The sequence below is a fragment of the Hibiscus syriacus genome, unplaced genomic scaffold, assembly GCF_006381635.1.
Source record: "Hibiscus syriacus cultivar Baekdansim isolate YM2019G1 unplaced genomic scaffold, ASM638163v2 tig00116989_pilon, whole genome shotgun sequence".
In the NCBI taxonomy this organism is placed as follows: domain Eukaryota; kingdom Viridiplantae; phylum Streptophyta; class Magnoliopsida; order Malvales; family Malvaceae; genus Hibiscus; species Hibiscus syriacus.
The window spans coordinates 108,288-180,376 of record NW_024063508.1 but is presented as its reverse complement, the minus strand read 5'-3'; the positions used below and the strand labels follow the sequence as shown (position 1 = coordinate 180,376).

General features: G+C 33.8%; 3 protein-coding genes and 1 pseudogene across 3 annotated transcripts; 2 read left to right on the top strand and 2 right to left on the bottom strand.

The window, feature by feature from the left end:
• Window positions 1–5,044: 5,044 nt before the first annotated feature.
• Window positions 5,045–5,673, bottom strand: LOC120193202. Its single transcript, XM_039195768.1, has one exon. It carries the CDS (start codon window positions 5,633–5,635, stop codon window positions 5,045–5,047), a length of 591 nt encoding a protein of 196 aa, XP_039051699.1. The 5' UTR covers window positions 5,636–5,673.
• Window positions 5,674–25,384: 19,711 nt separating this feature from the next.
• LOC120193201 (lactoylglutathione lyase-like) lies at window positions 25,385–26,019 on the top strand. The gene is made up of 2 exons (XM_039195767.1): window positions 25,385–25,669; window positions 25,780–26,019. The coding sequence occupies exons 1-2, from the start codon at window positions 25,385–25,387 to the stop codon at window positions 26,017–26,019; spliced, it is 525 nt and encodes a 174-aa protein (XP_039051698.1).
• Window positions 26,020–30,109: 4,090 nt separating this feature from the next.
• Window positions 30,110–32,863, bottom strand: LOC120193200 (cation/H(+) antiporter 15-like). The gene is made up of 3 exons (XM_039195765.1): window positions 32,594–32,863; window positions 31,487–32,506; window positions 30,110–31,399 (listed from the first exon to the last, which is right to left on the bottom strand). Exons 1-3 carry the CDS (start codon window positions 32,861–32,863, stop codon window positions 30,110–30,112), a joined length of 2,580 nt encoding a protein of 859 aa, XP_039051696.1.
• Window positions 32,864–40,660: 7,797 nt separating this feature from the next.
• On the top strand, window positions 40,661–41,606 carry LOC120193199 (annotated as a pseudogene).
• Window positions 41,607–72,089: the final 30,483 nt, after the last annotated feature.

Here is a 72,089-nt window from a genome sequence, read left to right as displayed (position 1 = left end):
GTGCCATATTGAATTTCAACCTACACAATGGATCATAAAATTAGAATGCAAAAGAAGATTTCAAGACGATAATAAACCAGTTTCTGTAACACCCTTAACCCGTATACTATAACTTAACGAGTTAAAGATGCCCCCATTGCTCCTCATTTCTTGCTTCAGCATTGATTCTAAGCACGAGCTTTGTGTCTGAGAGCCACATGTCATTTACCAAGATCCACTCTAGAGAGATTTTCTTGTTTGAAAAATGTTTTTCTTTCTCTTTTATTTTAAAAGTTCTAAAAATATCAATTAAAAGAGTTTCAAAAAATGTTTAATTAAAAGTTTTGAAAATATTGCCCCTTTCTCGATTTTACAATTGAGACGAATCATAAAACTAGAGTTCATTGGATATCAAAGAATTAATTATATTATTAATCCTTCAATAAATTATAGCTATTTGACAAGTGTCAAGATCAAAGCTATCTTTAGGAAATGGTTATGTAAGGAAAAAATCTCAGGTTATTGTGTTTGGTCAAAGGTTTAATATTCTTATTTCTTTGATGTTCACTGATCTGATGGGGTAACTTGTATGCTCCTCTACTGGAAGTGTTCTCTGACTCCCAGCTCTAATGGTCACACTCGGATTGTGCGATGCCTTATCAAGCAATTTGTACGGTCGCCTCAACTGCACAATTTTTATATTCGAGCCACCTTTTCAGGTTTTCAACTCGAATCTTCCTTTGGTTTCAAGATGTTATTCAGAATTTACGTCTTGAACCCCCCTTTGTTATTTTTCTCAATCATGCATTAAAGATTTTAGAAAATTGTTTGCAAACAAAGATTAATCCTGATGAGCGGGATGAAATTTAAAGATAATCTCTTCTGTTCAGAAATCCATGTATAATTATAAGGGACTTTTAAGGCACGTAATGTAGGTCATGGTTCATGGTTATGAAAGAAATGGATAAAAGGCTCAAACAAGTTTTTAAGGGTGATTGAACCAAGGATCAATTCATTATGATATCTTCAATCCTGTCTTGCTCAATTTGAATCTGCTTGTATGTGTCTCTCTTGATGCTCTATGATCTTCGAGTGAATTGATTCTGGAATAATTGTGCTTGATCAATCTCATAATTTGAATCTCGATGCGTCATTTGAATCGATGGAATCATTGCATATGCGTCTTGTCTTATTTTGTCTTCACTTTTTCCTTTGTTTTTGTTTCTCTCTTTTTTATTTTCTCTTTGTTTTTATCTTTTTTTCTTCTTTTTTCCTCTTTTTGTTCTAATTGGATCTTCGCACTTGGCATTTGGTTCACCTGGTTTCTCCTTTGGATTGATGTCTTCACTCATGTGAGCATATTTCTTCTACCTTACCCCCCCAGTGTGGTGAGTGATCCTTGGTTAGGGTTGAATCAGAAGAAAATATGATAGGCTCAAAAGGGGACAACAAGGGATATATATATATATATATATATATATATATATATACATATATGGATAAATGAAATAAAGTGGTTCATCATCTCATACACAAAAGTCCTCACATAAGAGGTATCCCCAGGGGGATAGTTTTTCTGGATTAATTTTATTCATATGAAAACAGTGTAATTAATGCATGATAGAATTATTTCGAATAAATTCTGCTTCTTGCTCCTAACATGTCTCAATGTTCAGGCTCCCTACAAGATACCCAAAGTTGTGTCTTAGAAGAATGTTCATATTCAAATGAACAACTCAATGCCTTAGGTTTTAATGGTATAAAAATGTTAATTTTGATTCTAAAAAGACAATGGTGTGATTTTATTGACTCAAAGAAAGGTATGGGTATGACTCTTTGTGTATTTAAAAGATAAAGGCAATGTTCAAAAGTTTCAAAGGGCGGTAATGTCAAAATTTGATCTTTTGGTAATGACCATGAGTTATTTTGGGTAAAGAATCAAGGTATTTTATTTGGGGTTTTAGACACGATAAGAAAGGTTTAATCTTGCCATATGTCAAAAATCTATAATTCTTGAAGATTTAAAACAATCCTTAATTCATTTAATATTCAAAAAACTAAAGATTAAAACTTGTTCAATTATTCCACCTTAAAAGGTAGCATAGTTTTAGTAGTTTAAAAGATTAAGCAAACATGAAAGATAAAAAATGTGTTCAAACAAAACAATACTCTCAATGCAAATGGTAGATGCAATGCCCCCTTCTTCGATTGTCTATGCCCCTGAATCCATCAGGTTTTGGATCCTGCGCTCCAATGCCTTACAGTTATCAGAGGAATGTCTGGAGCTTCCTATGTGGTAACTGCATACAACTTCAACATCGTAACCCTCAGGGAATAAGAACCCTTTTCTTAGATCATCCTAGAAGGCTCAATCCTACAACCTACTGAACAAACTTCCACCGTATTGATTTCAGTTTTTTCTTTAATTGTTCAAATCTTGCTTCTATGTGGTGTCACGTGATTAGGACCACTTCATTGAATCTTCCATGACTTAATTTCATGTTTATGAAAATGCTTAAAAATGAAATGTAGATGCAAAAAGCAAAAATGCATGAAATGTTCGAAGCATTGATCCGAAAACATGTTTGTTATTATAAATAATCTTTATTGGGACAAAAGTGTTATTTCTTAAGGGACAAAAATATCCTGATAGCTTCTGACAGGTTGACTAGTCCTATGCCTTCAGTTGACACCGGTTGAATACACTGCCAAACTGCTCCGACTTCTCTGGCTAAACCGTGCAAGTGACGAGCTGCTTTTTGTACTTGTTCCATGAAGTATCGAATGACTACATCTTTGGCTTTTATCCTTTGATGAGTATGTTCCCAATGAAAATGTCATTGGAGTCCTCCATCGATAAGAACTATGTGAAGTTCATTTGCTTGTTACTTGAACTCGTCAATAATAGCATCCAATTTCAGCTATCGTTTTACCCTCTTGTTCTTGTTGTCTTTGAGGGGACTCTCCAGGTTAGTAACCTTTTTCTCGTCTGCCCCTGCAACCTTTGCCAGCTCAAAAAGTTAACTTTTGGTGTGCTCGGTGTAAATCCCGGTCCATTCTTAGTCCTTTACAATGCAGCAGAATGGCATATTTTTTATTGCGGGTACCACGTCTTCTTGGTTGAATTGTCTTGCAGATTGTCTCCCTAACCATAGCCGGACCTCTATGTTTTTCACCTCTTGTATTACAACCCCTTTGTCCATTAATGCAAATTATTTAGGTTTAACGAACACATTTTAGTGGATCAACACCTCTTTTGAATGATGCAAATAATGAAAATAAAATGAAAGAGAACAAAAATAAAAATAGTTAGTGAGGTAAGGATAATAATCAAAACATTAATGAAAATAAAAGTCTTACCCCACATGCTTATTATTCCTACCCGGATCTGATCTCTATCCCACATGTTAATTTTGATCCAGTCATACCCGCATAAATTTCTAGTTCACATGCTTTGAACAGAAAATAAAGCAGGAAATCATCTCAATGTAGCCTAGGGTTTGAAATGGGGTTTTGGAGTAGGCTCTAATTCCCTGTAGTCTCACGGTTTAGGTTCTAAAAAAGGTACTCAAGTTCTCCTTACTGGTGCCCCCTTGGGCTTATCAGACCCTTAGTCCTACGCCCATTACAAGCTTATGTGGACTAAGTTAAACTCGAGAGGATACATTCCCTTATGCTTATACGGAGAATAAATTCACACGAAGACATAAGGTATATGAATCCCGAAGGTTACTTGCTAGGCCCATACGGAGAATAAATTCTCACGAAAGCGTCGCTTTCACCCCCACTTTAAAAACGGGTTTGGAGCTCGGGTATAGAGCCTTAGATGAAAACTTTTTCAAAAATCTGAAATCATTAAAAAAACGTTAGTACAACTATTTATTTGAAAAATAATCAAAGATAAATAATTAGAATTGAATAAATAAATTAAAATTTATTATTTTCGCTTAAAAAGACAACCGAAAATTAATTCTGGTCTGACTCATTTACCCGTCCCTAGCGGAGTCGCTAAGCTGTCGCGACCGTCTTTCGGTTGGGCCCGAAATTGGGCTTCGACTTAAAATCATTAGAGCCGCCACCGATCATTTTAAACACAAATTTTAGGTTGATCGGACACCATCTTACCTGATCTGCGTTTTACCAGAAATATGTCGGATTCGGGAGTCGGTTACAATCAATGAAGGATTAACACCCTTGAATTGCCCTTTCGGTACCATTTAATTTGTCGGTTGTCTTAATTGCGAACAATTGAAATTAAAATTAAAAAAAAAACTTTATTTGAATTACTTACCTTTGATTGGTTGAAATTCCTCTAAAAGGGTCATAAAATAAAATGTTAGATTGTAAAATAAAATAAATAAATGCTAAACAGAAAGAAAGAATTTTAAAAGGTTAAATTAAGAAATAAGGTTAAAAACAAAATTAAGATAAAAATAATAATAATAATAATAATAATAAGGTGAAATAATATTTTTTAAACCCAAGTCCTAATATCCGATCAAATTTGGCCACCAAAAACGTAAGACCTGGCTCCTTAGTAGCCTTAATAAATTCTTGATCTTTCACAACCAAATCTCCAACTTGAACATTGTTATAACTAAAGAAACCAGAAATAGCACCAGTGCCATAGTGAATAGCAGCAGATTTCCCATTCTTCTTATATGTTTTTGACTCACTTGCCTTGTACATGGTACTGAGCATCCATGTAGTTCAAGGCAACAATATCCACATCCTCCGAGTCTCCAAGATAGTTACGGAAGCGATGCTTTTTCATAGATGCTATGAGAGCCTCTCGATCCTTGGATTCAAGTCAGGAAGCAAGCCGATTGTTCGGATCGAATTTCAGCTTTTTCAGCCCGATTCTAACCAACCCGTCACTAGATGTCGTTATGACGGAAAATAAAATGGAGGAGATGAACAACGACAGCACAACCACAGCTTCAATCAGCTTGATTAATCAAGCCAAGAACTAAGTGCACCGCTAACGAGCCGAGTATAAAGTAAAAGAAGATTGATCAAAATGAAAAATAATTTTCAAGGAAAAAAATCATTATGTTTCACAACTTCATATCGCACTAAAATAATCCAATCCGACCAACAGAATATCAGCATCAAAACAGTAGCTATAAACAAAAATTTTAAAAAGTAAGAACAAGAAAATGGAGGAACAGATAGAACAATGCTCACCGCTTAGACGAAAGAAACCAAAGGGAAAGTTTATGAGCTTCCTACACTGCCTCCTCCTCCATCTACGATCGCTACGCTCATAAGCCGCTCTCCGACCATAACTTTGACCATCTTGTGCGGCACAACGACGTTCATCATGCTGAAAATAGGATCCCGAGCAGGGCAAGTCAGTTGGATCAGAAGAATGTTTAGTTCCTTCGTGGTGCCTATCGTTTTTCCGATCAGATTCCTCGCTCACAATTGCACTTCCAATCTTTGAAGAATCAGGAGCTGTCGACGCCGCTTCAAGGGGTACGTCATCTTGCAACCGACGGAGCTGTTTCTCATCACGATCGGGTTTGTCTCCGACATCAGTGTTGGACACAACTCTTTCGGTCTGAGGCTTCCCATCTCTCCTAGACCTCTTAGGACTGGGTTCATAGTCGAGCCTAGGATGGTGTCGTCTAGAGTCCGAATCTCGACCAGACATTGCACTGCTTTAAATATTTGGAAGAGAGAATTTTTTCTAGGGCTTGCTTGGCTTGGCCTCGAGTAGAAGAGGATGGATAGGGTTCTGTTCAGCTGCCACCCCCTCCAGTTTTTGCTTTTTTCCCCTTTAATTTCTGGTGGCCCCCTTAAAAAGCAGAAAGAAAATGAGATTTGTTTTTTAGTTAGGGGGGTGGCGGGCACGATGGAAGGGGAAAGCAATGGAGTGGGTAGTTTGTTCGTGAGAAAATGTCAACGGAAATGGTGGGCCCGAAAAATAATTATAATATATAAATTAATAAAAATAATAATAATAATAATAATATATTATAATATTTTTGTAGACTCGGATAAAAATAGGTGTATATAGAGAGCAATAGTCAATTTATTTAAAACACCGCTAACATCAAGTTGGGATCCTGTGTAGCCAAAGTAATTGGGAAGAATGAAGGTATTTACGGCGTAAGTGAGTTTGTTCAACAAAGTCCGAGCTGTTTTGCCTTCTCTAGGGAACATGAGGCCGACCAGGACACAGCAGAAAATAGCTGTGTAGCCAACCCCCTCGGTATACAGAGATAGACATGAAAGAAGGAACACAATAACAAAGACTTCTTTGTTGGAAACAAATCTATTTTTATGGTTCCTTTTGTTGAAAAAGTATGATAGATACTTGTTCACAAATATTACTACCACAGTAACAAGAGTTATAAGGATTGCTCCTCCAAATCTTTCAGAGGAGGTGAAAGCACCAAGTGTACTAACGATTATTACACAGGACATTTCATTAACCAAGGAAGAATAAATTGCCATTCTCCCTAAATCAGCGGGGTCAAACTTGGTATCAGCAATCATCCGGATTACTATAGGAGAGGCTGAATTTGTTAACACTGTCAAGGTAAGAAGGTAAAATGCAAAGCGATCCTTAGTGACATCGAATACCTTGGTAAGTAACCAGAAGAAAGGTCAACCAAACATGTAGGCAGGATTGAACCCTCTCCTGCAACGATGCTTACAATGCGGATATTGCGTTTTAAGTAAGGGACGTCTGTTTCCAAGCCAATGGAGAACATAAATAGCATTCGACAAACTAATGAAAAGAACTGATAGTACTTTGCAGCAGAAGCCTGGATGAAAAAATCTTTAACTTTTTCTACACGGAACAACAGTGAGGGTCCTGACACAACGCCAGCCTGATACAGAAGACATTCAACAACATATACCGTATATTCATAGAATATGTTTGATATATATGGATAACTGCATGCCATTTTATGAATATATATATAGAATATTTTTATATATATGGATAACTGAATGGTTGCAAGACGTTGTGCAAAAGGTTCAGGTTGTCCCAAGGGTTTCAAGAGAAGATGAAAGACATGAGAAATGACAAGAATTCAGGAGGCCTGAAAGCTTGTTGTGATCAAGTGGTTAAATGAGTCTGCCGGTTGACGCATTAGCTGTTTTGTTGCCACCATCCTTAATTTTCCTTTTTCTTTAAGAATAACTAATTTCTAGTCAGGTCAAGCAGAGGTATGTCCCAGAGATTACCCTACCAAATGATGATAACTCTCTACCTTTTTTCGTTCTTTTTTTTTCTTCTTCCTCTCCCTCTCCATTGGTGGAAACCTCAGCCTCCTTCTGTATCATTCGATTTCTGATGGACACCCTTTGTTCTCGGGGAATTCGACATATAAAGTCGGACGTTTGTTGACAATTATTTTTCATTCCTGTCCATGCATGCACCTTCTGGTATTTATCCTATTTTATGTGACTTAACCTACGCACCACCAAGATTCATAAATTACTAGTATGTGTTACCCGCACTATGAAGCGGAAGGAATATTATTTTAATAATAATTTATATTTTAAAAAATTAGTTGATAAAAACCCATCAAGTGTTCGCCTAGAGATCTTAGATTACGACATATATTGAAAAAAAATTGAACAAACTTTAACGTGTAATTACATCAGACTATTAAAAAATAATTGATATAATGTTAGATTTAAAATAAATTTTTAAAATTTATTTTATTGAAATATTATTTTTAATACAACTTTTCACAAATCAATAATACTTCTTTAAGGATTGCACCCGAACATTTTCATATTGCAATATCGATGACATACAATATATATGAGTTTATAAAAACGAAAACATAACCTTTTACATTATATTGTATTGCATTTCATTTCATTTTATTTTTTTAAGTTTTGAGGTGCAATCTCAGATGTAATTCAATTACCATATTTTTTTTTATAGAACTAAATGAAAGCTGCTTTGTCACGAATGATGGTTTCAAACTTTATTCACTATTGACTAGAGTTTTCCTAAAAATGAGTGTCGATGCTCTTTAGATATTGAACATATTAAATCTTGAGTCCACGTATATATTTGAGGTTGACAGAAACATCAAATTATGAAGCATATTAAGTATCCGAATGGACTATCTTGCTTTCTACTGATTCAAAAAAAAAGAAGACATCGACCAAGGTTAAACGTTGATAATAGAACAAATCTAGCCATTGCTCCTGAAAATACATTATTTCTTCAAAGTCTGTTTTAGTGAAAGATTCACTGAATACCATCTTAACAAACAATGACGGAACATAAGCTAAACTAAAGGTGCCCTAAGCCTCCCCAAATTTCAAAAATTATAATTTAAACTGTTAAAATTTTCAATAATTAACTTCCCCCAACATATATAGAAATTAAGATTAAATTTTAAATTTTTGAATGTTGTTAATTGAACCGTCTCCCATAATTTTTAAAAATTCTTATTGAACCTTTTTTTTTTTTTTGATAGGAATGAAATATTTATTAAAATCAAGAGACAAATAACATCTTACGAGCCTCATTAAAAACCTCCCTAAACTGAATGGAGGAAAAGAGTGCAACATAAGAGAATAATACAAACAAACAAACCAAAAGCGAAAGCCACACCTACGAAGAAAACAAAAGCGAACAGAGAAAATTCCAAAAAACAATCCAACCGACCAAACAAAGCGAAAACTGCAACCTACTAAAAACACATATCAATTCCAACCGTAGAAGCTTCATCGACTACAACAACGCGACCAGAGACATCAAAAGCCCTGATCCAATAGCTCCAGAGTGGACAGGCATAGAAAATACTCATAGATTGAAACAATCCAGTGACCTTTGAAGATGAATTAAAAATACGGTAGCCGAAGAAAAGCCTCTAACTAGAATCGTGCCCTCCATGCTATCAACAAAACGAATATAAAATGTCCCTCAAAATGACCACATCCATCCACATAACGATCTCCTATGGCACACGCACCACACCCAAGTGTGCCCTACTCACCACCTCCAAAACAATGGACAACCTTGGACAGAAAAATGAGCAAGACCACTAAAACACTTAAGTCGGGATACCAACAACCAAAGCCCCACTAAATTGAAAAAACCTTAAAATAAGCTTCCACCATAACTAGTGTTTTGTAGAATAAAAACCACCGCCACTAAATACAATTAAAAACCAAAAATTGGCCGATAAAGACATGTTCGACCAAAACACCGTACACACGAAATACAAAATTGATCGAACGTGGACCCTTGGAACCGTGCGAAGAGAGACCATACTGCATGAACCGTGCACCCCATGGAGACAACAAAAACAAAATTCAAAAGGCCCTCAAACTGGACACCACCATCCACATACAAACCACTAAAACACGTGCCCCCATTTCCCATGTGCGGTCAACAGACCAGCTATCCCTACTACCAAGAAAAACACCCACTCCCATGAACCGAGAGAAATGAGCTAAGCACTATGGTATACCATGCGCATAAAACAACTAAACACAAGGTGAAAACATTGATATGAGAGGATATTAATTCAAACGAAAACCTAAAAGCTTGGGAGTCAAATGGACTAAACACCGCCCACTCCAATGAGCACCCGACACACCTTCTCCAAGGCAAAGGAGCATCCACTAAATGGACAAGAAAAAGCATGCGCAGGAACATCTAAAACTCAATGCCTGGGAAACAGAAAAACCCATCGCCCAATTCTATATAAAATGCCTTTATACACACTCCCATTACCATCCACATACCACCCATTCACGCAAAATTCTAAAAAGCACAGTATTCCACCAAAGAACCCACGTGCGCCTTACTACCAGCCTCCAAAGCAATGAAACTTTGAAGGGCGCCCTACTACCAGCCTCCACAGCAATAACTCGATGAAGAAAGCAAAACGACTCCACAGTAAATGAAACTTAATTCTCCCGAGACCTATACACCCACTACACATCACAAAAGATTCACACAGAGCCACTAAAAACCAATTCCAAAACCTCCAAATAACCACGAATGAAACCTCAAAGTTGAAATACTGAAACCTAAACACGAGCCCTACACCTCACTCACTTCCCTTGACACAATTCTAACAATGCTAATTCCTCGAGAACTATCCTTTCAGGACCAGCAAACTTAATACCAAGCATCGTAGCTACTGATAGAGTCTCTTCCGCTTCAGCATACGTAGCAGCCCACCTTTCTTTATATCCGAATCTGAAAGAGATCTTCCAGATAATTCAGAGGATTCTAGATCAGACTTCTACATCTTGGATCTCTTCAACGCTTGATCTCTACGCTTCCTCTCATCTTTCGAGAGGACTGAATCCTGGATATCCAAAAGAGAATCATATTTCTTCTCCTTTATTTTATTCGTATTGGACAGATCTAGCAAGCACGACCCATCTTCTAGGACCCCCCAAAAATCCCGATATCAGACTTAATCCTAATACTTGCATTCCCTACATCCAAAGAGCTCACTAGTACCCTATCCTCCATTAATGAAACCCCGTCTGAAAAAGGGCTACCCACATTTGACTCTACAGCTTTATTCTCAACCCCCTCAATATCCACGACTTGTAGCCCCACGTGATTAAAGTGATCTGAAGTTTGAACACCAACAGCCTCACCACCTACCTCGACACAACACCCGACCTCGATTGGCTTCACAGAACTAACATTTTTACGAAAACCGAGGCTATCCCCCGAGCACGCTTCGTCAGAAGGGCTTCCACCAGAAGGAGACCCTTTCTTGCCATCTGAACTTCCCGATTGAGAAGCAACCGACGGAACATCGATTTTTTTTCCCAGTGACACACCTGCATCAATAGCACCAGCCTCAATCCCATCCTTCTCACCCTCAAACTCTTTTTTCTTCATAATTTCAGACTTAGACAGTTTACCTACCGAGTGATCCGCCATCCTAACTTCAAGAACTCTAACAGCAAACTTCTTGTTCTCCACCGCAACATCAACAACTTCATCGATCCGAACTTCCGAAGAAGTAGAAATCAACATATTAACTTTCTCACAGTCTAAATGATGGCTAACATTATCTCCAAAAGCCTCAAATCTACCCCACAAGGCAACTAATCTTTTCAAAGTAACAGCATTCCAGCAATGCAACGGAATTCCATCTATCTCTAACCAGACAACTCTCTCATTTTGGCAAAAAGACTCTGTCCAAAGCATAACATCCTCGAAAATCTCCTTCAAGTAAGACCACTGGAGGTCTTCAAGCATGATAAATAAGTCTTCATCCTCAATGGTAAGCAGAAAGGAGTTCCCACGAAGTCTATGAACTTTAATATCCCCTAAGCCCCAGTTATGTAATCTATCAACTATACTCCCGACACTACAAACACCAGCCATAACTCCTACCAAACATCTCTTCAACTTTCTTACTTCAACCTCATCCACATGCCCCATAACTTCCTTCCTAGAAACACACGCTTGACTAGCCTCCTTCCTAAGAGGAGAACCATTTATAGCTGGACTCACCAAATTTCCTTTCCATGAAAACTTACATTGCGCACATTTGTCCTTTGGAATCTTCCCATAATACTTAGTAAAACTCACTGAGATGCGACTACCATACACCATAAGCCCATTCAATCGATCCTTAACTCTTTCGGCTTCTACCATATTGCCAACTTTTACGAACCCAAACCTAGAGCCTACTCGACTCCTCTTCAACGGAAGATACACACTCTGAACCTCACCAAAATGACCTACAATCTGCCATAACCCTTTCCAATGAATAGAGCTTGGTATATTATCCACAAACAAAGAAATTGTTTCCTCCATCGCATGCAAACCTTAGGGGAGATCTTCAACTTTCAAATGAACTTTAGCAAATAACAACGTTGTCAAACCTTATGAACCAATACAGGGACAAAAGAAAACTTAAAGCACATGCCCTTGGTTTTAGTAAAAATATATAAATTAAACCCTTCAAATTTTTTAAAAATCTTAATTTAAATCTCTAATTTTTTAATGTTTAAGTTGGTCCTTAAATTTTATCATAAGTTCTGCAAATGTTGACAAAACATTGGAAAATTCCAACGTCACAAAAGTAGAGGAGAAAAGGCTCTTATTTATCAATTTATTTAATTTGGGGAAGAATTGAACATGAACTAATGTACGGAAGCTAGAGACAATTCCGACTTGTATGATGTCCTTTGATTCCATGTCATTTCCATATTCGATATATTAATTTTGAGAAAATAACCTCAGTGACCAAAAATCCCATATAATATACGATTTTGACCAATTTTTTTTGGATTTGCCAAAATGACCAATAAAATCGCAATGCGATTTCTAATTCGCAACGCGATCTCCAGTATCGCAAATTCGCGCTGCATTTCGCGTTGCGGTAGTTGAAAATCGCGTTGAGATTTTCCATTTTGCGTTACGATAGTTGAAAATCGCGTTGCGGTTTTCCATTTCGCGTTGCGGTTTTCCATTTCGCGTTGCGATAGTCTACAGTGTCATTGCGATTTTCCATTTCGCGTTGCGATAGTCTACAGTGTCATTGCGATTTTCCATTTCGCGTTGCGATAGTCTACAGTGTCGTTGTGATTTTCCATTTCGCGCTGCGATAGTTTTAAAAATGGTATTGCATTTGTTTCTTAAAAATTTTCTCTAAAAAGATAGTATCCGCGCGGACGTGTCGAAGACACGTATTACCACGACCACGACCACGACCACGACCACGACCCGACCCGACCCGAGACGAGACGAGACGGCGGTGGCGGCGGCGCGCGAGAGTCCCCCTTGTTCTCTTTCACTCAACAAGGAAGTGCAAAATCCAAACCTTAAATACCATTCTCAATAGTGTTTCCAAAACTATGTGGGATTGAGCATTACCAACACTTAGATAATAGAGTATATTTATACAATGTTCAGCTCATTAATATGGTGAATCCTATAGTAGTTTCAGCTTTTTATACATTCAAAGAAAAGCCAAATTCTATATATTTAGTCTTTGCATTTTATTCGACTTAAATAATTACGTGTTGATATATAAAAAGATAGCGAGATCGAGATAATTTGTTTAATGAATTATATTGTACAATGATTAGACTTAAGAGTGGAGAGAGGATGGTGAGGTGCTTGAAGGAGAGGTAGCGATTAGTAATTGAGTGAGACTAATGATCCTGAATGTTATGCTTGATGATCTTTCAAAATATTTAAAGAGACTCTATTATCTATGAATTGATAAAATAATTTATGAGTTGAACATTGTATAAATATCTCTTCCTCATAGATTTTCTTATGTGATATAGTTTGATATGATATTGTAAGATCGTGATATTATTATTGGGAATGCTCAATCCCACATAGGTTTGGAAACAATATTGGGAATAGTATTTAAGGTTTGGATTTTGTACTTTCTTGTTGAGTGAAAGAGAACAAGAGGGACTCTCGCGCGCCGCCGCCGCCGCCGTCTCGGGTCGGGTCGGGGTCGTGGTCGTGGTAATACGTGTCTTCGACATGTCCGCGCGGATACTATCTTTTTAGAGAAAATTCTTAAGAAACAAATGCAATACCATTTTTAAAACTATCGCAACGCGAAATGGAAAATCGCAACGACACTGTAGACTATCGCAACGCGAAATGGAAAACCGCAACGACACTGTAGACTATCGCAACGCGAAATGGAAAATCGCAACGACACTGTACTATCGCAACGGGAAATGAAAAACCGCAACGCGATTTTCAACTATCGCAACGCGAAATGGAAAATCGCAACGCGAAATGCAGCGCGAATTTGCGATACTGAAGATCGCGTTGCGAATTAGAAATCGTATTGCGATTTTGTTGGTCATTTTGGCAAATCCAAAAAAAATTGGTCAAAATCGTATATTATATGGGATTTTTGGTCACTGAGGTTATTTTGCTCATTAATTTTTCATGTATGTTCAATCAGGGAGCGCATCCAAGCCAAGGCATATAATTATAGAGTTTTGCATCTTTCTATATCTCCCGAAAATTCTATTTTTACTAAAAATCTTTGTTCTTGGATCGAACTCTAGCGAATAGAATCTTTCGATAATTTGTAATAAACTCTTTCTTTATGAATTCAAAAATAAAAATTAGAAATTAAAATTAGAAGACAAGAACAATAGAATAATAAGAAAAGTAAGAATAAAGTAAGATAATAAAGAAAGTGGATTATCTTATCATACACCTTGCAAGTCCTTTTATTTAATTCTACATTCCTTGCACTTATTAGATATCTAGACTCGCTTAGAAATACTTAGTATTTAGATATATTTAGTATAATATATGAATTATAATATAATCATTACAAGATATATTTCTAACTAACAATATAATAGGTACAAATATTAAATTGAGGTACCTATTTTATGACAACTTTCAGCAGCATTCCCTCTATTTTTGTGCCTTTAGTAGGCCTAGTATTTCTGGCAATTGCAATGGCTTCTTTATCTTTTTATGTTCAAAAAATTAAGATATTTTAGATTCGATGGGGCCAAGACCAAATCTTATCTATTTTTTTTCAAGACTTAGATGTCACGGATACCTATTTAGTAGAATATTGTATAACATCCAGCTTCTCTGAACCGAACAAAAATAAAACCTCTTATGCATATGTAAACATGATATAGGATTAAATGAATTGTAGCAATTACCGAATAGATGTATGAAATTAAAGCTTATATATCTAGTAGATCTGTATGGGGGATCATATTAAAGGGGATGATTTTATATCCAAGCGATTTGATGAATTCCTTCTAAAAGTTCATATCAAAATATCAAAATGGTACTAGTTAATGAGAGTTACTTCGGAAACAAAAAAAGTAAAGTCGAATTTTTTTTGTTATTCTCTCAATTCCAATAAAATGCAATTGGATCTATATGAATAGAATTTATAGTGGGTCTCGAAAAACAAGCAATTTCTGCTAGGCATTTATCCTTTTTTTTCATTAAGGTTTTTATTAGAACTTCTAGTTATCTTGGTAGGAATTTGATATCTTTATTTTCGTCTCAGCAAATAGTTTCTTTCCCACAAGACATCGTAATGTCTTTCGGATCACGGGCCTCTTTATTAGTTCCTATTTATGGTGCACAATTTTTTAGAATGTAGGCAGTGGTTATAATCGATTCGATAGACAAGAAGGAATAGTATGTATTTTTCGTTGGTATTTTCTTGAAAAAAATCGTCGTATCTTTCTACGATTCCTTATGAAAGATATTCAACCCATCATAATAGAAGTTAAAGAGGGTATTTATGCTCGTCGTGTACTTTATATGGAAATCAAAGGTTAGGGGGCCACTCCGTTGACTCGTACTGATGAGAATTTGACTCTGCAAGAAATTGAGCTACGAGTTGTTGAATTGACCTATTTTTTGCGTGTATCGATTGAAGCCTTTTGATATGAATTTTCAGAATAAATGCTTTCTCGTCAGGAGAAAAAAACTCAAGCCAAGAATCATCTTTTTTTCTATAGTAGAACAAAACTGAAGTTTCTTCAGAATGCCCATTCGAACCAAAGCAGACGTATACGGAAGTGTCATAACATAAAAAATATTTTTTGTGGACAAAAATTGTTTTTTATGCGCCGGTAAAACCACTCAACTTAATTCAATAACAAAACAAGCAAGAAATCGAAATAATGGATTTGTCTCATATATCCTCATATATCAAAGTATTTCAAAATAAGGACTTTTGCTTTTTATTTTCAATATTTGGAGTTGATACGTTAGATACAAAATATAGCCAGACGCCCCTTCATCTCAAAATCTAAATAGAACAATCTTTATTATTTGAGGCGTTCTTTTGGGCAGATATCAAAAGAGGGCAATTGCTTTTAATTTGATCAATTGAGATATCTAGAAACAATAACAATATCAATATAAAAATAATATAGATATTTCATTCGAACATTCGAATTCAAAGTGGATTCTTATTTTTTATTTCTGTATTTTTTTTAGATTCAAGGACTAAGCACTGAATAAAAAAACAGAGACTAGATTCATGGGCCCCTACCTTATAATATAATGAAAGGCATTATTGATAGAAAGATTAGATCACATAAAGTCAACGAATGAGGTGGGTTCATTAACAATCCACAAATGAAAAAAATGACAAAAAAGAAAGCATACACTCTCCTTCTATATCTTGCATCTATAGTAATTTTGCTCTGGTGGATCTCTCTCTCATTTAATAAAAGTCTGAAATCTTGGATTACTAATTGGTGGAATGCTAGGCAATCTGAAACCTTTTTGAATGATATTCAAGAAAAGAGTATTCTAGAACAATTCTCATAGAAGTAGAAGAACTCTTCATGTTGGACGAAATGATAAAAGAATATCCGAAAACACATCTACAAAAATTTCGTATAAGAATCCACAAAGAAACGATCCAATTGATCAAGATGCACAATGAGGATCGTATTCATACGATTTTGCACTTCTCGATAAATATAATATTTTTCGTTATTCTAAGTGGTTAATCTATTTTGGGGAATGAAGTACTTCTTATTCTTAACTCTTGGGGTTCAAGAATTTCTATATAATTTAAGCGACACAATAAAAGCTTTTTCCATGGCCATATTCAGACACTCATTAATTATTTAGTTTCTATTTTGCTCACATAACAATTATTTATTTTAAATAACACTTAATGTTACGTTTTGGTTATGTTTTATTCACTCGTATTTAAAATTTTAGCAGTAATGTTGATGTGTCATCATAAGATAATGCCTTATTTTGATTGAAAAATAATTAAAAAAAATTCATGTTAACATCATTATTAATTTTTTTAATGGCGAGTGATCAAAATAGAGCAAAAATGTAAGGTTAGCTATGATTTTGAAAAAAATAATAGTAGAGTGACCAAAAACATAAAATAAATAATAGGCGGGTGGCCAAATTGTTAGTTTACCCTAAATACAAAACATATATGAATCATGTTAAGAAAATTATATATATATATATAATTGTTATTGCATTTTTAAATTAAAAATATGTATAAATTAGTTTAGATAAAAATGTTGTTATATTTATATTGGCACAGTGTATAAAATTTTTCTGGCTCTATCACTATATTCAATTGGATTAATCGAGAGAAATTTCGGTTTACAATTAATTGAGACCTTGGGATTGGGATGACAAAGTTTCTTTTACCACCAATTTTATAAGTGTGCTAATTTGGTGTGGCAAATTGGTTTGGTTGGTTGGCTATGTTAAGATTATATAATAAACTTTGAAAATTATTGTTTAAGTAAAAGACTTTGAAAATTATATTTTTACTTTTTAAAAAATATATTTTGTGAAAATATTTTACTAAATTATAAATTTTGAAAATCGATTTCTCTTTTCTAAAAAGTTTTGTTGCACGTGTACAAGTATACACATCGATAAATAATAAAATAGCAAATAAGATCATATTCATTAGATTGATGAGATCGTAATCCAAGTATTTTTACTGAAAATAAGAAAATATAAATGGAAATATGAACATAGTGTGAAATAATAAGTAATAAAATAAAACAACTATAATAAATGTCACACTAACTGATAAGTCAAAGGCAACTGAGAATTATAAACAGAACAATAGGAAATGTTGCGTTACTGGAAAATATTGTTTTATTATTTCATGAATTGACACGACAACTGTAATTATTTAATTGTCCGACAGAATTCTTCATCATATCAGATGACCTAATAACAACATGCCACGACAATACATAAACTGGTCGAATGAAATTTCTCATTAAACCTGAGGTCAATTAGACTACACTATCTTCCGATTAGTGAAATCTTTTAACCAATCAATCTCTATAACCTAACTCTTCCGATATTAAACAAACAAAAATAGTTTAATACTTTTTTTACGAGTTTCTTTAAATCATAATATAACAGATAATTAAAATTACGGAGCATCATGAGTTCACAAAATCAAATACCCAAATAATCCAAGTCAATTGAAATCACTTGAGTAAAATTATTCATGATTATAAATCCAAACGTCCAAATAATAAATAATAATAAAGAAAAACTACATGTTTGCGTTGTCTTGCCAGTTGCCACGACAATTTTCTTGTTACGACTCGAATTCAAGTAGCTTTAGGCATAAAATTTAATTAAATCAATAGTCATTGTACATGTTTTTTTGATAAAAGAAGAAGACATGTCTGACTAGTTACATATGAAGTTCTTTATCACAGGGGTGTATGTAGGCCTAGGTCATGGCCCACCCTATCCCAGAAATACAATTAAAATAAAATGGGTGAATAATACATACTAGTGGTCCACTTAGTTTTTGGACTGTTGAATTTGATTAGTGGTTTTAAAAAGTTACATTCTAGTCACACGTACAGATTACTATCTGGCAATTTCCCGAAAAATCACTGATTTTTTAAATATTTACATGTCAGACACCGTTAGAGAAAATATTACGGATCTAGCACCCTTTGCAGAAAGACGCTACCCATACACCGCGCCTTACGCCAGCTGAAGCCACATTAGCGTAAGGCGCGGTGCATGAGCCGTGCCTTTCTGCCAGCTGACACGCGCGCCAGTAAGGCGCGGTGCATGGGTCGCGCCTTTTATAATTGTATCTGAATTTCTCAGCTTTTAAATCTTTCCCTCGGCTATAAATAATACGCTCTCAACCTGTAAACATCACACAGCAATCCTCTCAACTCGTAAACATCACACAACAATCCTCTCAACCCATAAACATCACCCATCAATCCTCTTATCTTTGATTCAGAAGTTCATTCGATCTTTCGTTGTAAGGTAATTTTTTTAATATATAATATTTTTATATATGATTATTGAAAAAAAATATTGTACTAATTATTTTTATTAATTTTGTGGTTGTAAAATTTTAAAGCGGGATCATACGTCGAAATATTTTTACCGATACGGTAATAATATAAAATTATATTATTTAAATTATTTACGTTTATTTGTAAAAAAAATTATTGCGTTATATTTTAATTTATATATATTATTTAATTAGGCTTATTTGAGTTTTTTTTTTTTTTGCAGATATAAGACTGTCTCCCTTTCAAACTCTCAGAATGACGCGAATTTCAGCTATTGTTTACTATGATGGAGAAATCCGGGAAGATGAAACCAGCATTGTGTTCGTATCAAATCATTCTGTTAAATATCCTTCAAGAGAAACATAACTCTTGAGGATCTGATAACGAAGATTTCAAGGAAGGTTCATGTTGGAAGTACTAGAAGACTGTCATCGTTTCAATACAGATTTCCAACATCAGTGTTTCCGTTAACTTATACAGCGTTCGAACTATTGAACAATGATGATGTTAAAATGATGGTTGATTCTCAAAATCATTATTTAGACGCGATACGAAGATGTATGCAAAGTTTGTTGAAGTGCGTGCTATTCGGTGTATGTCATTAAGCTCCCACTATGGGCTGACTCAACAAACTGTCAAGTTTACAACTCAACTATAGTAATGTGTAATCATTTAAAACCATAATGGGAAATCCGCATCATGGTGCCATCCCATCGAGTTCAATGGGGAGACATTCATCATCAACTCCTTACGATGTGTACCGAGATAGGTCCACAAAAATCAATATGGAAGCATCGCGTCCAGTTCAAGGGGAAGGCATTCATTTGCCATTTTCTTTGATCTAAATATGGAGATGCCCTCGACACAACAATATATGAAGTTTACATTTGACACAATGGCTTCAAGCTTCAGAGGGAGGCATTCTACTGTGAGCTTCTTCGATCTCAATGTTGAGACCTTCTAGTTCAATGGGAAGGCATGCAAGTACCAGGTTGTTCGACCTAAATGTGGACAATGTAGAGGAACCCTCATCTCTACCAGAAGAACCGCTTCGTGAGCCAGGTGCGGATGATGTTGAGACAGGACTATTCGTTCACCCAGAATCACCGCAGTTCAACTCCGATGATGATGTAGATGAAGTTCCCATAAATGTGGTACAAATGAACCTCCAGCACACATGTATGAAGCTAACTATGATGCAATGTACGGGCCAGAATTTGTGGATATGCCTAATCTCAATGACTATGGATTTAACTAATCAATAATTAAACTCATCAATAATTAATGGTGAGTTATATTTAGTCATGGAGTTTTCAAGAAAAGAAGAAGCGATGATGGCAATAAAAAATTACAAAATTTGTAATTCTGTTCAGTCTAGAGTCGACCGGTCAACGACCGAAAAGTATGTCTGTCACTGTATTCGACGTGAAAACGGATGCAATTGGATGGTTTGCATATCGAAGAGGAAGAGGAAAAACAATAGATGGGAACTAACGATATACAACGGTCCTCACACATGTTGTGCTGGAGGGATCAACCAAGATCATCCCAACTTGGACATGGAAATGATCTGTCAAGCCATCATGCCCATGGTAAAAACAAACTCCCATATAGCTATTGTTGTGTTAATTTCAGCTATACAATCGCAATATGGGTATTCCGTCTCATACAGAAAAGCATGTTGGCAAAGCAAAGTGCGATTAAAAAACTTCACGGCGAATGGGATGCATCTTACAACGAACTTCTAAGTTGGTTTAGGGTGGTGCAGATGTTGAATCCTAAGACAATTGTGGACTTCGAAACTTGCCATGCATACCATAATGATCGAGTTCTTCGCGATTGATGCCAATTCTATTGGCTTTTTTGGACTTACCCATAGTGCATTAATGCTATGAAATACTGCAAGCCTGTGGTCCAAATCGACGGGACATTCTTGTATGGAAAATACAAGCAAGTTTTACTATTGGCAGTTATCCAAAATGGTAATTGCAACATTCTTCCAGTTGCTTTTTCCCTTATTGAAGGAGAATATACAGATTCTTGGTCCATTTTCCTCCGAAATTTACGCTCACATGTTATCACGAGGGGGAAAATATGTGTCATTTCAGATCATAGAGCTGAGATCAAAGCAACAATGGAGTCTTTGGGTCCAATGTGGCAACCGCCCTATGTCCAACATAGGTACTATATCCGACACATTGTTGCGAACTATCATAGAAGGTTCAAGAAGAATGATGAGCGCCAATTACTTGTGTGCATGGGTAAGTGAAAACTGCTATTATTTTTTTCTTTCAATCATTTTCATTTTTTATAGAAACAAAATTAGTAAGTTATACATTTTATGCTCAGGTTACGAACTACTACCTCAAATATTTGAATCCATGCTTAAAGATTTACGGGCAAAGAACGAGGAAGGATACGATTACATCATCCTCATCAATAAAGAAATGTAGACAAATGCATATGATGGTGGATATCGATATGGACAGATGACGACCAACTTGGCTGAGGCAATCAATTTGACCTTAAAGGGGGCACGTCATTTACCTGTAACGGCTTTGGTAAAAATGACATATTTTACTTTGGGAGCATTTTGCGAAGCTCGGGGGACAAGCTCAAACACGGATACAAAGCGGTCATTTCTATCACCCTAGATTAGTTACAGATATACAAAAAAAAAGAATTGATGCATCATATGGAATGTCTGTAACAAGCTTTTCTAGAAAGCATAAATTGTTTTGTGTCACAGAGATACCGCGACCTCTTCAAGGGATTGAAGCTAACTCGTTAAGAGTAAATCTACGGGACAGATGGTATGACTGTGAGTTTTTTCAAGATCTGAAGTATCAATGCTCTCATGTGATAACAGTTTGCTCACATACCCTTCAAGACTATAACCGTTTTGTGGATCCCGTATACCTACTATCAGAAGTGTTTAAGGTATGCAAATTTTAGTTCCCCCCATTGGTAATGAGAAAGACCCTAATGAAGTTTAGAATTGGGTTCTGATTATACCAGATCTGACTTTATTGAGGGACCGTGGTCATCCAAAATCCACTCGAATTCAATGTGATTTGGATATAAAAGAAACATCTAGATAAAACAAAAGATGTGGGCATTGTAGAAACCCAAGACACAGTAGAAAAACATGTCCACTTCTTTTGTCATCAAGTAACTGTTGATGAGGAACTGATGTAGTTGTTGTTTATCAAAGAATAGTTCTTGTAATTTAATTCATATTTACTTTAAGTTAATGTCATTTGATAACCACTAATTAATTAAACAAGAAAACAATACAAGAAAACGATAAAGAATAACCATTCAAAGTCAAATTATCCATCAACATTGATAAATATAAAGATTTGACATCTATTAGATTTACAACTTTATTAAGAAAAATGAGATTTGTACTATGCTATGATTTATATGACACATTTTTATTGGTACAACGGGATTAGACTTTGGCATTATATGTGATTAAAATAAAAGAGACAATAGGTGACAAACTTAAAAAAATTATACGACTTTTACTCTAAAAAGATAATATGTGATTAAAACACGTATTTGTTCACGTATAAGCACGAGTCAATTAAACAACGACGACAAAAATTTGTTGATTTTGAATTATCGAAGACAATTGTTAAATTTTATCAAACTAATATCAATTCGGTATTTGAATATAATTTTAAATACAACAAACTTTTAAAAGCCAATTATTTTTTATACATATATTTACTATTATTATTATAAAAACAATTAAAAAAACACTAAATGACCATCACCATTCGCTTGAATTAAGTAATAAAAAATTAACAAAATAAATTAAGTATTAAATGGTAAATAATTAAAAAAAATACAATTATTTGTCTAACAAACAATTAAATACAAATATAATAAAATATCAAAAACTATCGATGTTTGCGTCTTGAATTTGTTCCGCAGGGTTGTGGTTGTCTATCTCAAGGAGGATTTCTTCGTATAACTAGTTCTGACTCCTCACTGTCATCACCATCATCATCATCATCGCCATCATCATCATCATCATCATCGTCGTCGTCCTCGTCGTTGTCGTCATCAGGAGTAGATACATTTTGTTGATGAGGAACTGATGACGATGTAACACCTCCATAGAATAAGAACCTTGGAGGTGTATGACTGACTATCCCACCGCTCATAGAAAAATGGGAAAACTGAGAAAACACAGACATCGATGAGTGAGAAAATTGTACAGGAGGTGTTTGTGCGGCGGCCATCGGTGGTGAGGTTGGACTCGCCAAATAACCAATATATGAACCCCAAGTCGAATCTACAAACATAGAACCATAATATCCTCCAGGATGGGTCATATAACCCTGTTGCAGTGGCGGCATCTGGAATGGGAACAACGGTGGCGGTATCTGGAATATGAATGACGGTGGCGATATCTGATATGACTGCAGACCCATATGAACTGGTTGCGGGGTGTACATCGTTGCAGACTGTAGTTGCTGTGAAGATTCCAGTGCTTCAGCTGACGACGAACCGGAAGCACCTGCTCTCCATCCACAAGTCGAGGGTCGATGGGGTTGTGACGGTGCACTTCTCTGTCAACATCGATGAATGCTCCGTCCTCGTTCATCCTTAGAAAGTAAGAACGGTTTCCCGTTACTGTTGAACCACTCATAATAACCATCTGCAACCGTCAAATGGTCCACATAAATGGGTTCTCTATGGGGAATGCGCCGACGTTGATCCTCTCATATCATGACCCACTCATATTGCTTCAGCAGCCAATCCACACCTTTCTTACTACGTCGATCGATGTTATGCAACTCGTCGAGATTTTGAGGTGCTTCTAGAATTGATTATACAAAACCAAATTTCCGGAGCACGCGATCAGTGGGGTGCCACTCGATAATCGCATAACAGATCAGAGGGACCACCGCCATCCAAACATCTAATGTTCCCCTTAACTTATGTGGGATGCAAATCCTCATATCATCATTACAATAAGGAGCACATTCAAACTAAAACAAATATATATAATTTTATCAAAATAATATTCTAATTATATAACGATAATACAAAATAGATTTTCAAACATTTAAATACATACATTTGTGCCAGTCCTCTGATCAATTAGTAGCCTTATTAATTATAATTCATCAGGTAGATCCCGGTGATTTTTACTGTTAATAGACCACTTATTCAAGGAAATAATTTTTATTCTATACTAGATAAAATGATTAATATATGAAATTAGTATTGTAATTACCTCAATAATAGCGGGAATACGAACGTGTTCTTCACACCAGACATAAAAAGGGCATGCGATACCATGCCCACGACTGTAGCAGAAGGAGATATCTGTCGATAGCATTTTCCCTATAGTGAGTAGCTCGACACATTTCCCTATACATTTATGTCAAAACTGCTGAGCCCCAACTCAGCGTTCTAGACAGATAAAAATCGGCGAGATGGCGCAACCATATACAATGAACTTGGTTGCGCGATTTGTCTGGCATCAGCAGCCCTCATATCAGTTATAGTATGAATGCTCGTGCATATTTTTTACCTGATCCTCCGAGACATCCTCACTCAAATTTTGGAAATTTGCATCCGACCAATTTAACAGAATCTGACCACCTTTAAAGTTTGGCGGGACACCTCCTAGTTATTCTTCGTACAATGAATTCCAGTTACCGTGCGCCACCACTAAAAGCACATCCCCATCTACCGAAAGCCCCAAGTGCATGGAGACATCCTCTAGCGTAATCGTGCACTCTCCGCACGAAAGATGGAATGTGTGTCTCCGGTCTCCACTGCTCGACTAATGCAAAAATCATGTTTGGTTCTATCCTACATTGGCCTTCATATCTAGCTAGGTAACCGAATCCAACCTCGACTAAATATGACCAGACACGAGTCGGTATCACTAACTTAAGGTTGCAGATAAAATGATCTAATATACGGTCGCTCTCCTAAAATTATTAATAATTACAAAAATTAATATATAAACTAATAGTTAAAAATTAAATAAGTAAATATTTACTAATAATTTAAATTAAAATGGAATTTAAAAATGTTACCGTATCAGCAAAATGTCTCGATATATGATTTCCATCCAAACGAAGCAGACAACCTTCCATTTTATAACTACAAAAATATAAAATAATTAAATAAAATACTAAAATATTAATTAATGTAATATAATATATTATTTTCTAAATAAAATTTGACCGGGATTTGGTTTTTGATATGACTTGAGAGGATTTAGTATTGTGAAATAGTTGAAAGGGGGCATTTATAAGATGGGATGAGGAGTGTAAACGGTCGGGTGGGGAGAGTGTGATCGGTCGAGATTAATTATGAAAGACGCGACCCATAAATTACGCCTTACGCTGATGTAGATCCAACTAACGTAAGACTCTTTCTGTAAAAGTTATTCTATCTATAATATTTTCTTTAATAATTTATGACAGGTAAATATTAAAAAATTAGTAATTTTTTCGGGAAAATCGCCTTACTTTCTCCTTCACTGTTTCACCACATGTTCCCTCGTTTGCCACGCGCCGTTTATACCTTTCAATGAAGTTCCCCTATTTACATACCTCAACAGTTCCATGCATTTTCATTTTTCAAAATGGAAACCGAGGAAGAAAAAAAAGAAGAAGAGAGCCCAGCGCCTTGTCTTTTAGCACTGAACCATGTGTCTAGGCTATGTAGAAACGTTAAGGAGTCCACTGATTTCTACACCAAGGTTCTCGGTTTCGTGTTAGTTGAACGGCCTCCTGCTTTAGATAATTTTGATGGCGCTTGGTTGTTCAATTATGGGGTTGGGATTCACTTGGTGCAGTCACAGGACGAAAACAGGTTGCCTTCTGACACCCATCATTTGGATCCTAAGGACAACCATATTTCTTTCCAGGTTTAGTAGCTTTAGCCACTCTTCTTTTTCTCTTTTTAATATTCAATAATACTTGAGAGTTGAAAAATGGAATTTCTTTGTTTTTAAAAATTAATACTGAACCATTGCATTGTGAAGATATGGAAGAAATGGAGGAAAGATTGAAAGAGTTCAACACCAAGTACATTAAGAGGACGATGAAGGATGGAAATGGGACTAAGATCGACCAGCTGTTTTTCAACGACCCGGATGGATTAATGGTTGAAATATTATGTAATTCTGAGAATCTTATGCTTGTTCCTGCCCAATATATGGGAAACATAAAGCTCCCGTTTGATCGCCACAATCCTCCAGTGGATTTGAGCAACTAGACAATTTAAGCGAAGCGATTGCAAACATTTATTCTAGTAATTACGCATAGTCTGATGATTGTAATTTGCATGCAGCTTTAAATAACAGATTGCATCACGCTTACTTCACTTTCTGCTCATTATTTATATCAAGTGATTAGCGGGAGAAATTATTTCATAGACCCTTTTCACCACATCATTAATGATATCAATCAACTAAAACATTCCACATTTATCTTACAAGATTTTTGTTTTCCAAATTAGTTTCTCCATTTCATTAATACATTAAAAAGTTCTTACCTTTGTTTATCCAAGTTTTTTTTCTCTCTGTTCATTGAAGTTGAGAATTTGAAGACGAGAATTTTGGAATATCAAGTGGAAAGAAAAGATTGAATCAAATTCCAACTTATCAAGTGATGGTCTTCGATGGGTGAACTGGTAACTTGATACGGGTAGAAGATAATATCAGTAAGATCAGACTCGACGCTGCTCATATGACATGATGACACCTAAGAATATTTGGAAAACCATTATGGTCTCGATGAACGAACCAATTTTAATTGCCGTCGGTTGCTTTCGGTTCAAAAGTGAAGGAAAATGAAGGGAAAACGTCTTTTATATTGTCCAAGCCCTCTGCTCTCACCTAAGCCTCGATTCGGAACTCGAAAAAATTTGTTACGTTTGTTTTTCTTTCTCATCAAGCTGGTGTTGTCGTTTCCGAGAGTGATTCCTTCTCTCTCTAGACTCCACCGACTCCGGTATAAACGTGACGGCGAAATGAGAGACCCTTTCTCTCTTGACTCCACCAACTCCGGTGTAAACGTGGCAGCGAAATGGGAGACTTGGTTACAAGCATTTTAATTATATACGAGCTCATTCAAGGGTTGCGGGTTGTGGACTTGTAGTGATGGATGGTTCTATTCAGATTCTAGGTTTTTGTATCTGTATGCACCACCACAGACTCTTTATATTTATGACAAAGGGCATGATAGTGGTTTACTCGGCTGATTTAGCCCGATAACGAGCTTTTTTATTTAGGCCATTAGGACAAGTTAAAATTTATTTTGGGATTTATAATATTTTTTACAATGTTATTAGAACTCGTCATGGTGATGTGATGAATTTTAATAAAAAATATATTTTATTCGAATTCAACATGCTGAGGTGATGAGTTTAAATAAAATATAATTTTTTTTATTAAAATCTATCATATCGAGGTAAAAAAATAGAATAAAAAAATTTTTTTTTAATAAAATTAATCACCTCGACGTGATGAGTTTCGTGTCATTATAAAAAATAATATAGATCTCAAAATAAATATTAATTTGCCTTAATGAGCTAAATAAAAAACTCATACATTTTACTGGCCTAATTTTGCCGGTTAACGGTATACAATTTGTGGTTGATTTCGGCTGTTGATACATGGCTGTTGAGAGTGGTTCATGTCCAGTAGTAATAAAGATCAACTCTGATGATGATGACCTAGCAGAAATTTGGACCCTCATCATGGATGCGAAGTTTGTTAACTGTCATTTCAGCTTCATTGACAAAAATGGAAACCAAAAAGTGTTAGATTCTAAAGGCAAGAATCTTATGAATAACTAGCTATGCTTATCAAGCGAGTTGATTGTGAATTAAGTAATGTTCGATTTGTGTTTATTAAAAAAATTTATGTTTAACTTGACTCGGTACTCGTTAAGCTTGTTAAAATTTTACTCAACTCATGCTCGTTAAGAAAATTTATTGCTCTACTCGTTGCTCTTTACTCGTTAAGCTCAATGCTTGTCTCATTATTCGTTAAGCTCAACGAAATTTTTATCTTTTTTTCTTCTTAAATATAAGTAAAATCTACTAATAATATAGAGAACTTAATATAAACATAAATTAATAAATTCAACAAAAAAATTTATCAAAAGAGTGTATGAAGTAATTTTAAAATCTAAACTCCAAAATAACAATCCACAAATAAATCAAAATAATATATAAGGTTTGATTTTTGAGTGTATGAAATAATTTTTTAAGATAATTATTAAAAAATTATATATAAAAAATTAACGAGTTGCTTGCAAACTTATCGAGTCGAGTGAATTTTACTCAACTCAACTTATTAAGATCTCGAGTCGAGCTCAAGTTCGACTCGAGTTAACTATAGTTGAGTTTTTATCGAACTTTGACCAAATCGTGTTCGAGCTGCTCAACTCATTAAACACCCCTATGAAGAAACATTACTGGATGAACGTGCCTAGGAGGGCTCTGGAGTGTGTGACTGCTAATCGCTGGGAGATTCCTTTAAACGTGTTAGACGTTGTTTCTAGCATGCTAATGGGGAGCGTCTTGTAGCAAAGATGCTCTTTTTTTTTTTCTTTTCTAACGATCTTCTATCTTGTTAGCTTCATGCCAAGTTGGATGATTTGGACCAATGCTCAACGTCAACAAACGATTCTTTGAGTCAGGATTACTTAAGAGTCTTACTATCGTCAAACTCTAGTGAATTTTTCTACGACTGATTCATAAAAATCCCTTCCAAATCTCTCAAATTTGTGAATAGCTTTACCATCGATATTATGTTGACAGTTAGCGTCCAAATTCGACTCCTTTTTTTAATGAACCTCTTTAATTCTTCACACCACACTTAGCTTCTTAATTCAATACTTTTCTCTGAGTGAACACTCGTTCCTCTCACCACAATCTTTTGTTAGAAACTTCAAATTTGCAAGACAACTTAACAGAATAGTTTAAACGCAATAAAAATATAATATGTCGAGTATAAAAAAAGAGTAATTATATATTTGGTCACTCATTTGTTAGTGTTGTTTTGGTCACTCAACTATTATTTTATAAAAATCATACCTAATGTTATATTTTGTTTATGTTTTAATCACCTACGTTAACTTTTTTAACGGTAATGTCGATGTGTCATTTTTTTAATTTTTTTAATTTTTTAAATATTGACGTGACATTACTTTATGATGGCATGTTATATCACCTTTAATTTTTTAACAGAAGATGACAAAAATAGAAACAAAACGTAATGTTATGCATAATTTTGGAAAAAATAATAGTTGGATAATCAAAACATAAATAAGGGTCTGTTTGTTTCACGTAAAATGTTTTTCGGAAAATGTTTTCCTCATTTTACAGTGTTTGGTTGGAGGAAAACTGGCTGATCAACGTAAAACATTTTTCTGGTCAACATAATTTCCTTTGTGTTTTCTGGAAAATGACTTACGGTCTAATTTTCAGTAAGTCATTTTCCAAACTTTTCACTTCAAATAATAAATACTCAAAATAATTTTATTTTATGAATTTAATATTAATAAAATATTTTAATATCATTTTAATCAAAATATTACTTATTAAAATATTTAATATATATTTATTAATATTTATAATAATATAATATTATATTTTTAATATTATAATATTATAACAAAATAATAAATTATATTATAATAATATAAGATATTATATTTTTATTTTAATAATATATAATAAATTATTAATAAAATTTATATTATTTATTAAGTTCATAGAAATAATATTATTAAATTATTAATAATGAATAATATATTTATATATTTAATATTAATAATAATCTAATATTTTTAAAATATTTCAAATATACTAATTAATATTTTTAAAATATAATATAACACTATTACTTTAATAAATAAATAATATAATTTATAATATTTGTATTTCAATAAAATATATCAATATTCATATTTTTATTAATAAAATTATAAAAATAGTATTTTAATAATAAATAAGTTATTTTAATATTTTAAAAATAATAATATTAAATTTTATGATAAATAATATTATTTATTATATTTAATATTTGTAATAAACAATTTTAAAAAAATCATCAACTAGTGGTAAAAGGATTTAAACAACATCTTTCAAAAATCGTAAAACGTTTTCCAGAAAATATTTTTCCAGAAAATGTAATTCATTTTACGAAAAATATTTTCCGAAAAACGTTTTCGTGAAACAAACGGACCCCAAGTAACAGGTGAGTTTACCTTGAAAAATAAAAATATTTAAAAGGTTTAATGTTATTGAAGCATTATTTTTTCTTAAACCTGTTCGCCCGGTTCGAAATATCTGATTAAGGATTGCTTAATCTATGACTAACAAATGGGTGATCCGAAGAGAAGCCTTTGTTGGAGCCAGAGGTGTTGCCTTTCTGGGATACTCTAGGATTGGCGAGGGCAGCCACAGGAGGTGATTGTTGCATAACCAAAACGGAGGCTGACATTAAGGAGTCCACTGATATCAAGGTATCCCCAATCAGTCCTAACTCCGGGAATTCACTCCAATCAGCAAGTCCCGAGGTCATTGGAGATTGCCTGTCATATCCTCTACCTACTATGTACAAATCATAATCATTATGAGCCGATGTAATGGTTGATACAATCTGGTCTCCACTGTTGACGGGTTTTTCCATGTAAGTAATGAATTGATTATGCATTGTTCTAAATCTAAACTCATTTATGTAATCGTCATCAAGCAGTTTCTCCTTTTCTTTCTCGAACATGGCGGAGAATACATCAAGATCAGCATCGTCATCATCTGCTACACTCTCTAACAAGTCTTTTCCAGGGACAAATCTCACTACGGTTAGTGTCACTCTTGGATTGGCCCCCATTCTCCATGCATAAGCCAATGCCTCTCGGTCATCAGCTCCTTCAACAAAAAGCATAGCAATCCGAATTTTTCGAATTTGATCATGTTGGGATTCTAGAGGAAGGTGTCGAGTTAGGCCGCGATCCACAAGTATGCCAACGGAACAAGGGGCATTAGCAAGCAAGTTTTGGCTCACTCTCTTGTACTCGAGGTTTTGGTCCTCCCAACCCCCAATGTCATTGGGTTTCTTGTGATATGGGAGTAAGATGACAGACACATGCTTATCTATGGCTAAGTTACTAACATCTTCGTGCATAGTGGCGTAAGGGGACACCGCGGTGAGTGGGTGAACAGTGACGGCTCGGTTGTCGTTTTGAAGGGATTCAAAGGAACGGACGATTTGCTCCGACTCGGCTCTTTCTCGAATGGGGTTACTAGATATGTCATTTGTTTCACTCTTATCATGCAAAATGAGCATTGCAGAAGCGCGTCCTGTGAGCTCAATCAAGTGAACGGCGAAGACCACAATTGGGGATTTTCTGGTGGCATTTGAAAGATGCAAAAGATTGATTAACCCAGAAAGGTTTTTGCTGGAGTGGAGGCATGCCAGGACTCGGAGCTCTGACTCCGGTCTGCTCCTTTCCAAATTCATCCGATGCTGCTGCTTCAAATGCCTTGTGGACTTGTGAGTGAAACTCACGACTGGGACAACCAAGCCGGTCATGAGTATTATGGAAAGCACCATCCAAGTAAAGGTTGGCTGGTCAAATCCCTGAGGTGAAAGCAATATATAAATATTTAACTAGTATGATAAATTACACTCGTATTTAGTTAAGACGCAATTCAAAGAAACTTAAACCTTCACGTTCCGGCCCTCTTGAAGCACGATGATGGCAATGACGCCCTTGGTGTTCATCAGGACCCCCAAGGCCAAACTATCCCGAAACGAGCATCTCAGGTAAGCGCAGACCAACAGAGTACTGATGATTTTAATCAAGGATGCCACAATTATAACAGTAGCTACCAGCCAATACCGGTATCCGGCGGCTATAAATACGATGTTGGTCCGCAAGCCAGCAACCAAGAAAACCGGGGGCAGCATAATCCCTACCACGAACTCCTCAATTTTATCCATGATCTTAGTCCTAATCTCTCCTCTGGGTATAATCAGTCCGAACATGAAAGCTCCAAACATGGGATGTACGCCACATAACTCTGTGATAAACCCACAAAAGAGCACTCCTGTAAGAATAAAACCAACATGTTTATCGCTACATTGGCCTTCCATTGACGACGACGATGATGAGAGCGAGTCCTCTCTTTCTGCTCCGATTCGTTTAATCATTCGGAAAAGAAGTGGTCGAATCACAAACCAACATAGTAGCATGAAAATCAGAGTTGGGATTATCCTTAGAACGTTGCCACGCCCATTAACCATAGCTATTGTTGCCACAAGAAGAATCCAAGAAACCAGGTCTGTGAGAACTGCTGAAGCCAAGGCCGTCTTTCCAAGATCCGTAGACATGAGCTTGAGCTTTGAAAGTATTCGAGCCAAGTCCGAGAAGCTTGTGACAGTAAGGGCAATCGCCCAAAAGAACCCACCCTCCATGGGAGCATCTTCTTGATCAATCTTAACTAGACGATATAATATCATTCCTGCAAACCCTGGCAAAATAATTCCAGCAATGGCCACGCTGTAGGCTGTTTTTTCCATCTTTCGGATTGGGGTTAGGTCCATCTCCAGACCCATTAGGAACATATAGAATGTGACGCCAAGGCTCCCCATTGTTTCCAGCAACAAAACCCCCTCCGGTTTGTTGACGTAAATTGCTACCTGCTGCAAGTTTTGCATGAAAGTTGGGCCTAGCATAACGCCTGCCTACATAATTCATCATCCATCATCAATTAAAAGCAAAAGTCTTTTGTTTAATCAGAAGAATTACAACAATTTGTATTGTATACATACAAGAATCTCACAGACAAAACGAGGTTGACGAAGAGGTTTGAAGATGATCATTAAAAGCCGACTCAAGGTTATAATCAAGGTAAGTTGTACCATAAAACTGGGGAGATATGTCATCAAGGGGCTTGTCGCTTGCCATTGGGTCAAGCCAACGGTCCTATTATCAAGAAAACATACTTCGAATTCCTTTTCTAAACCACGCTTTACGTAGTAATTTTTTAAGCCACTGGCCATCGGCCTAACTCCTTTATTAGCAGCCGTACCACTTCCCATCATCTTGCAGCACTAATCTCTAACACAATCGAAAGAAAGATTATGGAGGAGACCGGTTTTGAAGAGAAAATATAACATTAACATAAAGGATGGAAGGTACAAGTACAAATTGGAATGTACGATTATCCGCCTTTTTTGTTGGTTTTTAGTTGTAAAATCCGTTGGCGACAGATGGACAGTGGGTATTTTCACCCAAATACATCAAAGTAAAAGAAAAGGCTAAATCTGGAGTATTATTCCTTTTTCCTACCGATAAGAGGTGGTTCAATTTGTTAACAAAATGGTGCCTTGAAGTTGGATCTCATCGGCTCGTCTCGATTCATAACTGTCCAATGGGTTTCATTCAACTAATTCTGCTCATCCAATATGTATGATGACTATGTTATGAATCCAACACACAACTCAAACTCGCCCTTCTTTGTATTAATGAAATGGAGATAACAATTTATTCGTGCAAAATGTATGATGAATTAAAAATAAGGGGAAACTATATTGTTGATCACTTAGTTATTTGGCCATTTTAATTTTACCACTGCTCTTTCAATTTTGTCAATCAGATCACTTAACTATTTATGTGTTGTCAATCAACTCATTAGTCGTTACCATTTAACGGATTAAGTGCCATGATAATTAAATATTTTGGTATAATTAGACATTTGGCCCATATAAGAATATAATATATATTTTGAAATTAAAATAAGAATAAAATATTTTTTAAAAATTTAAAATAAGAATAAAATATATTTTTAAGCTAAGATAAGAATAAAATGTATATTTTAAATTTAAATAATAATAAAATATTTTTAAATTAATTTAATAATAAAATATATTTAAATAGTTAAAATAAAAATAAAATATATTTTTAAAGATATATAAAATATTGTGAACTCAAGTTAAGTATTTATACACTAAGATAGAAAATAAATACACGTGTATTTTAAACCAAGAAGTGGTCTTGGCTCAGTAGTTGAGTTTATGCTTGATTTCTCATTCACCCCGGACAAATCCCCTCTGTCCGTAATTTGCTTGTTTTGTTTTCTTTCAATCAAATGGTAACACATGTCACCCTTTGATTGGTGAAAAATAAATATATTAAATTAAAATAAATTAAATTCCCTATATTACTATTATTTGAGGATTAAATTTATTTTAATTTATTAAAAATAAGATTAAATTGAGAGAATATATAAACAATAGGGATCAAATGTATAATCATATCAAGATATTTAACTGCCATGTCATCTAATCCCTTAAATGGTAACGATAGTGACTTGACTGCCAATAATTAAATAATTATATGTTATGATTGATAAATTAAAAAATTGATGGTAAAAGTAAAAGGGCTAAATACGTAATTGGTCAACCGTAGAATTTACCCTAAAAATAATACAAAGTAACGATTTGAAAATGACTCAAGTATATTAATGGTTGGTATATACTTTTAAATTAATGTGGGTTAATCATTTAAATTAACACAATATTAAAGAAATAATACATGAGATGAGTATAGCATATGGTATATATATTTTTATCAGAAGTGTTGAAATGTTATCAAGTATTTTATTATTTATTTCACATAATATGTAAAAGTAATATATATAAAATAATATGTAAAAGCATACTAGATTCACAAAATTTCGAGAAAAAAGATTTTAAACTAGTCAATTTCTATAGTTTTTTTTGAATAATTCAATTTTTATCGTATTGATAAGTATTGTTTACTTATCTTAATTTCTATGGTTGATCATATTAGACGGTACAAAGTCCAACAATGAAACTCGATAATGGTAAAAAACGAACATTTTCATCAGTCAATCAGTTACCATATTGCATTCTCATGTGATCCAAGGAAGTTTCATAGACCAAGCTTGATTCCATAGACGAGACTTAACTTTTACATAATATAAATTTACATATTATATTAAAATAAACTAATAAATATATCATAAAGATGAAATTCCAGAAACAGTGCATATATTAAAACAAAAGATAAATTACAAAATTATCACAGAATTTTACCTTGTCTACTATTTTGGTCACTCCACCATTAAATATTTAACAACATTAAAAACAACGTCGTTTAAAAAACAAATTTTCACCAAAACGATATCGTTTTGCATCTATATAACACCCTATTTTAACGTTGTTACCTATTTGACGATCGAATTACTAGAAAAACCTAATATATTAAGTTCAGTGAGGAAATTGAAAAGATTTAAAGTACAACTAGTGAAATAGGAGAGAGATAGAAGTTCAATTACCAAATTTTAATTTACCTAAAATAAAACATATGTGCTTAGTTAAACTGATGGTTTACTAATTAATAGAATACATTATATCGTTCTTCACTTAATTATATTATCTCTCCTAATTTACTTATTGTACTTTCAATTTTTCTATTTTACTCATTGAATTTTGACATTACTCTTGTTTTGATCACTATGTATTTTTTTATTATTTTCGTATGACATGAGATTTTTTTAATTATTTAATATAAAATAATTAAAATTATAAAATAAAAAACAGAAGGTGGTCGGACACCACCTCCGATCACCGCCGACCGTAGTAGATTGTGGCATTTTGATCCCAAATTTCATGGATCGATTCGTCTCACCGAAAAATGTCCCAAACCTAATGAATCTCGACTGAAATGTTTCGATTTCCTCACTTTCAATCACCAATTCATGGACTTCATAATAAGCTCTGACAAAATCGAGGTCAGATTCGGACTCACGGTGTCGATGCGAACTGACAGATGAAATTTGGGATCGAACAACCACTATCTACGGCGGTCGACGGGCGTTGGAGGTAGTGTACGGTCACCTTCTGTTTTTATTTATAATTTTAATTATTTTATATTAAATAATAATAATAAAATGCCACATCATGTGAAAATAATAATAAAATAATTCGAAGTGATCAAAACATCAACAATTCGAAAGTTCAGTGAGCAAAATAGAAAAATTGAAAGTACAATGAGTACAATAGGAGAGAGAGAATAGTTCAATGAGTAATGGTGTAATTTACCCCTAATTAGTATAAATAAACAAATATGCTATGCATCAAACTTAAGTCATTACTCAATAAAATATCAGAAAAAATTCTTTTATTATTTCTAAATAGTCCACGAATTAGGCTTACATGCTTTAAATTAGCAGGAAAAAGCTGAGTTTAAATGGAAAAGCCCAATGTGATATTCATAGGTAACTGCAGTAAACCACAGCTGTGGATGAAGAAAAAGAGAACTGTTCTTGCCTTCAAAACGATTCATAAATAAAAAGTGCTACATTTGAAGGAGGCCCAACACTCATGGCTTCATGTACATTCTTTACATAGTCAAGAGCAAAGCAAATCCACTACTAGTTTTAAAAAAGAATAAAAACCCTTCAAAGCAAAATCAAATTGGCATAATTGCTTGAGATCACAGGGACCCTACTCATATAGGACTGGTTAGGACTTTAGGACTAGCCTAACTACCATATCAAATCTTCTCTCTCAAGTTATGTGCTAAAATATTTGACAAAGAAAAATACCTTTTCTTTTACATACATTTAGTAGGATGAAAGAAGCACAACCTTTTTTGTTCTGGTTTAAACGCTGAGCCGAGATGAATGATTGAGTTATTAGCAGGCGCATCCTCCAGACTCTTGCGGCGACTGAGATGCTGAAGGGAGCTTAACCGAGCTCAAAGGATAGCTGGATGATCTGAATGGGAGTTTAACTTAGCTAAAGAGTAACTGAAGAGACTAAAGGCAACTGAAGGGTTATTTGGGTAGCTGAAGTGACACTAGCTAGCTACACTCACCTCGTTAGCTCACTAAGTGCTCACCTTTGTGCCATGAACGAATCACATGCCTAGCAAGACCAGTCACCACCTTTTGGATGTGAGGAACTAATGTGAACACATTAAAGTGGCAGCCACCAAGTGAAGCATCACATTCGGCCATGCAAGATGTACATTCATTCAATGCAATCCAAGGGACAATTTACGTCAATCAGTTTGTTCGCCATTTTTAAAAGTTTCAAAGCATCTTTTGGTTGTGAAGTATCTTGACATTTAACCCCCATCTCTTAGCTTTCCAACGCACTTTATATTGCATCAATCCGACATTGGGAGCTTAAGATATGTCCATATTACCAAAGACAGTGTAGGCTGAAAACTCATACGTGATTTACAATCATTTATCACCTTCCTTTAATTTATGAATGGATAACATTAATGAAGACATGCATTGGACCAAAAGTGACTATTGACTTGATTCATCACATTTATTAAAAAAATGCAATGTTTCATTCAAGGTTTTCAAGTACATTCATTTATGCAAATTCATGTAAGGAAGTCGAACCATTACGTTCACACATGGTGCAGACATTCCCAAAGGGGTCGAACATGGATACATTCCTCCAAATTCTTGCAAGGAAATGAACGAACATGTTCACACCAAGGGAGGATGAATTGAACTTTAATTTATGAAATATTTGTGAGAATTTCTTTCTTTAGTACTTAAGTGAACTTTATCGACTTATCAAGTTTATACTTGTTTCGTCACTCCCATCTATTTCCACCGTGATACTAGTGTTTCCTAGTTCATCTATAATTAGAGGGGCCAAATCCTATTGTATCATCCCTCGAAGTCATCCTATAAGGTATGGGGCTTAGCTATCATATAGCTTTGTTTCTTCTTTGATACTTTCAGGTACTTTTCTTCAAAATCCATCATCATCTCCTTCATCCTATTTCCATCACCATACTCCATCTTTCAAATTATTTTTTAAACCTATCATCTACTTATCAAAGACTTATGCAGCCAATTCTTTTCCTTTTTTCTTATATTCATTTCTATAATTCCATTTAACCATTCTATTTGAGCTTTCTTGCTTGTGCAGGATCCTTCTTGCCTTCCTAGATCGAAACAGTCAAATAACAACCTTATGTTCAACAACATCCATTGGAGCTAGGGTGACCTATGTCACTTTGTGCGACTAATGAAACATCCCAAGAACAGGCCACCAAGGATCGCTTTGGAAAACAGATATGGACACAAAAAAAATGCACTGATAAATCCATTTACGCTTTAATTGCGTAAGCATATTTACATGTAATTTAAATTTGTATTCTTTAATGGTATGCATGTTTGTTTTACAGATTGTGGATGAGCTTGAACTGGCACTGAGCCAAGCTTCCATGCCAAACAAGACTGTGATCATTGCAGTAGTGTTAATGAAGATGGAACGATGCTAGCTGGATCTTTTCTTGTAGAGTTTTTGGTTAGGAGAAGACACTGCTCCACCATCTGCTTCCTTTTGCGGTGAATCAAACGGCTTAGCAACGCTATCAATTTAAGCGGTTGCACTGTTACAGATTGGTGATGAAGGGTGTTGATTTTGGCGGGGACAAGGTTTACATGTCATGTCAGTGGACTTTATGTGGAGAACTCAATTTCTTGTGGACATCCTCCAACTCGGCTAGAACTTCATATGTACTTGTTGACATCACCTCGAGTGTATGAATTATTGTTCAGGACATAGATATGATATGGTTAAAGATTTCATTTAGGGTACGTTTGGTTTACGGAATGTAAGATTATTAGTGGGAATATAAGATTATCAGGTAATAGGATTACTGGGAATGTTGTATTTTGTGTTTGGATTGGTTTAGCAGGAATGTAAGATTCTGTGTTTGGTTAAAGGAATAAAAGATTATTGGAATGTATATTTGACCAAATTGTCCTTATTATATATATTTTTTTAACAAGTTGGAAAATATTTATATATTTTCTTTAAAAATTTAAATTCATAAAATTTATATTTTTTTTACAAAATTGAAAATATAAAAAGGTTAATGAAAGGGTAAAATTTTATTTTAACCCCTGAACTGCATATAAAATTTTAATTATAGATTTTTTTTTGTAAATCTAAAATAGTTTAAGGATAAATTTATAATTTAACCTTCGTAGAATTTTTATTATTTAATGAAAGAAGAATGATATTTTTTGGGGGGGGGGGAATTTAAGGGTATTTTAATTCAAAACGCCGGTAATCTAAAAATACTTAAGGAAATGGAGGTATTGACATTCTCGATAATATACTCTAAAAAAGCTACTATTAGTAATAAAATATTACCGGGAATGAGATTCTCGACCAACCAAACATGGAATGTGGATTTCATTCTCCATTCCTTTATCCAAACACCCCTAGAAGGTTGAGTCCACCAGAACCCGTGAATCTATAAATCAGTGTCGAAACATTCAGTGGTGTTCCCAGACCGGAACATAATCATATCAACACAAGTTTCTATTAACAACAAGACCATCTCATTGTTCAACGCATGGTATTCCAACAAGGATAATTCCGCAGGAATGAAAGAGACTTATCCCCGGCCCTCTGTGATTGGAACCAGTTCGTACACTACCGTCGCTCAACGTCCCGAGCTTTCTGCTAATATTGATCAATTTTCATTTTCACCCTATCTGATATCTAATAACTTATCACGTCACTAATAATTAAGAAAAACACGTTACTATTCATACATCCCTATATTCAATTAACAAGGAAAAATAATCAAAACATATCCCACGTAAAGAGAAAACCACAGAGTCAACCATATAATATTTTAAACTCCATTTATATTAGGCGTCGCAATAAGTCGCATAGACCTACTTATCTAGTTATTTATTTATTTTCCTCTCCTCTATGAAATTAGCATAGCTTAGACCTTTTAATGCATTGTTAGAAGTGTTTTTCGGATAGATGACTGATGGATCTTTAGATTATTAATTTGTTTATAGTTAAATCTTTTTTTAATAGTTATTTAATTTTGTACGAATTAATTGACTATCATGGTTAAAGAGATCATTATTATCCTTAGAGATCCCATGCATGTTCGAGTATTAACGACTACAAGGTATTTGAACTTCATTATCAAATGGTTGAGTCTTTAGAATATATACTACTGCTTGTAATCATCTTAAATTAATCAAAACAAAATCCAATTTTGATTGATGTTTTAAAATATAAATATTATATTTAAATACTTTTTAATTTTTAATTTCTAAATTAGAAATAATTACGTTTATTGTATAAATTATAATATATAATAAGATATAATTTTTTGTTACTCGCCCGATTCCAAGGCTTCGCCTTGATTAATCCGGACCGACCCGTGTCACACACTTGACTTTGGTGGGCGAGTTTCCCAACAAAGATTTTCTATATACACAAGAACTCAAACTTGAGACCTTACTTAAGCAAAATCAAACTGCTTACCACTTGAACCAACTCATGTTGGTAAATAGATATAATTTTTAATTTGTAAATAAAAAATAACCATATTTAAATGTTTCAAATCTATAACCTTTTAAATGTTGTAATAATTAGATTAACATCTTTTTTTCACATCTTTAATTATTTTTTTCATTTATAACTTTTAAAAAGCATATTTGCAATTCTGATTTTAAAAACCAAGAATTTACTGAGCTTTTTATATAGTTTCTTAGAAAGTTCTTACAAAATAAAATATTTTGTAATAAAAATGATAAATATTTACAAGTTAATGCATCAAGATGAGAAATTTTTTGACATACCAAAATGAAAAGAGAAAGATAGATTTTAGTAATATATTTGAAGAGAAGTAGTGGAATCCCAGCGAAGAGTACCTATGGTGTACTTGTCAAGTTAATGGTTGAAGTAGGATAGTTAAATTCCCCCATAAAACTCTGCCCAACCCTACTTTCTCAATACCATTGAAAAAATAATAGTAACAAAAAGGCTAACTCTCGTGTTGTCAATTCTTATGCCATGGATCATTCAAACCCTTTCCTCACTGTATTTCTCATCCTCACTGCAGCTCTCTACATTTGTGTATGGTCTCCTTCAACGTCAAACCCTTTCCTCGATAACTAAAACAAGAAAAACAACTACCATTGCTCCAATGTCGTAAGTCTCACATTCATTTGAATTTGTAATCTTTAATAGCATGCTATTGAAATCCTTTTTTTTTTACAGACTACTAGTGTGAAGGATGAGCTCGAATTGGCGCTAAGCAAAGCTTCCATGCCAAACAAGACGATAATAATTGCAGTCGTGAACAAAGCATATGTTGAAAAAACAGTTGTTGAAAAGGCAACGATGCTGGATCTTTTCTTGGAGAGCTTTTGGCTAGGAGAAGATACTAGGCCACTGCTCCATCTCTTACTTGTTGCTGTCGATCAAACGGCTTATCTACGCTGTCAATTTCAGCGCTTGCACAGTTATCGCTTGGTGACCGAAGGTGTTGATTTTGAAGGAGAGAAGGTTTTCGTGTCAGATGACTTCATTAAGATGATGTGGTGAAGAACTCTTCTTCTATTGGATGTCCTCAACCGTGGCTATAACTTCATCTTTACGGTACATGATTATATATCACACGTACTTCTCCATTTGTTCTGAGCGTGATAATCAATTATAGAAATGAAATCTTTATATATGCTACGTATAAATGTTTATATTTTTTCAGGACATGGATGTAATGTGGCTGCGAAATCCATTTATGAAACTGATTCCAACCGAATAAGTTGACTTGCAAATTAGCGTTGATACATTCAATAACGATCCTCGACCGGATCATAATTTTGTCAATACGGATTTCTATTACATAAGATCAAACAACAAGACCATCTCATTGTTGGAGACATGGTATTTCCAGAAGGATCATTCTGCAGGGAGAAAAGAGCAAGATGTGTTGCAAGACTTAAATTGCAATTGAGTAATTGTTAGAATTTTATTATATTGGAATTGAATATTAAATTATTGATTTACTGATTGGAATGTAATTTTGGGTTAATTTGTAAGTTTGTTAAAGTTTAGGGATCAACACATAAATTTTGAGTTTGTAAGTTATTGAATGAATATGAGTATTAAAACACTTGAAGTGTAAACAATAGAATGATGATTCTGATGTTAAAATATTAATTGGGATTGATTTGGAAATATGTATAAGTTTAATGACTAAATTGAAAATATAGAGAAATTATGGGTTGAAACGGAAAATTTAGTATAGGTTGATGAGTAAAGTTTAAATGAATTATTGACATGTTGGTTTTTCTATTTAAAGTTTGAATTGAAGTTAAATGGCATGACAAGGGACTATTTTGAAATAATTGAAATATTGGGAATGAATTCCAAAACAAATGATTATGAGTAGGCCAAATGTGGAAGTTTGAAAAGCAAAATAAATTATAATGGCAAATGAATATTAGAGGGGATTTAAAGGTTAGATTAGAAAAAAAACAAGTTAATGTTGATTAAGAGTAAGGGAAATTAGCATCAGATAACTATTATCGTATTTTTAGAATTTCTATACGAATATGAACATATTATGATAATACTAACATATTTTTAAAATAATATATGAAGTTGATAATTTTCCGATGAATATTTTATATGAAAAAGGATATAAGATTTAAATAAAAACCCACTGAATAAGAGTTGAGAGTCAGTGGTACATGAGGTGAAATGATTATTGATTACTGATCTAGTACATTCATATACATTATATTGACATTATATGTGCATTATGGGTTACACGAGTTTTGACGTTGTGAGATACCATGCCTGATTATTGATATAATGATGATGCGTTCTACAAGACCTGTACATTCACTCATACTAACACTCATACTAACACTAAAAGTGTAATCTATTACAAGCTGTTATATTACACACATCGCACCTATGGTACATACAGGGCACTAAATGTGCCATACAGATACATGCAGTTATACAAGGCACTAAATTTGTCGTACATTTACAGATTATGAGAAGTTATATTGCATGTAACACCCCCAAAGCAAATGGTTTGTTTAATAAAATTCAATCTATTATAAACTTTACCCCAAATTCAATATAATCCTTAAACTTTTCTCAAAATTTTCTTTTCGCCTTGATTTCTCATTTTAATATCTAACAATTAAATCACAAATTTTTCGAAATAATTCCTAACTTCAAAATCAGGGTGTGACATTGCATACCGTACATAACACTCGTGTACTAACTCACATACCATGTATTATCATGATTATTGTTGAACTATATTTTGACATAACAATTTATGGCAAAATATTTTTGGACTTGAATTGAATTCATTCAAAGTTTTCAAAAATAATTCAAAGTCCATTTAAGTTGGAATTGAGCACAAATTTTTTTATGAATAGTACTGTACTGTATGATTAGTACCGGTACTATGAATAATATCGATACTATGTGAACAGTAATGAACAGTATCGATACTCAAAAACATCGAATGAAAAATGGGTACCAATACTACTACAGTAGTATCGATACTGCTACAGTAACATCAAGCCCAACGGTAAAAAATTCAAATATTACAAAGGTAGTACCGATACTAATTGAACGATACTCATTGAAGGAGTACCAATACTACATGTTCTGGGCAGTTTTATTTTGCAGAAAATGTGTAACACCCCAATTATTGTAATTATTAAGGGCCACTCAATAGGAGATATATTTTTTAAGTAAGGATAATGGCAACATGGTTGAAATCCATTGCTTTCCAGCTTAGAAGAAATGTTATATTATTTCTTGCTTGTTGATTCATAGCTGGATTTGTTCACAAAAGAAAAAAAAAATAATGGAAATGATGTGGTTTGTGTGATAAAGAATATTGCAACTGGTGCGTTGTTTACTTTGAATGCCTCTCAAATTCCTATTGAGTTGCCTACACTCTTTGATAAAGACAATGAACATATGGAATTTTATTATTTTAATATTATTATTTTATTTAGATTTCCAGGAACTATATAATTGAGATATTTTGAAAGTCTCTCTTTTATAGAGTGTATATACATAATGGAGGAAATCATTTGGGAAGGCAAAAATACAAACCCAAACTTATCCTTATCTTCACCGTTCCCATGCTTCGTTGTCTCTGTCGTTCCAGAAGTGTAAAGCGGTATTGGATGCGGTGGAGTTTACCGAGAGAGTATCGGAGGATGAGTTTAAGAAGCGATTGAATTCTTATAGCAAACCTATTGAGCTTGATCGTTTGTTTAATGGCCTTCCAAATGCGCTACGTCCATCATCAGGATCACTTGGTAATTAAGGAGATGCTGGTGGCAGGACTACATCCCATAGCCATTCTGAGCATCAAAATATTGACTTGGAAACTGCTGTGTATACTCCTCCCAATCTTATACCTCCTCGAATTATATCATTTCTGCATGATCTAGCCAAGCAAATGGTTCGAGCTGGTCACCAGCAGCAGTTACTCAGAATTTATAAGCATCATTTGTGTTCAGTTCGAGTATTCCTGGAGAAGGTTCAGACATGGAAGCTGCTCTTTTCGTTTGTTCACTAGCTTCGGCAATGGAATCACGTGAAATGGAGCAGTTATAGAGAAAGAGAAAACAATTTAAAATAAACGTGAAATGGAGCATGGAGCAATGGAATCACGTGGTTTTGGGGAACTATTATTAAAGTGAAAATGGGTAAATCACAATGTGTGTCATCCAAGTTTGGTGAGATCTTTACCTTGTCTCTTAATTTCCAAGTGTTTATAGTTATGACATAATAGTTTTTAAAAGATCAATTTAGTCACTAATTTAAGTAATTAACTATTTTGATGGCACCATTAGTTTTCAATTTTACCAATTGAGCCCTCTATTATAGAAAGGATTTTTAATAAGTTATTTTTATGGCGAGGAAATTTATTTTAGATTTGGGTTCGTATATTTGAATGTTCGGGTTCTTGAGAAAAAGATTGGAAGCTAGAAATTGAGTTGGTGAGCTTGAATTCAAGAGTTATTGTTTGGGTTTTATCGACGTCATGAGTTCGATTCCGCAGTCCGTTTTGCCAAATTCATACCGAAGGCCTTGAAATTTCCAGTCAAACCCTTTGACTTTGATTATTGACCGAAAAGTCAAAATTTTCGAAAAGTCATATTTTATGTTTTTCGACGTCTTGAATCCGAATCCGAAGACCGTTTCGTCAAATTCAAACACGGTAAGATGCTTTTGACTAATTTATCACCCGATTCGATTCATTTTTTAGAATTAAACTCTATTTTTGATTAAATTTCTGTTGATATGCATCTGAGGAATTTTTGGAAGATGATTTCAAGATCGAGGGCGTTTGAATGGAATTTATATGGTCGATTAATATGTCACAAAAATCGAGGTAATACTTTACTACCTCTTTATGCTTTATGGAACATGTTGATATCGGTAAATGCATGAATAAGATAATGTTGATCACTTTTGTGGAGTTGAATAATTTATACACTTGATACGAATGTGGTAGAAATTCTGCAACTGAATACGGATCGAATGACTAAGATAAGAGATTGATAATTGTTAGAATTAAATTACAAGTTTGTGATTGGTGATAAAGAAATCAGCTCTGGATTTGTAACTTATATTTTATATCATCAAGGGTTAAATGTTAAAGGTACTTGGATGAAAAATTATGAGAATACTCCGATATGGTAAAATTACGAAATTACCCTTATGTTGGAAAATGATAAGAATTGTCCCTAGAAGTTGATTAGTAAATCTGAAAAGACATATTGATCTGATAAAACTACTTATGTGCATAAGAAATGCTAGTTTTGTATAAGAAATACGAATAACCGGTTTTTAAAACCAAGAGGGTTTGTACAAGATATTAGAATTTTATTAAGGAATTATTTCAAGATAAGAGAATGTTCGGGAAAGCAATTGATCATAGGATCTCTAAATTATAATTATTTTCGTTAAGAGCTAATATTGAAATTATCTGGTTAAGAAATTACGAAAATACCCTTGAGAGATAAAATAGTCTGAATTGACCCTAAATGAGAGAGTACTTTGAGGATTTGTACTTAACTCGATTAAATACGAATTTAATTGTTAAGATCCTATCTTTGTATAGAAAAATTTATAATATTCCGTTTGTAAAATCTGAGAAGACACTTGACCCGAAAATATTTGAATAAGGAGTAAATACTTAAAGAGTAATTTATCGGAGGTATTCTGTTGACAGAATTGTTCGAAAGGACTGAAGTAAATGATAAGATTGAATTAAATAATAAGACCGGATGGAAGAAATGATTGAAATATTCTAGAGTTATAAAATAACCAAATTACCCCTGGAATGGAAATGACTCAAGAATGTCACCAAGCTCAGGAATGAATGGATATACTCAAGCTTTGAAATGAATAGAAAAATGTTGAGCACCAAAATGACCAAAATGCCCTTATGACCTAGAATAAGTAAATGTCTTGGATTAATTAAGAAATCCAAATAAACATGGATGTTGTGCTACCAGTAAAAGTTGTGGAACGCAACTTAAGTGATCAACCAACGTTAGTACTATATCATTACCTGAATGATATAAGTATCACTTGAATGTTTGTTCATCTTCTCAAATTTGGATCGATGATAATTCTGGAAGTACTTGGCTCAGCTCAACTCTAGAGCGCATACAGTACTAATAAGTGGGTATTCGTTAGTCAAATCAACCACGAATAACAGAATGACTTTATTATATGAATAAATTGAAATGAAATGAAGTACAACATGTATTTGAAATTCAGAAATGTCTGAATTATTCTGGAAAACTTTAAAGTAATCGGGATAGACTTGCTTACCAAACGAACTAAGTAACATCAATGACTAAGGATTAAATAGGTGATTTGATGAGTTTGGAAACACTGTTGAACTTACATGATGAATTGTCATTATGGGTTATGAGCCATGGATCAAGTACGTCAGTATTTCCTGATATTGTTGAAACGTGGAAATGAAATAAAGACCGTTGGAAGATTTATTCAGTGATGATTATGGGGATGATCTATGGATCTGCATTATGGTATTAAAGAGTGAATACACTGGAAGGATAATGAATTGACTTGTTGACATGCGTCAGTTTGAGAGTTGTGTAACTCGAGTTGTTTGATAATATGATCGATAGTCGTAGATTGTAAATGACTTGAATCTCCGATTCTATATTTCATCTAAAATCACTTCGGTCATGTTTGAAAAAAAACAAGTAACGCAGAAGGAAAAGATTCTGAATATCTCATTTGGTTCAATTGGGCTGAAATCCTATGAATTCAAAGTATATTCCTGAATACCCCTGATTGTTTGGGTAATGGAATCACTCGCAGTAAATCTGAATTTAGAATTATTATGTATAAAGGTTTCTGAACGTTTTCCTAATGCACACGAAAATATAGTGGGATTCTAATGTATCAACCTTAAATGTCTGGCTAGATCGGTTAGTAATCGATTCTCCTCAATAGGACCTTGTTCCTGGAATTCGATCAAATTTCATAAGTTTCATGTTATCCAAAATGATAACTACAATGGCCTCTGAAAATACTTGGATTCTCTAGTGTGTTCCCTAATTATTACTGAACTGTTTATTGGTTTTAATATGAGGTACACTGAGTTCTTTGGTTACTGTTTTATTGATGCACCAATTTAATGTGATGATTTATGGAATTTGTGTCACGGTGCAATTGAACTTTGGATTGAATTACAATAGTAGCTCTGATTAAGCTAATAAAGAATGGGCCTAATGTGACTCTTGGGGCCCCAAGATACATTAGGTTGGCTTCCCTTGCTGTGTGCTTAGGGTAAGCTATATGGACTTGGACTTACGGGCTTAAGGATACAAGCTATAAAGCTTATCCTTAGGTTGTCTTTCTTTTTGCTGTGTGCTTAGAGTAAGCTATATGGAAAATAGTTTTGGAAATTACTGATGGTGTACAAAAAAAGAGTTTAAACTATGATTTTCAAAAGTTAAATTTCATTATGATTTTATGAGATTTACTGAACTATCATTTGATAAGTGTACCTATTATGATTTTATTATACTGTTGGAACACACTATACATCCTATTCGATCTCCTGAAAATGTCATACTTTGAAAGGTTTCTTATGAACTGAGATTCATGGCTTCTACTCGATGAACTTCTAAGGGAACCCCAAATTATTCTGCAAACTGATATACGTATGATTCTATTAAGGAAATTATATGGCTTTCCATTTATCTACATGTCATGTAGCATCATCTGGTAGTTCTGTATTACTGAGCTTTCTCGAAGCTCACTCTATTACTCAACATTGCAGGTTAAAAGAATTGTACCAGTGCAGCTATCGACATCAGTAAGGTAGTTCTTCCGGCGTTGCTTGCAGAGAATGTTACATGTGATTAGGGGGCATGTGAATTGTATTTTGTTTTATATTTGAGTTTGAAAAACCTATTTTATTTCTGAATAATAATAAATCATTTATGATTTTACATGTTTTAAGAAAAGTTTTAAATTTTCTGCTATTTTTACAGTGGGTCGCTCCGGTGGCCCTAATGTGACACTCCAGATCGGATCGGGCTATCCGCATCGGTCTGAGGGGGTTACAAAATGAATCCCCAACGGCTATATACAACTTCAAACTCATTCCAACCTATAAAAACAAGCTGAGGACACTTGAATAAGTAAGAGAACAACTATCCAAGCAATCAAACACAAGAGAATATTTTTTCATTCTTATTTCATCTTTCTCTTGTAAATATTTCTGTTCTTGTGAGCTTAATTCTTGTAAACACCTACCTTAGAGAAGTTTTCTTGTTTACATTTCCTTTCATTGTAAAGGGGTTTTGGTTCTAGATAAGCCTGCTAAAAGCTAGGGAAAGGTTCTAGTTTAACTCGTGAAAAACTAGGGAGTTTGTAAATGTTATCTCTTTGTCCTGTAAAAAGAAAGAACAAATTAGTGAATTTGTTGGAAAATCCTTGGTGAGGAGGTAAGGTAGTGGATGTAGACTTGGTTGAGAAGTCGAAACACTATAAATCGCTGTGCAATTTTCTATCTTTCAATCTCCTTTCTCCCTAAACACAAAAACCGACCCAACCCCTCTTGGCAAACCCCTTCGGTTATCGATTCGAGCTTCCACAAAATCCCAACAATTATACATTGGGCTATAAATGAATCTAAAAAGAAAATAATACAATAAGAGTAGCAATACAAAGTAACAATATAGTAAAATATATAGTGCAGTAAAGGATACAATATATTAAAAATGTAGTACAGTAAATAAAACAATACGGTAAAAGAATAGTACGGTAAAAGAACAGTACAAGAAAAAGAAACAAACAATATAGGTTTAATTATTATGATTTACAGTAAATTTTTATATGCAAAGTTTGATTTGCTCTGAAAAATTTATAGATGAAAAGTTAAATTGGCTTAATTGGAATATGGACAATATGTATATGTGAGTAATGTGGACATTATAGTAACAGTTGTTAGCAGATGATCATGTAGCAGTATACAACAATTATAAAGGCTATGTTTTAAATAAATTTAATTACATACATTACAAACGTTTCATGTGCGTGTTATAAAAAGGATATTACAAGAGTTGCGTGAAAACATGAAATAATATAGAATGAGAAAAAGTAGTAAAAAAAGTAAGAATATATTAAGTTGTTAAATGGTTATGTATGATCATAAAAAAAATTATTGGCTTCAACTAGAAAATGTTACACAGGAATTGTGTGATATCCTTAACTTGTGTTTTGATACGAATGCGGGTTAAGGATGTTTCACTTCAACCTTTGCTTGGCTACAAGAAGAAGAATAGAGGAAGTTTGAATGAAAGGAAGAAGACAAGGTATAGAGGAAAAAGAGGCATGAAGTTCTGCGTGGGTGACTTCACCACCCATAAATGATTCAGTCTTTGCACTCTTTCAGGGACAATTGCTCTCCTAATCCTCCCCTTCTATACCCAATTCTAAAATACAATTTTTAATCTACAATGCTCAACCCAAGCTAGGGATGGCAATGGGTTGGGTTAGGGATGAGTTTTTTGTCAACCCAACCCGACCCGAAAATATACATCTTCCACACGAATCCGACTTGACCTGAAAAATCTATAACCTCCACCTGACTTGACCCAACTTGAAAATATATATCTTTTACTCGACTCCGATCTGACCCAATTTTTAAAGTACAAATCCGATCTGACCTGACCCGATAAAAAATAAGGATTTAATTTAAAAATAAAAATTTTGAAAGAAAATTAAAATTATTAACCTCGGGTCAAGTTTTTTCACTGTCTACCCAAACCTAATCTAGCCTCTTAAAAAGATCAGACTCGACCCGACTTGAACCTGATTTTTTTTTAAAAACAAACCCTTGATTTAGGTCGGATCGAAACCTGTTAGATTCGGATTAAATTGCCATCCCTAACCCAAGCCCAAACCATTCCATGAATGGACAAGGTTTTCTCACAAGCCTAATGGTTCTAATTCATCATCTCTCAGGTTAGCCTGGGACTACTAACCCCGGAATCGGACGTTACAAACTGAAACCGCAAGACAAAAAGAACTTTGAAATTGTGTAGTTTTAATCTTAGTAGTATTAGATCCTAAAAGTTGCTTGCAAGTTAGTTTTCGGCATTCCGAAATATGATTACCAGATTTTTTGCAATAGCGACATTCAGCTTGTACATTATTTTCAACCTTGGAGGTTGCGGTAACCGCAACGATTGTTGGTGTTATGGAGTGTGATTCAGAAACAACAATAACAACATCACCACGCTTTGATCGTGGTGATGCAAAATGAGTTTCTTCTGAAACTAATTGAGCAACAGATGGTAATGGAGCCAACTGCAATAGAGAAGCTCGTGTGTGTTCAAAGCCTTCCCACAAAACCATCAAAAGTTGGATCAATCGATCTTCATTCCTATGAATCTGAAACTTTTGAGCATTCTCACTAGTATCCCAAATAGGTTCTGACATAGCAATTTGATCCTAAATAGAACACATTTGAGCATAAAAATCTCGAATAGACTGACCTGGTTCTTGACCCATACGATTTAGAACACTCCGTAGGTGATACCTAATGGTCAAATCACTGGTTATATATCGCTTTTTCAACATGTCCCAAATTTCTTTGCGGAGTCATATTAGTCGAATTCCTCATAAATTGAAGGAACTGATGTATTGTGAAACCAAGTAAATTATTTGATGGTTCTTGCAATCTCAATCTTCAAGACGTTCCCCAAATCTAATATCAGTTTCTTTTGTACCATTTTCAGGTGTTTTAATGACTCCAGTAATAATCCTCTATAATTTTCTACCTTTAAGAAAACTAGACATGGCTTGAGACCAAGTGGCATAATTAGTATCGTTAAAAAGAATATCAAAAGGCCTGGAAATATCATGTCTGTGTTCGACCGTTGCCATGATTATAAAAGTTTGATAAACTAAAAAATAAAAGTGAATGAACAAGAAGGATGAAGTTTTAATAAGAGAAGGTTAATGAAAAAAAATTGATCGTGCTTTGACACCATGAAAGAAGTAGAAAAAATAAATGATAAACAAAGAATTCTTGTATGTTTATTATTATATGATTAAGACTAATTTAATGAATAAAAACATATTACAAAATATGAAAATAATAAATTACATTTGATCACTATAATTTAATCTGAGTTTATGCCTAATATATATGGCAGGACAGCTATACATTAACACATAACAAACACAAGAATGCACAAAATACAAAGGAGACATGTAGAAAATTGCTAACAGCAAGTGATCACGATAGAGACAGACTTAAGACACCCACCTCTTCAGGTGGAAGTCCAACAGTTCGTGGTATATTCTTCACTCCTCAATGCTGCAGTAGACTGAAATAAATGTCACTGTGTCAGATTTATACATTATGCTTAAAAAAAAAATGAAATTCATCGTCTTTGCAACTAGTTTTAGTCGATGGATCGTTGAAATCGGGGGAATCGGCGGGACACGAAACACCCGACGAAACTGAAGATTCACAAACGACACTAAGGCACCGGTCGTGGTCTTTCCAAAAAAAAAATTTGTAGAAAATAGAATATAAATATATTTTACGTATAAATTTAAATTTTCTAAATAATCCAATAAACTTGGACCTTTTAAATGTCCTATTATTAAATGAAAATCAGCTCCAGCACGGGGAGCAAATTCAGAAAGAGAAGGATGAAGAATCCATTAGCGGTGGTGGGTGAATGAATAATGTATAACCAAGGCCATGCGAGATGGAAGCGTAAAGCGGTTTGGCAAACACAGACCGAAAGCAACATGCATGCAGCTTAGGCTTAGCAGTCGGCGCAAGTCTCATGAAGTGCCGAGTCAAAGGATTCGGTCCAAGTAACGAAGATTTTGGTTGGGCTTAACATTTAATGGTTACGTCATTGAGTACAAACATATATTTTGAGAGTCTTTATCTTGTATTACTTCATATTAATTAAAAACTATTTATAAAATAGATTCTTAAAATGATCCTAGTGACTAAAGAGACTTTTAAATTCTCTTTTGATGATCAAGAGTTCGAACAGCACATATTTTATATTCATAATATTTTTTAAAATTAAACTAAATTAAGTTTCAAAACTGACTTAAATAAGATATTCCAAATGGTAATACGGACATAAAAGAAATATTTTGTATAATAAATTAATGGACAAATGTTTTAGGATAATGATATGGAGAGAAAAAATTTCTCGAATAGTGGTCAAATTAAATAGTAAGAATTGTAAATTATTTTAATTAAATTAACTAAATCAAATTTTAATTATCCCAATTTATTTCTCATTTATAAAACACTAAATCTAATGCATTTATAAATATTATTTTAGTCAACAAGCATTAATTGATCTATTTAAACAGTTTAATATTCAAAGTATAATGTAACGAAGAATAAATTAAATAGTAAGGTGTCTGGTTCGCTGAAATATTTCTGAGGGAATTGAAATCTGTGAAGGAATTGAAATCTGTCAGGAATTGAAATCTGAATCTGAAACCTGTTTGGTTGGCAGGAAATTGAATTGGAATCCAATTCCATATTCTGTTTGGTTCGCATACATGTCAGATGAATTTGATTTCAGTAATGTAAAATGACAGAATTGCCCTTCTTGTTTTTTTGCTTAATTTTAGTTTGTTTTATAACTTACATGTAGCAATATATTATAAAAATTTTTAAAAATATTAAATTTTCATTTTATTGATTGATTTTCATTTCAATAAATTATAAAAATCATGCTAATAAACATCATAAGTTAAAATCATCCAAATCAAAATATGTTAATAAGTTACCAAAAGATAGAGCAATATTTAGATACATCCAATCGAAGTATGTCAATTAGTTACCAAAAAATATACCAAAAACTTACAAGTCCAAAAAACCAATCAGCTTCCTTATAAACAACCCAATTGATTTCATCCAGGAAATAAAAATAAATGAAAAAAGGAAAATAAGATAAAGAAAAGACATAAAAAATAAAATAAAGATAAAAAACTAAATAAAATAAAGAATATAAAATGACAGAATTGCCCTTCTTGTTTTTTTGCTTAATTTTAGTTTGTTTTATAACTTACATGTAACAATATATTATAAAAATTTTAAAATATTAAATTTTCATTTTATTGATTGATTTTCATTTCAATAAATTATAAAAATCATGCTAATAAACATCATAAGTTAAAATCATCCCAATCAAAATATGTTAATAAGTTACCAAAAGATAGAGCAATATTTCGATACATCCAATCGAAGTATGTCAATTAGTTACCAAAAAATATACCAAAAACTTACAAGTCCAAAAAACCAATCAACGTCCTTATAAACAACCCAATTGATTTCACCCCGGAAATAAAAATAAATGAAAAAAGGAAAATAAGATAAAGAAAAGACATAAAAAATAAAATAAAGAACATAAAAAACAAAAGAAATAAAAAAATGAAGAAAAATAAAGAAAATAATCAAAATAAAGATAACGAGCAAAATAAAATAAAAATAAGAATAAAATAAAGAAAAATACTAATAATTGTATATACATAATAAATAAATAAATAAATAACAAGAGGAAAATACAAATGAAAATAAATATATAAAAAAAACTAATATAAAAAAATAAGAAAAGAATAAAAAGAAAAGAAAAGAAAACAAATAAAATAAGCAAAATAAAAAGTAAATATATGGAAAATAATGATGAGGGTAGTATGGTCAAATTTCATTCACTCCTCAAAAAGATTTTAATTCCCTCATGTTATGGATGAAATTTACTTTCCCCCACTTGATGGAAAGTTGAAGTCATTTAGGATTCCAATTCCCTTTGAAAACTTGAACCAAACATGGGAGAGTGGTGGAATTGGATTCCAATTCCCCCTAATTCAAGGGATTCCTACGAACCAAACGCCACCTAAGAATTATTTTATTATAGAAAAATTCTATAACGTTCGACGAGTACCGATGATCACCACTAACAATGAGTATCATTAATTTAATTTATAAAACTTTAAAATTATAAAGTACTCTACATATAATTATAAATTAGTTAAAAATATAAATGTAAAATATTTTAAAATAAAATATTAATTATATTGGTTTTTTATAATCTTATTTTAATAATAATTAGATCAAATACTAACCCCTAAATTTAAAATCCGACACCGCCTCACCGTCTCTGTTAGCATCTTCGACTGGCATTATAATCCTTGTCGTTCCTCCATCCTTACGTGGTCATCGTTCGAGCATGTCTGTCATTCACCACCGTTCTCGCAACTAATTTGATAAGGTAAGCTTTTTTTCATTTTATTTTGTTTCGGACTTGGGTGGTTTTCCAAGGCGTCATCGACGATGACGCCTCACCGAATGTTGGCACCTTCATCAATAGTGGTCGTGGCGGTCGCATCTCATTCTAACTTTCCCTAATCCCTTAATTCCCAAATCCTAACCATAACCCTAACCTTAATTTTCTAAGTAGGCCAATTTTAGAACCTAATTCCCTAGTTGAGATTCTGACATTAGAACCCTAATTTCTATATTAAAATCGTATTTACCCAATCCAATTCCAAATTCCCAAATTAATCCTGCAGGTTGTACCGGTACGGTGGCTCATGTGTACCAATACTCGGGCAATTGTGTATCAGTATTGGATACATGCCGTTACAATATTTACACACTGTTATTTATTTTAGATAAGTGTATTGATACTCTAGTAACGCATATCAGTACGATATGTTTGAATTGTATGATTTAGTTTTAATGCAGTTATCATGTCATTCACCATTTTAATAATGTTTTTTTCTTTTATTAAAAATATAGATTTTTTCTAGATGATTGATAATGAAGATACCAAAATTCAAATTACATAGTTAGACTATCATAATCAGAATGAACATAGCCATAATTAGGATAAAGATGGATACAATAGTGAATCATATTTTGAAACCTATACTAAGAAGAACAAATTTATTATCCTATTGATGATGAAAAACATATAGATGATGAGAAGACAATTGACAACTTCATTTACGAAAGCATATGGGATAAAATTGGGAAAGAATTAAAAGATTACGATGAGAATGATATGAATATGTTGAAGTGCAAGACTTTAAATGACTGCATTGAATTTTATCATACCTATGCAAAAGTTAAAGGTTTTGGAGTTCAAATCAACCAGACAGTGAAAAGTTGAAATGGCGGTCACATAATTGCAAAGAAAATGGTGTGTCGTAAAGAGGGATATAGAGAGAAAATGTGGACTAACCTTCGAAATAGAAAATATGAACAAAGACCGACCATCAAAGTTGGATGTGGAACATTTATTATATTCAAATTGGACGAACGATATCAATATCGAAAAGTTGTTAATTCCACGCATAACATAACCATAAAATGATTCAACTAATACAAGTTGCTTACATCAAGCATGTAATTAACCCAAAATAAATTGTTGCATACTAACTTCTATCTTATGTGTGCGTGTGTATTTAATGTTCTTTAATGATTTATTTTGTAGGTCATTTCGAAAAAGTAGGTTAGACGAAATTAAGAATAAGAGCATGCACGACTCTGGAATTGTTCCAAGTAAGATGAAAAATTTCATGAATAAAGTTGATTCAATTAAGATTGTTGGATTTCTACCGAAGGATTTGTATAACTATATATAGAATCAAACGAGAAGAAGTGCAAGATGGTGATACTGAAATGGTGATGGCATATTTATATGGAAAACAAGAATATGATCCTTTTTGTGAGACATACTAAAGAATTTGAAAACTTAGAGAAGGTATTCTGGTCCGATGGTAAATCATGCACCGACTATAAAGAATTCAAGCATGTTCTTGCATTTGATACTACTTATAAGTGTAACGCATACAATAAGTCGTTCATTTTTTGGTTGGTGTTAATCATCATCGAACCACAATGTCATTTGGATGTGTTTGGTTGTGAATGAGAAAGAGGATAACTATGTGTGGGTGTTACAATAATTGATTTAAGTGGGAGATGGCTACAACCCTCTTACTATTATTACTGATAGAGATAAGGACATGACAAATGTCATTTTTGAAGTACTACTTGGGGCAAAACATAAGTTGTGTTTATGGCATATCATGAGTAACATGCAATCTAGTGTTGAACACATTTTTCTAGATGGGTTTTGAGATGTGTTAACAAGTGTAGAAAAAAAATCATATTTTGAAAGGGTTTGGAAAGAATTAGTGGAAAAAGACAAAGTTGAAGGAAGGATTGAGTTCAAGAATTGTATTAAGATAAAGAGAAATGGGCATAAACATATTTGCAAGGATATTTTTATGCAGGTAACATTATATATACTTGAATTGTATTTAGTATTTTTTTATTTACTATTTTAAGCAAATTATTATTCATTTTGGTGTGCTACAATGAGGACTACTCAATGGTGCGAGTCAATGAATAGAAAATTGAAAACTTGGTTGGACAGAAAGGTAATGTTTTATCGATTTGTTGAAAACTATCATAGACAAATGCAATCTCTAAGATGGGAGGAAGGTCATCAAGACTACAAAACAAATGATGAAAAATCATACTGCGACAGTGTGTTGGCAACTTTAAAACATAATGCAGCCCAAGTATATACAAGGAATGATTTCACTACACTGTGCAAAGAAATCTCCTACGAGGGTTATTATTTGGTTAAAAGTGGAAGTACATAATGAGTGCATGTTTTATTGGTTAATGCATGTTAAAAATGAGAAGTTGTATCTTATACTTAAAGATGCCACACATGATACCAAGTACTGTTATTGTATGAAGTTGAAACCCGTTGGATTTTCATGTTGTTATATGTTTGTCGTGTTGAAATATGAAAAAGGCAAAAAAAAACCTCAGGGGTGTATAATGAAACGATGGACTATTTATGCGAAAAAAGATGTTGGATTACAAAATAAGAATGTAGATGTCGAAGATAATAATCCAACAATAGTTCAAGCCAGGTATTCCACTCTATGTTAACATACATCACAAACATTCAAAACTTTCACTGAGGTTAAAGATCAATTTGTAAAAATGAGTCTCAAATTGCAAGCAGTGAAAGTGGGATGTAAAAACAAAACCAGTAAAAGTGGAGAGACTCTTGACCCAACCTGATCCTATAGTTCTTGAAACTATAAGAGGAAAACCCAAGAGAACTAAGTGCAAGGCTCCATCGTCGCACCCAACACATGTTTTATATGATGAAGATGTCACGTTAGACTTGCAGAAAACCTCTGAACCTTCTCCGAACAAGCCTTCTGATCAGGATAGTGGCATACTGGTGAACTTCAAATATCAAAATTAGCTCGATACATGCCAGACACATACAATGAAGATGACATATTCGGGGAAATTAAATATGAAATATAATAGTAATTACACTTTGTTGTTATATATGTTGATAATAATTTTTTTCACAAGCTGCATATAATAATGAATTGAAAAATGGAAAAATATCTAACTATTTTGGATTGGCAAGCAAATAAAGATTGGTAGTGTGTGATCTCGTCCAAATATCTAAGGTAATTAAATATGAAATATAATAGTAATTAATCTTTATTGTTATGTATATTGATAATAGTAAATAATCAGTTTTATTATTGATCCATTGACATAAAAACATGTTGTTCCTTTTTTGTTCTTCTGATTTCTAATGTTATTTATGTATTTTTTTACTGTCATGATAAACAAGACTATTTCTGAGCATGCCTCGATAATATATCAAAATTCTAAGGAACTACCGCTTGATTAATAAGGGTTGGGTTATCCTTTTTTTATGATCCCATCAGGAGATTTAGTTTTATTCTCGATAATGATAGTTTGATTTAAATGAAAATATATCCAATCCTAATTATTTTCGTTCTTTGTATTCAAATACGAGAGTCAAGTACGAATATAAAAGTATTTTGAAAAACAAATCAAATTCAAAGTTTGAATATAAAACGCTTTTGAAACAAATTCAAATTTTACAAGGTACAAAAAGTGTGCCTTACTATGAGTACCGATACGGTACAACAAGTGTACTGATACACATTAATTATATGGCATTCCATTGAGTTTTACGGTATCGATATGAACTGTGTACCGATATAGTTTGAATTCGCGTACTAATTCACATTAATGACCATATTGGTACGCAAGAGGTCGAGTGATATAAATATGCCTCTTATATGTTTTCCCCAAATTTTATCAAATCCTAACCCTAAGAGCACAAGTTTCCCTAAAAACTCCACCCATTTCACTCAAAATTCCAATATCCTTAACAGTTTTTGCAATTATTTCATCTCTAACCAATGAATAGTGCATACCCATCACTTTTTTGTCTATGTTCTGAGGTATTATTAGAATACCGGTTAATTTATTCAAATGTTATATTTTTTAGGGTTTTACATCTAGATTGAATGTTATTAGGTTTTTGCATCTAGTTTTGTTTATATGAATATTATATTTTCTTTTTATATTTTTACATCTAGTCCAATATCTAAAATGAACTTAAATTGATGGATTTTCTATACAATGTGCTTATTGGTTTTTGCAAGGTTTGATTTTTCCTTAGTGTGTATCTAGAACCTTCAATTTTTTAAATGGCACCAAAATCAAAACTTGCGACTAAACGTCCTCATCCAAGTTTACCGTCTACGAGTCAGCCCGAAACTAAACCTTGACCTCAACCCATTTTACCTACTTTTTTGACACATATTTTAATAAACCCGGAGTAATAAACCAAAGGACACAATTTAATATGTTCAAAAAATTTATTATTAGGGATGAACTTGCTATTGATTTTGAGTTTATGTATGATCTCAATTTTAAATTTTCTTACCTTGGTCTTATGAAGCGATGGAAATTTTTTACCTTTATTCAGCTTAAGCCACAATATTTTCTCACTTTAACCCAAATTTTTTTTCCAGTGCTCGTTGTCATGTTGATGAACCTACTAAAAGTGTTATTGTCATAAAGTCTTATCTTATGGGGAATACATTTCTGTTAGACACCGAAATAATTACCAATCATCTAGGTCTAGAAAACACTAGTCTTGATGATGAGGATCAACTTATTCCTGGTTCTCTAGCCCCCTGCTCTGTTACTACCCTAAACTCCCATGATCATTTTTTCCAATTGATTATCACTTGGTGGTTTTGACTATCCAGAGGTAAGTATTCTACCATTAGAACTGTCAATGCTTGGTGGATTCAGTGCTTCCGCACTGTCCAATGCATCAATCTTGCTCAGATAATATTTGTCGACCTAGTTTACATCATCAACAACCACCTCAGCTCTAAGGTCACCTCTTTTTACTAAAGTTGCGTTCTAAGCCATATTATAACACCCTAAATTATAGGTTAAGAGTTTTGAGTTTATTTGAATGGACCTTAGAAATAATGTCCCCTTAGCTTGTGAAGTTTTGGACCCAAGTGAATTTGATTTGGGCCTTAGATGAGCCCAATAGGTGTTAAAAATGGTGTCTATAAATTTGAACCAAACGAGAAAGGACTAGGAAAGTAATTAGACCAATTTTAGAATCAAAGGATGAAAATACTTAATGATTGATGATATCACGTCTAAAATCACTCCTTTTTTACCCCTTTGTTGTCTCTTCCTCTCCACTCTTCATCTCTTTCTTCTTCCTCAAGAGCCACAAAATGATTGAAACTTTAATATTTCTCATCATCCTTTGAGAATTGTTTTTCCAAAGGTGGGTTTTAATGGGGTTTATGGAACCTTGGGATTTTAATCTATTTTTGGAAGTTTTGAGCTATAAGAATTGTTTATAGTGCTCACTTAAGTTTTAAAATGAGTTAAAAACTCATTATACTTGTTTTGATTAGTCCAAGAGAAGGCTTAGTGCTCTAAGGAAAGGGCAAGGAAAAACTAACTCTTGGGTGATTCAAGGACGTTTTCAGTCACCTAGCATCAAGTAACAAAATTCCAACTTGACCATACCACATGTAGGTCATTGTATGTGCATATATGGTTTGTTTAGCTAATAAAGTATACTAGAGTGATTTCACAGTAAAATCCACATTTGATATTTGTAACCATGAAAGATGATACCTTTTGACCTCTAAGACCTCAAATAAGACTTTAATAAGCTTTTATAGAATTAGGGGGTGAATGGGTGAGATTTAGATGCAATTGTGTACCCAAATCAGGGCACTCTAGGCCATCAATATCGGTACTGTAAGAACAATACCAATATTATTCTTCGTATAGGGTAAAAACAAGGCATATTGTGAATGAAGTATCGATACTCCTTTAAGGGTATCGATACTCATTTAAGGGATATCGATACTCGGGGTCTAATATCGATACTCAGAGGGTAGTATCCATACTGGTGACAAGTTAAGGATTCTAATAGGTATTTTTGGTACAAATACTCATGGGAGTATCAATACCAAGGTTAGAGTATCGATACTCCCCATAAGATTATTGATTCTATGATATTTTTCAAAACATCGAAGTTGTTTATGGTATCGATACCCAAAGGTCAATATCAATACTGTAGCCGTAGTATCGGTATCATCATTAATTTTTGTGCTTTTTAGTTCAATTATTTTGGGTGTTTCAAGGTCTTACAAGCTTTATGTTTCTGAATACAAGTGGGAACAATTAAAGTAACTAATTACACACCTAAAAATCAAGTAAGTTATGGTGACATAAGATTGGCCCATGTATGATGCTTCAGAATCGGTTAGGACACCCGAGTTACTCTAGTATTATGATAATCGTCCTATGTTTGTGAAATATACCGATATTATCTAATCAGGTATACATCTAAAGCACATAAAATTATAGATCGTACCCCTATGCCCAAATGGGATTGGGATGTAAGCTTTGGATGCATGAAAAATTTCGATCCTTGCCCCGACCTCTTGGGTATTTGAGATAGACTAGGGTTATAAGTTTCGATGTACGTAAAATTCTAGTTCTTACCCTGAAGCTATCAAGTTCTAGATAGGTTAGTATGTTGTCCAATATGTATATAAGATTCCTTCGACCACATCACCAGGCCAATCTCGTGTTTGCCTGTTTACCTAACATGTTTATGACTTTACAAACTGGCATGTTCATTTAATGAATGCATGTAGTATTGTATAGTTATTTTCATGGCACAAAGCTTGTAATTTCAAAGTATGGAATGTGTTTCCGCGCGTAGGTCAGTAGAGGATTGACGAGGAGCCTATCGCACAGATTCATTACAGACCAAACATTTGCAAAGTATGTCTTGAGAATATTTTAGAGGGCATGTATTTTATGCGGACCTTGTATTATTCGAGTCATAACTCTATTTGATTTAAACTCTATGGTTGTATTTGTAGTATTTGGGAGACTCGCATATTTTGTAAACTTTGATTTTGATTCCACATATATTATGACGAATGATTTTGATGATTATAATTTTTTTGAAAATAAATTTTTGGGTTTACCATTTCGGTGGTTCTGTGTGGCATCGTAATCCAGGGATCTTCTGGTCGAATTGGATTAGTATATTACATTTAATGGTATCAGATTGTCTATGTTTACTCGTTCCTAGGACTCGCGGGTTAGCATCAGTAAGTGTCTGTGTGAGTACATGCCCCTAGAGTGTTAAGAATACTTAAGTTTTTGGAATGGTGATAGTGACCTCTCTTTCCTTTCTAATTGGAGACTTAGATCATGGTTGATGACACCGTTCTTAGTCACGAGGGTCAGGACGAGAGTCACCTCCCTGGCTGGAGACTTTGGAGACGATTTTGCCCCAAACTCTAAGTATGAGATACCTAGTTCAACCTACCATAGCGTCTCAAGATTCCCTGATTAAGAGACTCTGTAGGTACAGGACTATGACTTCTTTGGATCTAGGTACGACGATCCCATCTCTACAGATCAGTGGCTTAAGAAGACACTTCGTACTTTGCGTCAGTTGCACCTCACTCCTAACGGAAAGCTTGAGTGCGTCATCTCCCTTTGAAACTGATGCGATTGATTGGTGGGAGACCATAGAGTTGGCTATGGAGCTAGAGAGACCCACTTGGAAGTACTTTCAATATGATTTATAAGAGAAGTATATAAGAGAGGCCCATACTGACGATTTGTGAGACTAGTTTCTATACATGACTCAAGGTGATAGGATAATACTAGACTACAAGAAAGAGTTCTTTCGATTGAGTCATATGCACCAGAGCTCTTTTCGACCTAGGCTTACCATTTTAGGAGGTTCACGGAGAGCCTCTACTTGGATATCCTCACTCAATTGGCAGTTGACCCTCATCGTGTCTTTATGGAGCTAACTTGATAGATAAAAACAATTGAGAGGATTATGTGTAAGAAGGATCAGGCGACTAGTGATTTTGTAGGGAAATTCAGAGGTCTTTAGAGATAGTTAGACCGTCTTAGTCAGCAGTAAAACATGTCAGGGCCCATCGGAGTTTAGGGAGACTACTATCAGGGTCATCTAAGGGAGCAACTTAGAGTTCAAACCGTGAAAGTAGATCTAGCTCCCACAGGATACCCTTATTGTTAGTTGATGGATCAAGCATCGGTGGGTCTGAGTAGACACCAGTTTACCCGGTGTACTCAAGCAGTTGCAGGAGACACCCTAGGGAGTGTTATTGAGTGAATGGAGGTTGCTTTAGCTCTTGATCCTGGGACCATTTTGTTAAAGACTATCTGTAAACTCAGAGTTCAGCCCTTGCATTATCGTAATGATCTGTGTCATTTAGTGAGGTCGAGGGTCTTCAAGGGTGGTGGAGCCGCTTTAAGGCAGTACAATAGGGTACCTCCAGATCCAAGAATAGCTAGGAGCCCAGAGTAACCTCGTGCTAGTATGCAGTCTGAGCCTAGGAGTAGTATGATGTTTTTGATGTGATTTCAGGTATATTTACAATCTTTTCTAATCTTGTTACTGCATTAGTAGATTCGGGTTCCACTCACTCCTACGTTTGCTATGACCTTGTCCGAGAGAGGAATATTTCAGTCGAGGATTTAGAGATAGGGGTCAAAGTGTCTAGTCCCCTAGGGTTAGTCGTCTTAGTTGACAAGATTCATCGTCATTGCCCCGTAGAGCTTCAAGGTGAGGTATTATTAGCTGACCTGATAGAGCTACCGTTTTGGGAGTTTGATGTGATTTTAGGCATGGATTGACTTACAGAGCATGACAAGAGTTTGATGTACAAGTCGAGATGACTTAAACTTCGCAGATGACCAGTGAGAGATCGGGTTGTGCTAACAAGGTTTTTATATAGTTAGGGCTCAAAGATTATTGAGTCAAGGGTGAGAAGCCTTCTTGGCTCATGTAGTGGACTCACGAGCTTCTATTCTGACACTTGAAGATATTTGTACCAGGTGAGATTTCTTCAATGTTTTCCCAGAGGAGTTACTAGGGTTACCACCTAACTATGAGGTTGAATTTAGCATAGAGGTTTTGCCAGGTTCAGCTTCGGTGTCCATTGTAACCTATCTCATGGCACTAACAAAGTTGAAGAAATTGAAGAATCAGGTCCAAGAGTTATTGGATAGGAGTTCAATATGACTGAGCGTTTCATCTTGGAGAGCGTCAATCCTCTTGGTTTAGAAGAAAGATGGGTCGACGAGGTTATGCATCGACTATCAGTAATTGAATAAGTTAACTATCAAAAGTGCTACCCTCTCCCTAGGATAGATGATATGTTTAACCAACTCAAAGGAGCATGTGTGTTTTCCAAAATTGACTTGAGGTTAAGGTATTATTAATTTAAAGTTAAGGATGCCTAAATTGCCAAGACCTCTTTTAAGATAAGGAACGACCACAACGAGTAACTCATGATGCCATTCGGATTCACTAATACCCCGACAACATTCATGGATTTGATGAACCGTTTCTTCTATCCCTCTCTAGATCAGTTTGTGTTGGTCTTCATTGATGACATTCTTGTGTACCCTTGATCCAAGGAAGAGCATGATCAACACCTTCACATTGTTTTGTAAACACTTATAAAGTGTTAGTTATATTATAACACCTCCAACCTATATCCGACCTGAATCCGAGTCCAAGGTGACACATTGACTTTTCAAACGTTTTCTTTAAAAAAATGGCTAAAAATTAAATTCATAATTCAAGAAAATAATTACTTTTCATTAATTAAATCAATTGGTTTTACAAAACCTATCAGAGCATATTCAACTTAATTCTATTAGTACATGCCAACTATATTCTATATAACAAAATACATAATCATATCCATTTCTTTTCTGATCTGAACTTTGTAAAGGAGATGCTGACCTGTCTTGTTCATCTTAACTTCTCTTCTAGCTTTTGGAACCTACGTTTGAAACACTCACACGCTAAGTCATTGACTTAGTGAGGCATAAATAAACTTACTATAACATATCATTACTAATTCCTACTATGAACACTTCATGTAATCATAATGAACTATAGAATGCATTGTGCATCAAAACATAAATACATACATATACATATCCTTTCATCATTCTTATTATTATTCTTATCATTATTAACCAAACAATATACATATCATCTTATAATTTTTGTAACACATTTCCTATCACAAAAGCATTTACGTCACACGTAATATGTTTATTGTTATCTCTTTGTTAGCCCATGTACACATATGAGAACTAAAGATATGTGAGTACATAAAGGTTGTGCACATAAGTTGTCACCACATCTCGTATAATTCCTACTAGGCACGCGTAGAATTTGTCCCGAAGGATCACTCCTTAAGAACCATATACATATTCCAATGCACCAAATAAGTGTACCGAAGTACCGCATATATGTTCCAAAGAATTACATATATGTCCCGAAGGACCACGTAGAACCCTCGACTCTTGGTATGCCAACTATACCTCCAGCTCTCATGACACATAACATGGGCATTATCTTTTATGTCATTTCACATATTCACATAGGCACGCAGTTCACTTACATAGAGCATATTTCCATATAATTCACATATCTCATGTCATATTCTCATATGATCACATAGCTCATATCACTTAATCTCTTATGTTCATATATCACATGTTCATATCATTCCTTATGTTAATATCATATAACTTATATAATCACATAGATCCTTATACCGGTTCATATATCTTATCACACTAGCATACATTCATACAAATCATGTAGCACATGTAAAAAGATGTAACACATACACTCATATCAAATATATGCTTGCATTCATGAGTTCATGAATTCTAATATAAGAAATAGACTTATCGCAAGTCTTATTTCCCTTAAACATTATATGTTAACTAATATGCACTCAACTGGCCTCACTAGTTAATACTGATCTCTTACTTCTTCCTTGCTCAATCTTATCTCGTTGATTCATCAAATACTCGCTTCCGGTCAATATCTACACAATAAAACATTTGATATGCATATCAGAATTCTAAGTGTCATAATTCGATCCTTAAGAACTCAAGCTAAATGAAATGCTTAATACAATTTCCACTTTGAGTAGTATCGATACCCCATGCATGGTACCGATACTTCCCTAGCTATGGTATCGATACCAAGCCTAGGTATCAATACCCTTTTTGCTTTCGAAATCCTTGTTTCAAAAATGGGTACCGATACTGACCTTCTGGTATCGGTACTCTTGGCATCGATACTACCCTCCAGGTATCTATACCCAATGAATGCCTTTGTCAAATTTAAGCTTATAGCATCGATAATGTTCAACCAGTATCAATACCCCTATACCAATTATTACTCTTTTACTCTTGAAGTATCAGTACTGGATGAAATATTACCGATACTCATAGCCCAAAATTCACTTTTCTTAACTGAAAATCTTACCAAACTTACTTAATTATTTTACCATAACCTCTTTTAAGTCCTTTAAACTTAGCTACACTTATCCAGATCATCTTATATCCATATAACCATCCTCATCTTTAATAACTTAACTTAGTTCTTGAAACCAAGAATCTTACGAAATTTCCAACATGTTTGTAATTCATTTCTGTTACTTCTATCTTCTTAATTATACCTTTGTCAAGTCAAATATGACTTCTAGATCCATTAACAACATTTTTTCAACAATTCACTTAAAAACTCTTTATATTCAAATCTTCCATTACTTATTTTTCTTTAAGTTTCTTCATCACATTATGTTTCCATAGTCTTTCCTTATGCTCTATTAAACAAAACCAACCTTAATTGAAAGAAAACCAGTTGAAAATCAAACTAACTTTAGCTATAGTAACTCACGGCTGGAAGAAGAAGAAGAATAACTCTCTGGAGAAATCTTTCATTTTTCTTACCCATTTCCACGTGTTTTATATCCCATAAAAGAAAGATAAAAAATATTTCTTATAAAAAGACCAATTTACCCTTTACTTTATTGAATGTTTACTAACAATTCTTCACAAAATATTCCCAAATAAGTCCTTGAACTTTTAAAATTTTCAAAATCATACCTTAAAGTTTTAAAATTTCTATTTTAGTCACTAACCCTGATTTGGGATGTTACAAATCTCCCCTAGTTTAAGAAAATTCATCCTCAAATTTTCACTACACTAATGAATGAATATACTTTCTACACATATCTTATTCATATTCCCATATTGCCTCCTCAATTAATTTTTCGTTCTATCATTAATAACTTGGCTATCATTTCTTCAATTACCTTTTTCCCTTATATATCCATATCATGTCACTTATCATGTAGATAATAACATCAGTTCTTATCACTCAAAATCATAAATCAGTCAAATTCCTCATCGATCTTTAATTGCCTTGCAATAATAACCAAACTTTTATTCCATCATCACTTGACTGCCTCTTAAACTTCCTTAATATATATAAATCATTCTTTATTTCTCTGACTACATCTACTTGAACAATAAACATAACCTTAAATCTTCATCATAGATGATTAAGACATACTTTTTGGTGAATCAAACAATCTTTCACATCATCTGACGAACCTTTCTTACTTCTAATCAACTTATGATCTATACCTCACATAACCTTTATCACATTTGATCCTTTAAACTCCATCATTTTCATTTCTTTATCCATTTATCCTTTCATGATCAAAATCTCGTTATAGTATAACTAAACCATATCTTTCCTCTATGCTCTCATATCTTCATAACTCTTATATTCTATATGAATTGCACAAAATCTTGTTCTTATACAAAATCCTTATTCTATTCACAATACACATATTTTACTACAAACTTTAGCTTACTTTGGATACACAAATCCTTATCTTCTTAACTATACCACATTTACATAATCAGAATACACCACCATATCCAAGTCCACACCATACTCGATTAGCTTAACTTATCAAATCCACATCCTTTCTTATACACCATGCAATTTCCTTTGTTCAAACGCAACATTTCAACTTCCTTTTTCTTGTAAATTAATCACCGATGTACCCATTCTTAAACTCTTTCGAAATAATATCCACATCACTTGATCCATTTTAGATACTTTTTCTTCTTCAATTTATATATTTTCTAACAGAACTTTCAATTCATTCCACCACTTTCATATCTAAGCTTAACTTTATATCTATCTTTAACACCTTATTTAATTTTCCAATATCAGACTCTACTACTTAAGTGAGTCTGACTTTCATCAGATTTGATCTTTCAACATGGAATACAACTGATTCAAACCAAGTCTATAGTTGAAAATCATAATCTCTGTCTCTCTTCGATAGTGCTAATTTTTATGAAATACTAATTCTCTTAATCCTTCTGAGCTCTCTCTAGATCTTTAACACAAGTAGCCACTTCTTGAAAAAGGAACAATTTCAACACCAATAACACTCTTTTAGTCTAGTCACAAGCCCTCCACACATCACTTACGTACATCATTTTCATTTAGATTAGCTTCATAGCAATTCACTCAACTTATCAAACTACACTCTTATCCATACACATTACAATTCCCATGTTTCAAACTCATAAACTCTGGCTTCATATATCTGATAAACTTATCACAGAGATATTAATTATCGAACTTTTCTATACTAATAACCATATCACTGAATCTTTTGTCATCCTCATAATAACATTTGTTCACTATACTTCGACTCATCCGCATAACAACTAAACTACTTCTCCTAACTTCTCCACTTCAGAAAAGTGGAGACCTTTTTAACGTTATTTTAACATGTTTTCAACTTTATGAAAACAACCTTTGATTATCCGAATCACTTTCTGAGGTGTCCGCTCTTTATCATACATGGCTAGGGCAGGTGAATTGCTAACACCATCAGGTTCATCATCTTTCACATTTCTTCAAAAATTCTCATAATTAGATTTCTACTATATCCTAGTAATCTTATTCTATTAGCAAGACATAGTACTCCTCACACTATCAGATCAGAAATTTTCACTTTATATTGGTATGTACATATTTTAAAACTCGTTTAACTTCAGTTTAAGCCTAGAATCGGCTAAACCTTATCTCTAATACCATTAAATGTAACACCCCAACCCGTATCCGACCAGATCTGAGTCCAAGGTGTCACATTGACTTTTCAAAAGTTTTTCTTTACAAAATGGCTAAAATTTAAATTCACAATTCAAGAAAATGATTACTTTTCATTAATTAAATCAATTGGTTTTACAAAACCTATCAGAGCATATTCAATTCAATTCTATTAGTACATGCCAACTATATTCAATATAACAAAATACATAATCATATCCATTTCTTTTCTGATCTGAACTTCGTAAAGGAGATGCTGACCTGTCTTGCTCCTCTTAACTTTCTTCTCGCTTTCCGAAACCTACGTGTGAAACACTCACACGCTAAGTCAACGACTTAGTGAGGCATAAATAAACTTACTATAACAAATCATTACAAACTCCTACTATGCACACTTCATGTAATCATAACGAACTATAGAATCCATTAAGCATCAAAACATAAATACATACATATACATATACATATACATATACATATACATATACATATACATATACATATACATATACATATACATATACATATACATATACATATACATATACATATACATATACATATCATTTCATTATTCTTATTATTATTCTTATCATTATTAACCAAACAATATACATATCATCTTATAATTTCTGTAACACATTTCCTATCATAAAAGCATTTACGTCGCACGTAATATGTTTATTGTTATCTGTTTGTTAGTCCATATACACATGTGAGAACTAAAGATATGTGAGTACATAGAGGTTGTGCACATATGTTGTCACCACAACTCATATAATTCCCACTAGAGGCGCGTAGAATTTGTTCCGAAGGACCACAATATCCCGAAGGACCACTCCTTAAGAACCATATACATATTCCAATGGACCAAATAAGTGTACCGAAGTACCACATATATGTTCCAAAGGATTACATATATGTCCCGAATGACCACGTAGAACCCTCGACTCTTGGCATGCCAACTATATCTCCATCTCTCATGACACATAACATGGGCATTATCTTTTATGTCATTTCACATATTCACATAGGCACGTAGTTCACTTATATATAACACATTTCCATATAATTCACATATTCACATATATCATGTCATATTCTCGTATGATCACATAACTCTTAATCTTTTATGTTCATATATCACATGTTCAGATCATTCTTTATGTCAATATCATATAACTTATATAATTACATAACTCACTTATATCAGTTCATATGTCTTATCACACTAGCATACATTCATACAAATCATGTAACAAATGCAAAAACATGTAACACATACACTCATATCAAACATATGCTTACATTCATGAGTTCATGCATTCTAATATAAGAAATAGACTTGTCGCAAGTCTTATTTCCCTTAAACATTATATACTAACTAATATGCACTCATCTGGCCTCACTAGTCAATTTTGATCTCTTACTTCTTCCTTGCTCAATGTTATCTTGTTGATTCGTCAAATACTCACTTCCGGTCAATATCTAGATAATCAAACATTTTATATGCATATTAGAATTCTAAGTGTCATAATTCGATCCTTAACAACTCAAGCTAAACGAAATGCTTAATACAATTTCCACTTTGAGTAGTATCGGTACCCCATGCATGGTATCAATACCAAGCCTAGGTATCGATACCTTTTTTGCATTCAAAATCCTTGTTTCAAAAATGGGTACCGATACTGACCTTATGGTATTTGTACTCTTGGTATCGATACTACCCTCCAGTTATCGATACCCCATGAATGCCTTTGTCAAATTTAAGCTTATAGTATCGATATTGTTCAACCAGTATCGATACCCCTATACCAATTATTACTCTTTTACTATTGAAGTGTCGGTACTACATGAAACAGTACCGATACTCATAGCCCAGAATTCACTTTTTTTACCCAAAAATCTTACCAAACATATTTAATTCTTTTACCATAACCTCTTTTTAGTCCTTTAAACTTAACTACACTTATCCAGATCATCTTATATCCATATAACCCATCCTCATCTTTAATAACTCAACTTAATTCTTGAAACCAAGAATCTTACGAAATTTCCAACATGTTTGTAATTCATTTCTATTACTTTTATCTTCTTAATTATACCTTTTACAAGTCAAATATGACTTCTAAATCCATTAATAACATCTTTTTCTACAATTCATTTAAAAACTCTTTATATTCAATCTTCTATAACTTATCATTCTTTAAATTTCTTCATCCTATTAAGTTTCCATAGTCTTTCCTTATGCTCTATTAATCAAAACCAATCCTTAATTGAAAGAACTAATAGAAAATCAAACTCACCTTAGTTATAATAACTCACGGCTGGAGAAGAAGAAGAAGAACTCTCTGGATAAATCTTTCATTTTTCTTACCCATTTCCCCGCGTTTTATATCCCTTAAAAGAAAGATAAAAAATATTTCTTGTAAAAAGACCAATTTACCTTTTAATTCATTGAATATTTACTAACAATCCTTCATAAAATATTCCCAAATAAGTCCCTAAACTTTTTATTTTTTGAAATCATACCTCAAAGTTTCAAAATTTCTATTTTAGTCATTAACCCTGATTTTTGGATGTTACATATATGCCAAGTTTGGGAAGTGTAAATTCTAGTTGACAGAGGCTGCATTTATGAGTCATGTAGTAGCAGCTTATGGCATCTGAGTACCCTAAAAAAATTCAGACAGTGTTAGAGTAGCAACCGCCTAAGAATGTCACCGAGATGCATAGTTTCTTAGGCCTTGTAGGGTACTACTGTCATTTCGTCAAGGGTTTCTCAATGATTGTGGCATTGTAAACCAAGTTACTTCGAGAAGAGTCCCTTTCATATGGAGCCAGAAGTTCCAAGAGAGTTTTAATCGTATTTAGTGATGTGTCATTAAATGGTTTAGGGTGCATCTTGATACAAGAAGGGAAAGTTGTGTCCTATGTACCTCATAAGCTAAAGCATCACGAGAAAAATTATCCTACCCACGATTTGGAACTCACAATAGTGGTTTTACCATTAAATATTTAAAGGAATTACCTTAAGTATTTTCTTATTCAGAATGAGTTGAACTTGAGGTAATAGATATGGGTAGAGCTGCTGAAGGACTATGATTGTGTGATCGACTATTATCTGAGTAAAGCGGACGTTGTTATAGATTCTTTGATCAGGAAGACCGTGGTAGAGTTGCGAGCTTTACTAGTATGTCTAAGTTTGAATGATTCAGGTTGTTTGTTAGCCAAGTTGTGGGTCGAACCCGAATTAGTGGGTGAAGTTAAGAGATTAAAAGTTTGAATAATTGGTTGAAAACCTGAGTAGAGCAGGTCCTTCGAGGTGAGGCCCCAGGTTTTGAGTTACGCAATGAGAGTGTATTGTACTTCCAAGAGAGTTTATGTGTGTCGGCAGATAAGCAACTGCATGACAAGATCCTTCATGAAGTGCATTACAACCCCTTTTTTCCATC

Coding starts and splice junctions, on each gene's coding strand:
- LOC120193201 (XM_039195767.1), top strand. CDS start 25,385: ATGGAAACCGAGGAAGAAAAAAAAGAAGAAGAGAGCCCAGCGCCTTGT. Junction 25,670..25,779: donor ACAACCATATTTCTTTCCAG/GTTTAGTAGCTT, acceptor GAACCATTGCAT/TGTGAAGATATGGAAGAAAT.
- LOC120193200 (XM_039195765.1), bottom strand. CDS start 32,863: ATGGGAAGTGGTACGGCTGCTAATAAAGGAGTTAGGCCGATGGCCAGT. Junction 32,507..32,593: donor GTTTTGTCTGTGAGATTCTT/GTATGTATACAA, acceptor TGAATTATGTAG/GCAGGCGTTATGCTAGGCCC. Junction 31,400..31,486: donor AAGAGGGCCGGAACGTGAAG/GTTTAAGTTTCT, acceptor CTTTCACCTCAG/GGATTTGACCAGCCAACCTT.
- LOC120193202 (XM_039195768.1), bottom strand. CDS start 5,635: ATGTCTGGTCGAGATTCGGACTCTAGACGACACCATCCTAGGCTCGAC.